The sequence below is a fragment of the Gossypium hirsutum genome, chromosome A01 (genome assembly GCF_007990345.1).
Source record: "Gossypium hirsutum isolate 1008001.06 chromosome A01, Gossypium_hirsutum_v2.1, whole genome shotgun sequence".
NCBI classification, from domain to species: Eukaryota; Viridiplantae; Streptophyta; class Magnoliopsida; order Malvales; family Malvaceae; genus Gossypium; species Gossypium hirsutum.
The window spans coordinates 47,091,750-47,163,838 of NC_053424.1; positions in this window are offsets into that span (position 1 = coordinate 47,091,750).

The window sequence follows — 72,089 nt, forward strand, 5'->3', positions numbered from 1 at the left end:
GTGTTGATCTGATCTTCTAAGCCTTCAAAACATAATCCACAAAATGAGACAAACATAATCCACCAAAGTTCATTTGTATATATTGATAAACCTTTCCAACTAAACATAGCAATAAATTAAAATTAAATGTTGAAATTCCATAAAACACAACCTTTATCGATAATTAACAATCAGTATCATATTTTAGCATATTCAGTGAATAATGCTCGTTTGAGCTTTACACAGTATATCAGTAGATTCCGCTTGATTGAGCTTCTTCAGTAGATCAGTGGATAACATTCCTTGAGAATCATTCAATATATCAGTAGATTCTTTTACTCGTTAGAGCATTCTTTTCAATAGATTCAGTAGGTATGGCTTGAGAGCACTTACATTTTAGTAGATTTAGTAGGTATGGCTTGAAAGTGCAAATGTTTCAGTAGATTCAGTAGGTATTGCTCAAAAGCGCATACATTTCCGTAGATTCAATATGTATTATTCGAAAGGCCATAGGTTTCAGTAGATTCAATAGGTATTGCTCATCCAAGCACCATTCAGTATATCAGTGGGTAACACTCACTGATCTCATTCGATATATAATATAACATTCAATAAGAGTATATTAACAAAGAGTACAAGGATTATTAGAAGCGTACATAAATGTATGAACTTACAAGATTCATTTACCATAACGACTCATAGTATCTCAATTAGTGATCAATGTCATTTCAATTCATTATTTCCATTTACAATTACACAGATCAATATAATCCATTATTATACAATTAACTTCCTATAATACATTTAAAAATGTACTAAAATTAAACCGCACGAACTTACCAGGCTAAACTGCAGCAACAATAAAGTAAATGGACTATTTGGTAATTTCCTCTTGTCCTCAGTTTTCCACTCATATAGGATCTAAAATAATAATTCCATTCAATTCACTAATTCTAACAGCAAAATTAATTCATTTCATGCAACTAAGTCCTTTTCACATTTTAAAAAAACTCCCCCAACAATTTACTTTTATACAATTTAGTCTCTAAGCCCAAAACATGCAATTTTACCAATTTCAAACAAAATCAAGTTTAGCAGAACTATATAAGCCCACTCTATAGCCAATAATTTCTGTTATTGTATAACAAGTCCCTATAATTTATCACTTTAATGATTTAGCTCTTAAACAGTAAAATTACCAAAAATTACTTTATAAAATAGTCCTATCTATCAACCACGCTTAATATTCTACTATAAAACTTCAAGAATAACTAAATTTCATCAATGGCATAATCTAAAAGATTTGACAGTTCTACGAATTTATTCCCGAGTTAGTTAGATAAAGTAATACGAGCTCAAAAACATAAAAATTACTAAAAACAAGCGAGATTTGCTTACACAATACAAGAATCAAAGCTAGCTAAACTTCTCCCATGTCTTCTTAAGGTTTCCGGTTCAAAATATGAAGATAATAAGTTTTTACTTGATTTTTAACTTGTTTTCTTATTATATTTTATTTAATTATTGATTTACCATTTTTCTGTTACTAATTATTCTAAATTTTCAACATTTACAAGCCTAATGCTGTCTACTATCCCTTTTAAAGATATATTTACCATTTAAGGGTCTTGCCTTAACTTTCCATTATCATTTGAAGTCTTTAATCAATAGAACTCTACTTTTACATTTATTACTGTTCAGTCCTTTTCAGTTAATTAACTATCTAAACGATAAATTTTCATAACCAAATTTTAACATGAAATTTATAACCCTGTAAATATTAAATAATTAATATTTACAGTCTGACACATCAAAATTGTGGCCTTGAAACCACCATTTTCGATCATATAGGAAAACAAATTAATTAGTAAATCATCAATTAATTAGGTATTAATTGCAATTTACCAAAATCTAGATAATTTCATATCATTTCTATTATTAGGTCATTTAAGGAGGGTCAATTACACCATTAGTCCTTCAATTATATTAAATTCCAATTAAACAAACTTATTTATAATTTAGCCTTAAACTAATTAAGACTAAATAAATAAATAACCCAAAAGTTAGGATGATTAACATCCACCACCGCTTGGACTTTTTGACAATGTTTTAATTACCATTTTGATTCTTTTACTACTGTAAATCTATAGCAATTAACTTTTACCTCTTTTACAATTTAATCTTTTTACCTCAATTAAGCAATAAATCTTCAAAATTATCGGGCCCAACTTCAATTTACATATAATACAACTCTGTAAATATTTAATAAAGATATTTACGGCTTTATATTACGAAAACGATGTCTTAATACCTCGTTTTCAATAAGCACTTGACTTTTGAACCAAATCACTTATACTAACTTTTAATTCAATTGTTTAAAATCATCAAATCAAATTTCAATATAAAAATTACTATTGACTCGTATAATTTAAATACTAATTATTTGAACTTACTCATCGGATTTTTTGTCCCAAAATCACTATTCTGACACCACTAAAAAACTGGCTATGACAACTCTTCCCCCCTTAGGAAATTTCATCCTCGAAATCTTTACCTAACAGAACCTGTTTATTCTAAAATTCACCTTACGAATTAAAATTGTCACTAGTTTATCCGAATATGAAAGATAGCAATCCAATAACCATCTCGAATAACGTGAACTTTATCTTCGGTTTCACTACTCAGGTCTGCCTCACTATTTAGTTTTTGCTCAATTCAACTAGTATAACAGGGTTCTACATTGCCCAATTATCCTTAACTTAAATATGTAGCATCGTAACATGTCTTCTAGAACCCATATTGCCACTTTAATTGCCCATATGCCTACGGTTAAAATCATGTACTAAAATTAAGTTTAGTGTTCAAAGCCCTACAAAGTTTACTCAAAATCTAAAAGTAAATCTCGGATCAGTGTTAGAAATAATAAACATTGTCACTTCATGAAATCTGACAATCCCTGACACATATGACTTGGCTCCTTCTTGAACGAATAATCAGTTCTGATTAGAGTAAAAGAGCTAAATTTGGCAATCTATCGACCATAACCCAGATTAAATACTTCTTTCTCAGTGACATAGAAATACCAGATACAAAATCCCTTATGACTCGTTCCCATTTCCAGTCAAAAATCATGAAGGCTATAATAATTCTAATAGGAATTGATGTTCAGTTTTTATCCAAAAGAATAGAATAACTGCTGCTACGAGCCTTAGATAAAGTGTTTCGCTTATCACTAGATTATTCAAAAACACACAATCATTACAATAATACTTCATACTATTAGTATCCACTGCAACTTCTATAAACGAATCACTCTAGGTTTACTTTCACTTAGGTATCAGTCTTCAGGTTATCATCATGTAATTCTTGAATACTTTGTAAAGGCAACAGTCTACTTTTCAATTTAGCTAATATAGAATAGTTACTATAATCAATATATTCCTTTCCGGATTCAGGTTAGATTAGTACAAAATTTCCATCAATAAGACTTTCGGCTGGTCATAACTTTTACATACATTTTCAAAGTTCCTAAATAACAATGGAAAAGAGTTTACTCTGATCTATACGAATCCTATTTGTCAAATTTACATAACCATGAAAACTAACCTCGCTAACCAGAACTCACCTTTACTACCTTTCACATGATATGTTTCTCAAGTAAAATCTATAATAAAATTTTCAATGTTAAGCATGCTCAAATTCTGTTTTAGAATAGGTCAGAATATCATCAGTTAATATAGCTATGACCATATGTATATATATATCTAGATGTGACTGAAAAAACGAATTCAATAATTTCATAGATTAACAAAGACATTTTTTGTCCAAGCAACATTATCAGAATTCATATGGTCACATCAAACTTGAAAGAAGTTTCAATATACCACAATTTTTAATTTGCAACTAATAATAACTAGATCTGTACTTATCTTTGATAATATTGTTATACCTTTTTAACTGATCAAACAGATTGTCTACAAGAGATAAAATATATGTATTCTTTGTCCTGAATTTATTCAATTTTCACATTCAGACAAAAATTCCAGAATTTCTTCTAGAAATAGATCAAGAATCATCTTGCAATCGGTACATGATAAATCTTTGATCCTATTTCTTAAGCATTAAGTAGATAAATATATAACATACCAAAAATTTACAATCGTCCAAATCATTTTCTGTATAGAGATAACTAAAATAACTCTGTTTGTATTGTCTGATTTACAAGACTCACTATAATCATTTCACTAGTCTGACATTTCAAATCAATTCATTTTGGTTTACATTTTACTACAGTATCATATAACTTTTAGCCAATCAATGCCTAGAATAATGTCAAATTCATGAAATGGTAATAACATTAGACCAACAGGAAAGTTACAGTCATAGATTTTCAGTAGATATTTTCAACTTAAAAAATAACCATTGCACTCTAACCCATCAGATTATGACTCGAATATCAAACTCAGTTAACTCAAGAAATAAATCTTTATCCATTACTAATACAGTGCAATAAATGAGTAAGTTGATCCAGTACCATTCAGTCCATATACAATAAATAATATCAAAGAGATAGAACATACTAGAAATAATGCCAGACACATAGAAATAATGCCAGGCGTAGTAGCTTCAGATATAGCAACTGTGTCTTCGGTCCCTCTTCATTTAACTCCAGTATTATTACTCTGTCCAGGGCGTTTGCCTTTTTAAGACATAGATACTGTTTAACACCTTTCACAAACACAATTTTCCTCAATTTTCTTCATTGACCTGTATAAATTCCTATCCAAATGGCGTTTGATAATTTTTCTCTTTCTCAATTCAACTCTAAAGAAGTCCCAGTTGATTCGTCTCTCAATACAACTGTTGTTAATGTTGACCATCAGTTATAAACCTTACCGTTTATCAAAGACATGATATACCTGAGGTAATCATTAAGGAAACAAGTCATATCCTCTAAATTCTCTGAATATATTTTCAACCCAGTACTCAATCTTAGTCGAATCATCACATGTTTTTACCACTGGATTCTTCAGTATCATACCTTCTAATTAATTAATCGAAACTCGTCAACTATTTTAGTCTATTGAGGACTTTAGGATACCATAAGGAACATATTAGGGGGTAGAAGTTGTAAAGCCGATAAATTAACTCGCACTAGTTTTGTAAGCCACTCTCATTAAATTAAAAGACATTTTGTCTTCACTATCGGCCATTTTAAACCAATAAACTGTAACTTACTTCCTGTTTAAAAGTTAGAATATTACCTTAGAATATTACCTTTACCTTTTACCTCCTCAAGGTCAATATGATCGGATTCTATTGTTATTTATTAAATCTATAATAAAATATTCTTACCCTCATTTTCAAATAGTTGTAGAACCGATATACTATGACTTGCACATAATCAGTAGTCAGAATGTTGATGTTAACTTCAATAGTTTCATTACATTCAGAATCAAATGACATCATTAAAATCTACAATGGAACATAGGTTAGATTGGACCAATCAATATCACACTATCACAAGTTTATATGGCATGTACTTTCTAATCCTAAAACACATTACATTCAGTCTGAGAACCGACTAAATCGTAGCTCTGATACCACTAAATGTAAAACCCATATCCCATTTTTGTTACCGGAATATACCAGATATTACCAGTCAAGATCGAAAAATTAATACGATTTACATTCAATAATCAATTCAATTCCATAAATACAAATAATATTCAATAAAAATGAGACCATTCAGTTTCGAGTCTTAAATCGAGCTTTTGAAGCTCTAAAAATAAGTTATGAACATTCAAGGACCAAATCCAAAAAAAACAAAACTTTTAAGAAAAAATAAAAAAATTTCAAGTTAAGGGCCACACAGTTGTGTGTCCAGGTCGTGTGGCTCCAAACATGGCCGTGTGGTTAACCTACACACCCGTGTGTATGGACCGTGTAACTCTCTGATTTGGATTATATGATCGTGTTGCAGGTCGTGTGCCAGCCCATGCAACATTTGAAATACCTTCACATGGCCGTGTCGCAGGTCGTCTGCCTGCCTGTGTGAGAACTGCACCTATACTATTGTAACAGCCCGATTTAGACCTAGTCGGAACGGTGGTTTTGAGACCACGAATCTAAGTCAGAAAAAATATTTTAAAATTATTTTCAGTGATTATTATGTGTGAATTTGTGTGTGTGAAATTTTCGTGATTTAATTTTGTCATTTGAGTGCCTGATTAAATAAAAAGACTTAATCGCGTAAAATGAAAAGCTTGATAGTTTAAAGCATAAGGGTCAAATTGTTAGTGGCTTTTTAAATTGGAGCATTTATGTTGTAAATAACTCATTGAAATTTGTAATGGTCGTTTGTGCCCTTGTTATATATATTTTAGTTATTAAATGGTAAAGGTTAATTAGGTAAAATAATAATAAGTTAACATATATGATATAATATATGATAATTAGAATAAGCTTTCATTTTATTTTCTCTTGACCGAAATCAAAATAAGAAAGAAAAAGAAAAGAAAACCTAGGTTCGGCACTTTCAAGCTTGATTCAAGGTAAGTTCTAGCTCGATTTTTTATATTTTTGAGATCGTTACTAAGTAATCTACAAGACCCATGCTTGAATTTTTTATTTTGATGAATATTTTTAGCTATGCCATTGATGAGAGGTTGTGATTTTTTTTTTGATGATGAAATAAATGAAATATATGGACTAGTATGAATACTAGGAATATTCGGCCAAACATGGGTATATTGAAATTTTACATATTTTGTATTTTGTGCAATAGGGACTAAATTGTAAAAAGTGTAAATGTCAGGGTAAAATGGTAATTTTCCCATTTATGTATTTTTGGACTAAATTGAATGAAAATATGTTTGAATGAGCTTAATTTGAATATGTTTAGATCAAGAACCAAAGAAATCGGATTTGGATCGGGGGAAAACGAAAGTTGTCGACTAGCTGTCTCGTTCCATTTTATATCGTCCGAGGTAAGTTTATAAGCAAATAGACGTACTTAATTTTAATTAAATGCAATATATATATGCTGAAATGAAATATATGAAATTATATATGCTATGGTCGAATATGAATAAGCTTGGCTACTATATTTTCGAATTCGTTTAGTCTGAGTTACGACGTGTGAAAGCCCCGTATAAACCTTAGGAATAGTTAGGATACATATGTCATGACATAGGATTCCGATATATGTGTGCGAGTAAGACCATGGCATCGATATGTGACTCCGATATATGTGTGCGAGTAAGACCCTATCTAGGATAGTGGCATCGATATGTGGCTACATGTAAGACCACGTCTGGGACGTTGGCATTGTACGATATGTGTGATTATCCAAGTGTCTTATCCAATTCAGAATGGTTCATCCAGAAAAGGTAAATCGTGTTTGAATGTGTAAAACGAGCTATATACCAGGTATGAATTAACTTATTACCTATTTGAGGTAAGGTAAGTAAGTACCTTGGTTATTTGTTGCAAATCTTGTAAGATGCAAATGAAGAATATATGTGAATGTGATATGTGTATTTGGCTTTGTAAACGAGTAACTTGTATATTATAAATAATCCTTAAATATGTGCATATATGATTAGGTATATTCGGTTATATAATTAATATATGTATATGAAGTATTATTTTGATGCATGAGCTTATGCACTTGAATGTATATGGACTAAGTTTTATTACGTCTATTTGGCTTTGGAAGTTGACTAATAACATGCTAAAGTGACTATGTGAGTATTCAACCAAATGGGAAAATGGTCTATAAAAATGTCTTAATTATCTCATTTGTAAGTTAAGGTCAAGTGTGGTAATGTTAATATAATTCAGTTAGTTAAAATGAGTTGAATATATATATCACTGAGTTGTTTATTTGCTTATGACTTACTAAGCTAAGATAGCTTACTGTGTGTATATTTGCCTCTGTTTTATAGATTTCGGATTCAAGTTACGAGCTCAGGGATCGTCAGCAAAGTCCATCACACTATCTACTACTTTGGTATTTAGTTAGTAGAACTCGAATTATGGCATGTATAGGCTGGATTATCTTTTGAAATGTTGAATTTCAGTTCTGTATAATTTGAGCCATGCGAAAATGGCTTAATTTCCATGTATTATTTCGGTTATGTTTGCTTATGGTTTGAGTTATTTTGGCTATGATATTTTATGCTATAGATGAATAATATTTGTGATATGTGCTTTGTTTTGCATTGAAGTTGATTGGTGATCCAGATGTGGTATGGATGAATTGGTCCTAAAATATACATAAGCATGTTTGTTTAATTTGGATGCGGTTTATGCTAAGGAAAGTTATATATGTAAATTTTAGTTATTATGTTAGGTTAAGGTGTTATAAATGTTTTGGTAATAAAGGTTGTATTGTAATGACCACCATGTTAGGAGATATTTTGTATGGTTTTCCATATGGTTTGTGAAATTTATGTCTTGGATATACATATATATCTACATTCAGTGAAAGATTTATCTTTGAAAAGTACATCTTATATCATGATTTGGTACTAAGAAGTATTCGGCTATATTCTAATGTAACTAAGATTTATTTTGGTATATGTATTATATGATATGCTTTGTATTTGAAAATGGTATACTAATTTCGGTTAGCATTGAAATGAAATGATTATGAAATGCATATAATTGTAAGTAAGTATTAGCTGTTTCAATTCGGTTATAAAAGAAATGTAGGAGTCCACATACATATACGCACATGTCATGATTATTGTCGAAACCATCTTTTTTGAATAACAGGGTCAACTTTGTTTGGACATGAAAACGAAAAAAAGGAGAGTCGCCACCAATCATTTTTGATGAGGTGTGATCAGGTCACCTTAAATTAATCATTTTAATAAAAGTTAAGATTTACAAAAACGATAATTTTTGGTTTACGAGAATCAGAAAATGAGTTCGGGAGTCGGTTACATACGAGGAATGATTAGCACCCTCATGACGCCCAAAAATTGGTACCTAGTTGATTAATTTGTGTCTTAGTGTCGAAACTTTGAAAACTTGAAAGACTTTAAAATACGATCCCTTTTTTGTAGAAACACTTGAATGTTAAAGTCCTTCTCGTCTCGAAATAATAAAATGTCACATCCAGTAAGTTAGGACACAACATCTTGAATTTTCAAGAACAAGCTTGCCTTTTATTTAAAATTTGTGTATTTAACCTATTAAAAGGGTATTCGATTATTTAGAGTAAATGATAAAAATTGAAACCCGGTAAGTTAAGGCACGATATCTTAAATTTCTAAATACCGAATATTGCCTTTGTTTGCAAAAATCTTATCTCGAGGTATCAAGATATCATATCCAATAAGTTAGGACACAACACCTCGTATCTCCGAGAATAAGCATTTTATTCAAAACTCGTGTTGCGATTTTAAAAGAATATTCCATTATTTAGATTAAATGAGAAAAATTGAAACCCAGTAAGTTAAGGCACGATTTTCTCGAATTTCTAAATATGAAATATTACTTTTATGAAAAAATTATTTTAATGTATCGAGAAAAAATATGACGTGATTTATAGTGAAATATAAAAGCAAATTATGGTACTAATATGTATAATAGCATGATAATAGGTGTGACTATATCAATAACAATAATATGAGCAATTATAAAAAGATGAAATAAAAGCAAGGCTAGTAATAAAAAAATAAAACAAATGCATAAAGAAAATGAAATAAGTAAATACATAAGTATATAGAAAAAATATATATATAACATGACAAAATAAAAAATACAATGATAACGAAAACGATAGTAATAATAATAATATTGATAATGATAATAATAGTAGTAATAATAATGTATGAAATAATAATAATATATACTAATAACAACAATAATATGAAAAATAAGAAATAACAATACACTAATAAGTATAGTAATAGATCACTAATAATAGTAAAAAATAATAATAATATATTACTAAGGGTAATGATAATAAAAATAGTAATACAATAATAATAATAATAGTAGTAGTAGTAGTAGTAGTAATTATAATTAATAGTAATAATAAATAACAGAAAATAATAATAAAAATAATTAATTTGAAAGTAAAATAGCAAAATAACACAAAAAGGACTAAATCAGGCTTAAAGCGAAATTTTGGGGCAAATTCAAAATGAAAAAGGAAAGGGAGGACTAGATTGTAACACACGCGCAACGTGAAAGGACGAAAAAAGAAAATATCCCCGTCCCTCTAAATGCAGCGTTTTGCGCGGGACTAAAATGAAATAAAAAATGAATTATTAGGCGAAATTAAAAATAACGAAAAATTTTAATTACAAAATAGTAAAAAGCGGAAAAGCTAAAAGTGCAATTAGCCCTTCCATTAGAAAACACGTGGATCTTCAACTGGAGCGAGTCGGGTTGGGTTGGAGGGGGCAAAACGACGTCGTTTTGGGCGTTTAAGGCCAGTCCCAAAACAACGTCATTTTGGTGGCCTATATAAATCCAATTTTTTTAAAAAAAATTCATTTCTTCTCTGTTTTAAAAAAAATTCTTTCTTCCTCTTTGTTCTCTGCAGAGGCCACTGCTCCAGTGAGGGTTCCCGATCGGTCGCCACCAAGGCCCGCCGCTATCGCCGTCGCCGGCCACCGTGCCAAAAAAGGTATTTTTTATTTTATTTTTACTTTATTTATATTTGTATATGTAAACTATTTTTTCAAAAAAAGGGAAATAAAAAAATAAAAAATATAGGTATAGATATATGTTTCGAATGAAAGAAACAAAGGAGAAAAAAGAAAAGAAAAAAGAAAATGATAAAGGTCTTTGAACCTTTTAAACTCCAAATCAAACTCCTCTGTGTTCGATTTTTGCACTTGAATGTTTATCTCTATTATCTGAATCTTCTTTTGTTTTCTTTTTTTGTATTCTAAAATTTACATCCGATTTTTGGTGGCTTATATAGCCCCTTTTTTACAAGATTTTTATTTCTTTATACTGTCTTTTCTTCTTTTGATTTGTGCAAGTGAACGGCGGTAGTGGCAGTGGGCAGGTGTGCCACTTGCACTGGTGATGTGACCATGGCGGTGGGTGGGTGGTGCTGCAGGTGACGGCTGTGGCAGAAGATAAGCTACGGTTTCAGCTTTTCTTAAACCCTAGTTTGACTAATGGGTTTGGGTTTGGGCCATTTGGGCTTATTTTGTTGTTTGGGTAGGTAGTTGGGTTAGTTTGGTGGGTATTGGGATTAAATCCGGGTTTAGTTTTTGTTTGGGTTAGGGTAGGGCTAAATTGGGCTTGTACAATTATTAATGTAATGTAATGAATTAACTATGTGAAACCAAGTTAAGTATGTTAATTCAATTTATTCATGTATTACCTATTTGGTACGGCAAATGTGATAAAAATAGGTTATTATATATTTGTTTATATGCTCATGTTATAATTGTGGAATAAAATAATTGTGGTTAAGTAATGTATGTGTAATGTTAGGTAATATTTGGTAAATGAAATGAACATTGAGATATATGTTATTTATATGAAGCATGATGATGTGTGACTTTATTAACTTAAGTTGGTGAATATAAAATGCAAGTTGACAGATTCATTTATATATAAACCATTCGTATGCTTTGAATGTTAAGTTTGTATATTCATTTGGATATTAAATGAATTGTGTTGGGTTATAAATTAAGCATTAGATTTCTATGTTTATTTGATTGGGTTGAATTAATAGATTCGAATAATTAGTTAAATAGTGTATCGAAACAAGCAGTTTAGTTTTTAAAATAAAAAAGTTAGATGATTTACCTTGTAATGAAAGTCTGTTCTGAATTGTAATATGATCAGTAATGCTTTGTAACCCAATTCCGATGACGGATACGGGTTAGGAGTGTTACAACTATTTTTAAACACGTTCTTGGCACACACCCATGTAGGTTGCCTGTGTGCTTCACCTGACAATGTGACAGCCCATGTCTTTGGCCATGTAAGCCTAAAAATGACCAATTCCAAGCTAAATTTTCACCTATTTTCTTAGGAGCTTAAACATATTCAAATACACACTTCCATAGGCTAAAAACTATCTTCAAACACATTCAAAACATATCAATGGATTCAACCTATATATCAAACCAATGTGCCCTCATTAACACCACAAATTATTTCATAACATTTCATCTTCAAGGCTGCATATACAAGATATAGTTACACCTCAAACATCAATTCATTTCAAACTATAATCTCACATATTATCAATGTTTTCTAGCATCATGCTTAAAACTTAAACTTAGATGAAACATGCACAATTTCATTTGTCACAACACAACACAAACTTAAAGTAAACTTGCTCAAACTAGGATTCGACATCATACATGCAGAAAGGTCCTAGTGCCTACCATATATATGAAACTAAAACAAAGTCTACCAAAGATCTCCTAAATAGTGTGGTTTCTTGTGTTGATCTGATATTCTAATCCTTCAAAATGTAATCTACAAAATTAGACAAATACATATAAGCTTGAATAAAGCTTAGTAAGTTCATTTGTATAAATTAATAAACCTTTCCAATTAAACATAATAATCAATTAAAATTAAATGTTGAAATTCCATAAAACACAACCTTTATCAATGTAACACCCCAAACCCGGCCCAGACGTTATGGCCGAATCTGATGTGCCACATTGAAGTTAAAAACCCATGTTTCGTTTTAGTGCTTTAAAAACCGACTTTTGTTAAGCTAACAAAGTGAATGGGAGCTGGGCACCAAGTAGGAATCCGTAACAGAGGAGGTGAGCCATGAAGGCTGCTTAAGTACCAAGCTCTTCTAATGGATCCAATCCTAGACATGCCCACAACCATTGCCACACTTGGTTAAATCGAGTTGTAATTTATTTAAGTTGAAATCTTTGATAAATCGAATAATCGTGGCATGGTGTTATTTTGAAAACAATTATCATTTAGAAAACACGTCCTAAGTCTAGCCCATTTATTAACAAACAGATTAAAGTTATTAAAAATAAAATAATCCCAGAAAAATAATTAAAATGGCCTTATTACAACCCAAAACCAAACAATAATATTAATAAGATAAAACTTATAAAGAAATAAATCGGCTACTTATTGCAATTAAAAGAAACAGAAACAGTAGTGTGGCCATCTCCGAGTCCCTCGCAGCTCCAAACCATCTAAGCTTAGGGATTACCTGCACAGTTAGAAACGGGGTGAGTTTACGAAAACTCAGTGTGTAATCCCAATAACAAACAAACAGTGAAAACACAGTATCAATACAATCTGGGCCAAAGCGCTATTTAGTCTTGACATATACTGGGCCGAAGCCTTTCGTTTAACGGTTACTGGGCCGAAGCCTTTTCATAAATCATATCATTGGGCCGAAGCCTTTACTGTAAACGGTATGGCCCTTAGGCCCATTTCAATATCACATGTAATGTCAATGGATGTATGCAAGCCCATTTGGGGAGACTACTCAACCCACCATCCGCTACTCTCCACCCGTACCAACCAACACACCATGTGGAGAATAACTCAACCCACCAAACCAACACACCACTGGCAGCATAGCTGCTTTGTCATATATCTGGAGGCCTAGCCTCTTTAATAACTGGGGCATAAGCCCTTTTCGATAAACTGGGGCATAAGCCCTTTTCAATAAACTGCGGCATAAGCCCTTTTCAGTAAACTGGGGCATAAGCCCTTTTCAATAAACTGGGGCATAAGCCCTTTTGCACTTCCTCCATCCATATAAAAACCCAACCCAATGCAACATGTCATGTATGCAGAATGTCATGCCCATATTTGAATTAAACAATCACCGTCAAGTCATTCATATCACCAACATATATTCACAATCAAATCCGTCAACCACACAGTCCAAGTCAGTCACTTCCCACAAGGGCAAAACAGTCATTTTTCACATTATACGGGTATTTTCATAATTTTACCAAATATCAGGGTTTTCCATGTTCATTACAATTATCAATATTTCCGAGTGTTTAAACAATGATCTTTAACCCACTTTATCAAATTCGGGCTTTTGGGCCCAAAACCCCTAATGGGCCCTACGAATGTTGATTTAGCCTACTTAACCCAAATTTTACAACAATACTAACCGTGTTATCGTGCAACTTTTCCAAATTCCATTTTCTATCAATTCTACCCAAATGGGTCCGAAAGCCCATTGGGCCCAATTTCAGCCCATTGAGGCCCAACTTACCATCGTGCACAAAATTGAGTTCTTACCTGTTCCATCAATCTAAACACCGATCTTATCGTATTTATCGCATCTATACCCAAATGCAACATTACAAGTTCCCGAAATACCGAAATTTTAGCATTTCGACTTCTCAGCAAATATTAATGTAAGCTATTACGAGGGTTAGTACACACCTATTACAGGTTGAAGTTGAAACGTTTCCAAAATCAATCGCCTACGATAACCACCACCTGTCACTCAAACTTAACTAATCCAATATCAATATATGTAAATCCTAAGCACATCAGCCATACAGAACATAAGGGCATATTCGTCATTTTACCATACAGGAGTATTACGGTCACTTTACCCTACAGGGGCTTTACGATCACTTTACCCTACAGGGGCTTTACAGTCTTTTTACCTAATAGGGGTATTTTAGTCATTTCATCCTACAAGGGTGTTTTGGTAAATCTACAAACCAAGGGTATTTAAGTAATTTTGTAAACCAATGGTATTTCCATAATTTTTAGAAAGTCAAGGGTATTTCTGTAACTTTGTAAATCAGGGGTATTTTGGTAATTTTACAAACTAGGGGTATTTTGGTAATTTTACTGATCGAGGGTATTTTGGTAATTTTGTAAACCAAGGGTATTTTAGTAATTTTGTAAATCGAGGGTAAAACAGTAATTTTGTAAATCAAGGGTAAAACGGTAATTCTATAAATCGAGGGTAAAACTGTAATTCTATAAATCGAGGGTACTTTGGTAATTTTACAATTTGAGGGCATTTCAGTAATTTGGTAAACTAAAGTATTCTTAACAGGGATAACAATACAAATGGGCCTAAAGCCTATTCTCGGCCCAAATGGGCCCACACGCTCGTGTGGCCCTTTTAGCCCAAATCTAGCCACAGATATGAGATTCACCTAGCCTAGTCTAATATTTACTACACAATCAAACAACTTATCCAATTGGGCTCGTTGGCCCATTGGGCCCACATGACCTCTTTCGGCCCATCGCGGCCCGAAGTAGCCATCCTACAGCTAGAGTAGCGAGAAATACACACCGGATTCGCGACTGGAGTTAATCCAAGCTCTGAGCACTCTTAGCCGATGCGCAACCCAAACGAGCACGCCATACAGCGAAAGGGATCAGCCAAGAAAGGTACATTTACTCTCCTCATGGTTCCCTCTATTGAAAGCTAGCTTCGCATCCACTCTTATGTTAGCTTCCCGATGTGGGATCCCTCCAACATCAGAGTTTAAATTCAACACCAACTCTTGCTGCTCCCTGTTAGCAAAATAAATGCTCCTTGCTTGCCATGGGATTCGAACCCATGCCTCCCCTTAAATGCTCCACACGCTACTTGCCACTAAGCCACAAGGCTTTTTGTGTCATATTTATCCCCAATTAATTATAAGGTCTAAAGGCCAAAGTCCAGGTTCCCTTCAAAAACCAAAATAAATTGCAAGAGCCAAGACTTGAACCCAGGCTCCCATACAACCTTAATGACACCACAACCACTAGACTACATGCTTCCTTGTGTCATTTATTTACCACAATAATTTGAAAGGCCCTCATCCAAGCATCCAGGTTTTTTCACTTAATACCAAAATTTTTGCTAAAGCCCAAGTTTAAACCCAAGATTTCTCCAACACTTCTCAAAGCCATTAACTACTAAGGCAAACATTTAATTGTGTTATTTCATTGCACAATTAAATACCTATATACAACCTCCTTACGAACCCGCACTTAAGGCCTGTGACAGCCCTAATGTGACCCTAGTCGAGAAGTGGTTTCGGGACCACAAAACCGAGTCATAAAAATAATTAACCGTCATATTTGATGCTTATTATATGTATATATGCATGTGTGAAAATTTCATATTTGAATTTTGTTAATTGTAAGTGAATTTTAGTAAATAGGACTTATGTGAGAAAATTTAGAAATGTGCTAGGCAAATGTAAAGTGGCCTATTAATGTATGTTATAAAAATTATGGGTTTGCATGTCAAATTACCCAAAATTTGAGCTAGTGGCCGGCCATGCTATGGGCCATAACATATTATAAACATGTTGTGTTAATGTTTTATGTTAGAAATAATAAAATAAAAGGGTTAGTAATAAAATAAGGAGATGAAGGGTGATGAAAACAAAGAAAAGAAAAAAAAAGTGTTCATCCTTTAACATCTTTGGCCGAAAATTCTAAGGAGAAAAGAAGAAGAAAGGAGTTCTCTTACTTCATGTTCGGCTTGGATGAGGATTAGGAAGAGGTAAGTACCTTGAAATTCTTGGAAAATTATGTATAAAGAAGGTGGCTAGTTCAAGTTCTATTCATTCCATGGATTAAATTTTGATTGATTGGAGGTTTAATATTCAGCCAAGTAGTTTGAAGCTCTTAGTACATATATTTTTTTTTCTTCTTTCTTGAAGGTTGAAATTGGGTTGTTCTTAAGGGGTGCCGAATGTGGTCATTGAAGGGCCTTGAGGAACAATATGTGTGGCTTGGGTTATAACATTCGGCCATGGTAGTAAATGCAAGAGATAAATGGTAGTTAGGTGAAGTAGAGTCTAGCAAATGAGCACATATGTGCATTAGTTACTAAATGGAGAAAAATCGGCTAACAAGTGTGTACTAAGGCCGATTATGATTTTGAATATTATTGAGTAATGTATGTGTTTTGAATTGATGGAATGGAGAGGATGCTTTAATTGTGTTATGAACAATTATATGCTAAATTAAGGTTTGCTAAGCTAGCTATTAAGGTGAAGTGCAAATGTTAGTATTTGATTACTAGTGTATATATGTGTATTAGCCGAGTTTTGAACTTGAAACAAAATGGTATTTAGTCAATACAAGTAACCATATTTGTAGAATGTATTAAGTATATAATCGGCCTCAACATAGACATGCATATTCGGCCACATGAATGAATACATAGATTGATGTTGTACGTTCGGCTATAGGTAAGCATATTGATGGCTTTATCTTGACTTAGAAAATCGGCTAAAGGAGAATATTGGCTAATATGTCGAATTTGATTCATGATTTCATACATATATGACTCTAATGCCTAATATATATGGGCTAAGTACCTTAAATTTCTCTTTGATGTTCAAAATGATTAAATCAATTTATTTGTTAAATTAAGCTCAAGAGCAAAGGGGAACTAAATCCTATAAAGGAAAGGAAAAGGTGATCGAATAGCCGTTGAAATCGTTCGACAACATCCGAGGTAAGTTTTCGAGTAATGGAACTTAGATTATGATTCGATTAGATCATGTTATAAGCAAACCAAAATCATGCTCTTTGTATGTAGCTATTGAGCCGAAAAAGATAATGCTTGATAAGTGACTTGTGTTGGAATTCTAGTTATGAAAATGAAATATAAATGTGTCATGATTTATTGATATGTGCATGAATATTCGGATGATAACCGGGCTAAGTCCCGAAGGAATTTGTGCTAGTGACTAATTCCAGCCTAAGCCCCGAAGGCATTTGTGCGAGTTACAATATCCAGGCTAAGTCCCGAAGGCATTTGTGCGAGTTACTATATCCGGGCCAAGTCCCGAAGGCATTTGTGCGAGTTACTATAACCGGGCTAAGTCCCGAAGGCATTTGAGCGAGTAGCTATATCCGGCTAAATCCCGAAGGTACTTGGTTTGGGAATGAGCAATCTTGCTGTAATAATTTCAATTAATACGCTCGTAAAACCCCAACGATGAGGTATGTTTTGTATATGCATTGGAATAATTGATTCCTTTTAAACAGTATTCGCTCAATCGATTAACAAGCTTCCGGCCTTTAGTCAAGTTGATTCCTTATGTATGAATATAAGGGTTGGAAATGTGAAGTAGGTACGATTGTGAGAATATGTGTATATGAAATTATTCGTTTAGTTATATGAATGCTATACTTCAGTTGTGCATGATTTCATTACTCAAAACTTACTAAGCATTAAATGCTTATTCCGTTTCTTTGACTCTTTGTTTTATAGATTTTGGTTCGTCAGCTATCGGATTCGGGAGTGTCAAAGTCGAAGTCATCCACACTATCAAAGCCCTTTTGGTACTCTTTTAGTTGAACTCTGAAAATGGCATGTATAGGACTACCCTTTTGTTGTTGGTCATGTACCTTTCGGTAATGTATATATTTGGATAGCCATGCGAAAATGGCTTATATATATTTTGAGCATAGCATTATAATCATTTTGTATGTTGTTCATGGAGTGTTATGGAAATGTTGGTAACGATTAGCCATTGGAATGGTTAATCACGATCATTTTGGTGCTATGTATGACAAAATTTTAGTTGATCCATGGAAAACCATGAAATAGGTAAAGTTTACCTTAAAAATAGATGCTGATAGCAGCAGTGATGTGGATTTGAAAAATCACTAAAAATAGTAGGAATGGAATTAAATAGTCAATAAATTATGTAATCGAACCTTGATGAATCTATTTTCATATGAAAGTAACGAAATGATCATATGAGCTGTATTTTATGAGATGTTTAAGTTTTCGTGAAATAGGGCCAGAGCGATTTCTAGATCCCCTATTCCGAATTTGGAAATTCACTATAAATTAACCAGAGATAATTAGAAGTCATGACCTATATGTACAGATTCCTTTTTGAGTCTAGTTTTAGGAAAAATTTACGGAACAGGTTTTTGAGTTTTGGAACTTGAGATATGATTTTTCAGGTGACAGTGACGCAGTTAGCCAACTTGTCTGGAAATTTTAAAATGGACTGTGCGAGTCAGTGAATTAAGTCCGTTAACACCTCGTGTCCGACTCCGGCAATGGTATCGGGTACGGGGTGTTACAAGGCCCAATACTTCTAGGCCCAAATTCGGGGTGTTACAATTCTACCCCCTTAAAGAAATTTCGTCCTCGAAATTTTCCACTCTCAGACTACACCACCACATTTCCACTGCGCACTCTGATACTAATAATACTAACATACACCCAAAACATTTATCCATCAGAGCGGATAGATTTCACATGCAAAAAATTTCTACATTTCAAAAACGCACACCAAATAAATACGAAATCTAAATTCAAGCGTTACAGTTTACTCTAACTAGAGAGTTCCAATATTGTGCTACTATCTATAGTAGTTTCTCAATATAGCACTTCAATCTATAACAGCAAACAGAGTTAGAGAACTTACAGATTTGGTGCCGGAGACTCGGTGTGCCACACGTCTAGTAACATCTTTCAGAAACAAGTCAAGTTTCGTTGAGAGATTTCAAAACAAAATTTTAGAAAAACCCTTTTCAAACCACAATTTCGGAAAAAAAAAGAAAAAAATAACAATAATTTTTTTGCTACCCATACCACAGCCGAGTTTTGTAACCTAACTCTGATACAACTAAATGTAACACCCCAAACTCGGCCCAGATGTTATGGCCGAATCTGATGTGCCACATTGAAGTTAAAAACCCATGTTTCGTTTTAGTGCTTTAAAAACCGACTTTTGTTAAGCTAACAAAGTGAATGGGAGCTGGGCACCAAGTAGGAATCCGTAACAGAGGAGGTGAGCCATGAAGGCTGCTTAAGTACCAAGCTCTTCTAATGGATCCAATCCTGGACATGCCCACAACCATTGCCACACTTGGTTAAATCGAGTTGTAATTTATTTAAGTTGAAATCTTTGATAAATCGAATAATCGTGGCGTGGTGTTATTTTGAAAACAATTATCATTTAGAAAACATGTCCTAAGTCTAGCCTATTCATTAACAAACAGATTAAAGTTATTAAAAATAAAATAATCCCAGAAAAATAATTAAAATGGTCTTATTACAACCCAAAACCAAACAATAATATTAATAAGATAAAACTTATAAAGAAATAAATCAGCTACTTATTGCAATTAAAAGAAATAGAAATAGTAGTGTGGCCATCTCCGAGTCCCTCGCAGCTCCAAACCATCTAAGCTTAGGGATTACCTGCACAGTTAGAAACGGGGTGAGTTTACGAAAACTTAGTGTGTAATCCCAATAACAAACAAACAACGAAAACACAGTATCAGTACAATCTGGGCCAAAGCCCTATTTAGTCTTGACATATACTGGGGCGAAGCCTTTCGTTTAACGGTTACTGGGCCGAAGCCTTTTCATAAATCATATCATTGGGCCAAAGCCTTTACTGTAAACGGTGTGGCCCTTAGGCCCATTTCAATATCACATGTAATGTCAATGGATGTATGCAAGCCCATTTGGGGAGATTACTCAACCCACCATCCGCTACTCTCCACCCGTACCAACCAACACACCATGTGGGGAATAACTCAACCCACCCAACCAACACATCACTGGCAGCATAGCTGCTTTATCATATATCTGGAGGCCTCGCCTCTTTAATAACTGGGGTAAAGCCCTTTTCGGTAAACTGGGGCATAAGCCCTTTTCAATAAACTGGGGCATAAGCCCTTTTGCACTTCCTCCATCCATATAAAAACCCAACCCAATGCAACATGTCATGTATGCAGAATGTCATGCCCATATTTGAATTAAACAATCACAGTCAATTCATTCATATCACCAACATATATTCACAATCAAATCCGTCAACCACACAGTCCAAGTCTGTCACTTGCCCACAAGGGCAAAACAGTCATTTTTCACATTATACGAGTATTTTCATAATTTTACCAAATATCAGGGTTTTCCATGTTCACTACAATTATCAATATTTCTGAGTGTTTAAACAATGATCTTTAACCCACTTTATCAAATTCGGGCTTTTGGGCCCAAAACCCCTAATGGGCTTTACGAATGCTGATTTAGCCTACTTAACCCAAATTTTACAACAATACTAACCGTGTTAACGTGCAACTTTTCCAAATTCCATTTTCTATCAATTCTACCCAAATGGGTCCGAAAGCCCATTGGGCCCAATTTCAACCCATTGAGGCCCAACTTACCATCGTGCACAAAATTGAGTTCTTACCTGTTCCATCAATCTAAACACCGATCTTATCGTATTTACCGCATCTATACCCAAACACAACATTACAAGTTCCCGAAATACCGGAATTTTAGCATTTCGACTTCTCAGCAAATATTAATCTAAGCTATTACGAGGGTTAGTACACACTTGTTACGGGTTGAAGTTGAAACGTTTCCAAAATCAATCGCCTACGATAACCACCACCTGTCACTCAAACTTAACTAATCCAATATCAATATATGTAAATCCTAAGCACATCAGTCATACGGAACATAAGGGCATATTCGTCATTTTACCATACAGGGGTATTACGGTCACTTTACCCTACAGGGGCTTTACGATCACTTTACCCTACAGGGGCTTTACGGTCTTTTTACCTAATAGGGGTATTTTAGTCATTTCATCCTACAAGGGTGTTTTGGTAAATCTACAAACCAAGGGTATCTTAGTAATTTTGTAAACCAATGGTATTTCCATAATTTTTAGAAAGTCAAGGGTATTTCTGTAACTTTGTAAATCAGGGGTATTTTGGTAATTTTACAAATTGAGGGTATTTCGGTAATTTCACAAACCAGTGGTATTTTGGTAATTTTACTGATCGAGGGTATTTTGGTAATTTTGTAAACCAAGGGTATTTTAGTAATTTTGTAAATCGAGGGTAAAACAGTAATTTTGTAAATTAAGGGTAAAACAGTAATTTTATAAAACGAGGGTAAAATGGTAATTCTATAAATCGAGGGTAAAACGGTAATTCTATAAATCGAGGGTACTTTGGTAATTTTACAATTTGAGGGCATTTCAGTAATTTGGTAAACTAAAGTATTCTAAACAGGGATAACAATACAAATGGGCCTAAAGCCTATTCTCAGCCCAAATGGGCCCACACGCTCGTGTGGCCCTTTTAGCCCAAATCTAGCCACAGATATGAGATTCACCTAGCCTAGTCTAATATTAAGTACACAATCAAACAACTTATCCAATTGGGCTCGTAGGCCCATTGGGCCCACATGACCCCTTTCGGCCCATTGCGGCCCGAAGTAGCCATCCTACAACTAGAGTAGCGAGAAATACACACCTGATTGGCAACTAGAGTTAATCCAAGCTCCAAGCACTCTTAGCCGACGCCCAACCCAAACGAGCACGCCATACAGCGAAAGGGATCAGCCAAGAAAGGTACCTTTAGTCTCCTCATGGTTCCCTCTATTTAAAGCCAGCTTCGCATCCACTCTTATGTTAGCTTCCCGATGTGGGATCCCTCCAACATCAGAGTTTAAATTCAACACCAACTCTTGCTGCTCCCTGTTAGCAAAATAAATGCTCCTTGCTTGCCATGGGATTCGAACCCGTGCCTCCCCTTAAATGCTCCACACGCTACTTGCCACTAAGCCACAAGGCTTTTTGTGTCACATTTTATCCCCAATTAATTATAAGGTCTAAAGGCCAAAGTCCAGGTTCTCTTAAAAAACCAAAATAAATTGCAAGAGCCAAGACTTGAACCCAGGCTCTCATACAACCTTAATGACACCACAACCACTAGACTACATGCTCCTTGTGTCATTTATTTACCACAATAATTTGAAAGGCCCTCATCCAAGCATCTAGGTTTTCTTCACTTAATACCAAAATTTTTGCTAAAGCCCAAGTTTGAACCCAAGATTTCTCCAACACTTCTCAAATCCATTAACCACTAAGGCAAACATTTAATTGTGTTATTTCATTGCACAATTAAATACCTATATACAACCTCCTTACGAACCCGCACTTAAGGCCCAATACTTCTAGGCCCAAATTCGGGGTGTTACAATCAATAATTAACAATCAATACCATAGTTCAATATATTCAATGAATAATGCTCGTTTGAGCTTTACTCAATATATCAGTAGATTCAGCTTGATTGAGCTTCTTCAGTATATCAGTCGATCGTTCCTTGAGATTTATTCAGTATATCAGTAGATCCTTTTACTTGATAGAGCATTCTTTTCAAGAGATTCAGTAAGTATGGCTTGAGAGCGCATACGTTTCAGTAGATTCAATAGGTATGGCTTAAAAGTGCATATGTTTTAATAGATTCAGTAGGTATGGCTCGAAAGCACATATGTTTCAGTAAATTCAACAGGTATGATTCGAAATCCCATAGGTTTCCGTAGATTTAATAGGTATTGCTCGAAAGTGTATACATTTCATTAGATTCATTAAGTATCACTCGTCCGAGCACCAATCAGTATATCAGTGGGTAACGCTGATTGATCTTATTCGGTATATAATATAACATTCAATAACAGTATATTAACAAAGATTACAAGATTATCAGAAGCATAAATAAATGTATGAACATACAAGATTCATTTACCATAGCGACTCATAGTATCTCAATAAGTGATCAATGTCATTTTAATTCATTATTTCCATTTCCAATTACACACTTCAATATAATCCATTATTATGCAATTAAGTTCGTATAATACATTTAAAAATGTAATAAAATTAAACCGTATGAACTTACCGGACTAAACTGCAGCAACAACAAAATACATGAGCTATTTTGTAATTTTCTCTTTTCCTCAGCTTTCCACTCGTATAAGATCTAAAATAATAATTCCATTCAATTCACTAATTCTAACAGCAAAATTAATTCATTTTATGCAATTAAGTCATTTCTATATTTTTACAAAATTGCCTCCAACATTTTACTTTTATACAATTTAGTCATTAAGCTTAAAGCATGCAATTTAACCAATTTCAAATAAAATCAAGTTTAGCCAAACTATATAAGGCCTCTCTACAACCCATAATTTCTATTATTACACAACATTTCCATGTAATTTTATTATTTTAACGATTTAGTTCTGAAACAGTCAAACTATCAAAAATTAATTTACAAAATAGTCCTATCTAGCAACCAAGCTTAACATTCTACTATAAAATTTCAAGAATAACTCATTTTCATCAATGCCATAATCTAAAACATTTGAAAATTTTACGAATTAATTCCGAGTTAGTTAGATTAAGCTAATACATGCTCAAAAACATAAACCTTACTAAAAACATGTGAGGTTTACTTACCTAGTACAAGAATTAAAGCTAGCCAAACTTCTCCCATGTCTTCTTAGGGTTTTCGGTTCACAATACGAAGAAGAAAATAAGTTTTTACTTAATTTTTAACTTGTTTTCTTATTATATTTCATTTAATTACTAATTTACTATTTTGCCCTTATTAATTATTCAAAAATTTAAACATTTATAAGCCTAATACCATCCACTATCCTTTTTAATGGTATATTTACCATTTAAGGGCCTTGCCTTACCTTTCCATTATCATTTGATGCCTGTAATCAATAGAACTACACTTTTACAATTTTTACGTTTCAATCCTTTTTATTTAATTAACTATCTAAACGATAAAAAAATTTTAACCAAATTTTAACACGACATTAATAACCCTATAAATATTAAATAATTAATATTTACGGTCTGACACGTCAAAATTGTGGCCCTGAAACCACCATTTCCGATCATACAAGAAAACTGATTAATTAGTAAATCGTCAATTAATTAGGAATTAATTGCAATTTACCAAAACCTAGAGAATTTCATATCATTTTTATTATTAGGTCATTTAAGGAGGTCCAATTACACCATTAGTCCTTCAATTATATTAAATTCCAATTAAACAAACTTATTTACAATTTGGCCTTAAACTAATTAGGACTAAATAAAGAAATAACCCAAAAGTTAGTGGAATGATTAACATCCACCGCCACTTGGACTTTTTGATCATGGTTCAATTACCATTTTAATCCTTTTACTATTTTAAATCTATAGCAATGAACTTTTACCTCTTTTACAATTTAACCTTTTACCTGAATTAAGCAATAAAGTATCAAAATTATCGGGCTCAACTTCAATTTACATATAATACAACTTTGTAAATATTTTATATTACGGAAACGAGGTCCTAATCCCTCGTTTCCAATAAGCACTTGACTTTTGAACCAAATCACTTATACTAACTTTTAATTCAATTGTTTAAAATCATCAAATCAAAATTCAATATAAAAATTACAATTGAATCATATAATTTAAATACTAATTATAAGAACTTACTCGTCGGATTTGTGGTCTCGAAATTACTATTTTTGACAACACTGAAAAACGGGTTGTTACACTAAGTTTTTCACTTGGTCTCAGTTTGTTACACAACCTAACCACATGATTGTGTGACTGTCTATGGAATTTTTCATTTAGGTCTACATGGTTTTAGAGAGTTATATGACTTGGATACACGACCATGTGTGTAACAGCTCGTTTTAAGGGATTAATCAGAATAATGGTTTTGGGACCACAATCCAAAGTCAAAATATTTATTTTATTATTTTAATAAGGTTTACAGTATGATAGAATGTTCGTGTGAAAATTTCATAAAGAAATTTTACTGTTTGAGTGGTTAATTCGGTAAAAAGGACTAAATCACGTAATGTTTAAAAGTTACGTTCTATAAGCTAAAGGTGTCAAATAGCTATATAAAATAAATATAAAGGTCCTTATGTGGCAAATAGCTCATTTATGAGATAGTGGATGATAGTGGAGTGGCAATTGGTGTAATTACTAGTGTTTTTAAAGGTTAATTAAGTAAATAGTTAATAAAGGTTAATATTAATAAAACAAAAGTCAAATATCATCATCTTTCATCCATTTACAACCGAATATAGGGTTTATAATAGCCATAGATGAGCTTGATATTCGGCCATGGTGTTTTTGCTCAAATAGGTACTGTTTTAGCTCCGTTTTTAATAATTTCTACGTTTTTTAGATCGTTGTAGCTTAGTCTAACTAGCCCAAGGACTAATTTGAGAAACTGTTAAAGATTTTATGAGATTACATTGATGAATATTCATGCTTTGTGATGATTTTTGGTGAAATATGAAGTTAGTTGATAGTTTTACATATTTTACAAAGTGATTTTGAGTAAAAATGCAAATTATGGACTAATTTGTGAAATTATGAAATTATGTGGTTAAAAGTATGAATAAAGTGTAAATATGGGCTGATATATAATTGGGTAATATTTGGCTAAGCATGGAATTGTTTAAATTTCATGAATTTTATATTTTATGTGTTAAGGACTAAATTGCAAAAATGTGAAATAATAGGGGAAAAGTGTATTTTTTCCAAAATGTGTAAATTGTGTTAAATTGAATGAATTAGTGATTAAATAAGTAAATTTTTTTATTATATAGATTGAGAAAAATGAGATTTGGATCTAGAAAGGGGGAAAACAAAGTATTCGTCGTTACAGCTATTGAGGTAAGTTCGTATGCTAATAAACATATTTAAGTTGTGTTATAAATGCTTATTTATTATTGAATTGAATTGAAATATATACGTTTATCTGTCATTGAACTGTTATGAATGTCAAATGAAAAACTACGAGTAAGAATCGACAGAGTTATGACATCCGAAAGTCCTGTACAAACCTTAAAAATAGTATAGGATACGAATGTCATGACATTAGGTTACCGAGATGTGATTACATGTAAGACCATGTCTAGGAAATTGGCATTGTATTGTGATTACGTGTAAGACCATGTCTGGGACATTGGCATCGTTAATCAATTTCGTGTAAGAAGGGCATCGATATGTGATAACATGTAAGAGCATATCTGGGATATGACTTTATATGAGCTATATGTGATTACCGAGTATCCTTAACGATTCCAAATGATTCAACGGGCATAGTCAAGACGAGAATGAAAGTACAATCAAATTAAGTGATACAGGTTCGTACAGAACTTATATGATAATCAAATGAAGGTAATTTGGTAATTTCTTGGTGTATCATGTATATGAAATGAGAAAGATTTATCTATAAATATGTTTCGTGCCAAAATGTGTTTCTTTGGCTATGATGAAGTATGAATTGAATGATATATGGGATATGAATTATAGTTGTTTTAACTAAATATACATATGGCACAAAAGGTGAGAAATACCGTTATTCGATGATATTTCACATAATTCACTTGGCAAAAGAAAAGGTGATGAAAATTGAATTGAATAAAGTTTATATATATAATTGCTTATACATATGGAGATGTGAATGGATTGATAATAAGTATTCAAACCATATGTGTTTTGAATGAATAAACTCATGAAAATCTTGATTAACTATGTGCATGAATCCGAGATAAAATAGTGCAAACCTATGAATTATATCAGATTTGGAATAATGGTTTTAAATGCAGTTATTTAATAATATGAGTTTATTACCATACGAGCTTACTAAGCTTTATAGCTTACTTTGTGTTATTTTTCTATGTTTTATAGTGATTCGGACGTTCACTCGGGTTGGAAGTCATCGGAGATCGTATCACACTATCCTGCTATTGTTTTTTGGTATTTTTACACCTTGTGGTTTGGTTTTATGGCATGTATAGGCTATGTTCGTTTTGATATATCTATATGGTTGAGATGTCATCCTTATTATGGCACTAATATTTTAATCTATCCGATGGTTGTGGCTTTAGTATGGTTCAAAGCTTCGTTGATAAATAATTGAAAAGTTATTGTTTGACAGTCGAGACCAATTCAATTGTCTAGTTTGATTGGATTACTTGTTTGAAGGATTAATTGAATTACTTGTATCTGAATCTATCCACAGAGTGAAAATAAACTTTAAAAGTTCACGGGTTAATAGATGAATATTCTAAATGCAGGATTCATATTCTAGAAGACATGATTTGTAACTATATCCATCAAAACGGTTTTATTGAGAAATGTTCTTTTAGATCGCGCTTGTGAAGTCTACATGATATGATATTTAGTAATAAAGTGGTAATTAGACGAAGGCATTATTAACTGAAGCATCAGTTCTGGTTTAGCCTGCATCGGGTAAAGAGTTATTCAACATGAGAATTAGAGATGGTTGACATTGTGTTTGTGTTGAATAGTTAGCGACATTAATTGTTTGGTGAGTAATGTAACCTTTTGAAGACTGTAAGAGTTTAAAATATTTGATGTTTTTGAAAGATATGAATTTGAGACAATAAAGATGGCTTCAACTGTTGAAAGATTGTGAGTCAGTGATTGATTATCATCCTAGGCAAATGATTATAGTCTCGGATGTTCTAGGTCAGAAATCTTTGTTTGTTTTACGACTGATAAACATGAGATTAATTTTATCAGATGATGAGTAGTTATTGACTGAGCTACTAGGGAGTTTGTGGTTGTTTATGGATAATAGTTCATAATATTTCAAACTATGTGCTAAGCAATCGTGTTAATGCATCTCACTGATAACGCAGAGTTTCGTTCAGAAGCAAGGGACCAAGTTAGTTCGTGATCTAGGGAGGACTAAGCCACATTCGGCCAAGCAAGGTGTGGAATACTCGTTGGCCAGTAGCACATTTTCGCAATCAGGTGTATAATCACACTGCTATTAGCGTAGATCGACAAAAGCCAAAAATGTATGACTGTTGACACTACATGTGACACCCCTAAAGTGACCCTGGTCGGAAAGCGGTTTCGGGACCGCTAAACTGAGTCACCAAATTATTTGAATATGATAATTATTGTCTAAAATATGTGAATATGAATGTGTGAAAGTTTTAGGCTTCGATTTAGTAAATTGCATGTGAATTTAGTCAAAAGGACTTATGGGTGACATTTTTGAAATGTGATAGGCTAATCTACAAGGACCTAATAGTGCATGTAATCAAAAGGGAGGACTTGAATGTCAATTTTCCCCCCCTAATATGTAGTGGCCGGCCATGAGCATGGGTGGACAAGATGTTATGGCTAAAAACATGTCATAAACATGTTGGGGTAGTGCATTATGTAAGGATTAATAAAATAAAGAGCATGGGTGGACAAGATGTTATGGCTAAAAACATGTCATAAACATGTTAGGGTAGTGCATTATGTAAGGATTAATAAAATAAAGGGCATGGGCAATAAAATATTAGTGTTAGTAGGATGAGAAACAAAAAAAGAAAAGAAAGGATGTGTGTGATTGTCCCCCCATTGCCGTGAGTGAAGAAAAGAAAAAAAAGAAAATTTGTTCATCCTCTTTCATTTCTTTTGGCCGAAAATTCTATGGAAGAAGGAAGGAGTTCTTGCTTCATGTTCGGTTGGTTGGTATTTAGGAGGAGGAAATGTTGAAGAGATTCGGCCATGCTTGTAGCTAGGTTAAGGTAAGTTTGATGTTGTTCCATGAGATTCATGCATATTTTTTATGTTAGTTTGAGTTCTACCTAGCCTATGGTTTAAATCTTGCTATGTGATGAAGATGATACTCGGCCATGGGTGTTGTTTTCTTGGTTGGTGTTTGTTTCATGCTAAATCTAGATGAACAATGGGGGTTGTCATTTAGGTTAAGATCAAAGAAATTAACCTTGTTAAAACTTTGAACTAATAATGCCCATATGTGTGATAGCCGAACATAGACTTTGTTTAAAGTCCTGGTCAAAGGCCGGTTAAGTGTTTTGGAAATGATTAAGCTAGGTGTTTGATCTTTTTGGTTCGGCATAGTACATAAATGTTGCTAGATGGAGAAAAAATTCGGCCAGCAAGAGGTGTGCTAAGGCCGAATATAATTTTGTATATTAATGAGTATTGCATGTGTTGAATTGGTGGAATGGAGAGGATGTTTTAATAGTGCATATATGTGTATTAGCCATGTTTTGAACTTGAAACAAAATGGTATTTGGTTAATACAAGTGACCATACTTATAGAATGTATTAAGTATGCAATCGGCCTCAACATAGACATGCATGTTCGGCCACACGAATGAATGCATAGATTGATGTTGTACATTCGGCTATAGGTAAGCATAATGATGATCCTATCTTGACTTAGACAATCGGCTCAAGGAGAATTTGTTAAGTGCTTAGTTAATTGATATTAGGTTAATGATGTGTGTATTTGGTCATAAAGGTGCACATGAGGAAATGTTTGATTAATTGTACTAAATTGCTTAATGTGATTAAAAATGCGTATGACCATTTTGTATTTGAGCTAAAGGTGGCCATATGACCTATCAAATTCATTGTCATATTCGGCCATAAGCTAGCATAATGAGACTTTAATAAGTTAAATTTGTTTGAATTAGCTCAAGAGCTTAGAGGACCAAAGTTGGATAAAGGAAAGGAAAAAGTGATCGAATAGCCGCCGAAATCGTTCGACAACATCCGAGGTAAGTTTTAAGTGATTAAACGTTGAGTAAATTCAATCATAATAGGACATAATGAGTTGATTCAATAAGATATGATGTGGCCATGATATGTCTTAAACTCAAATGGTAAGTTCATAAGTGTTTGGACTTGGAAATTTAAGAGCAAATTGTAATAATTTGCTTTGGACAGCAGCGGTAACGTGATTTTAGAAAATCACTATAAATTGTTGGTGTGGAATTATAGGCTACATAAAATATGTAATCAAGGCTTAATTAGTCTAGTTTCTTATAAAAGAGACCTTGTGAGCAAAGAAATTTCCTATAAAGGGATATTTAAAGTTGTGTGAGACGGTGTCAGAACGACTCCGAAATCCCCTGTTCGGTTTTTAGAAAATCATTATAAATTGTAAAAAAATGGTTATAAGATAAAATTTATATGCTTAGACTCCTTAATGAGTCTAGTTTCAAATGAAATCAAATACAACACATTTTGAATTCTGTAAAATGAGAAATTTGATTCGTAGTGAAGAGTGGTCAGATTAGTCAAACAGTGAAACAGGGGAAACTTTAAGAAAAATCTGGTATTGATTGGCCAAACCTAAAATTCTGGAAATTTTATGGATGGAAGATATACGAGTCTATATTCAGGAAAAATTAACGGAAAGTGATTTGGAGTTTTGTAGCTCCAGTTATAAATAATTTAGTGACTATTGCTCAGGAAAAACAGCTTGTGCTGAATTTGAGATTATGTTGTAAACCTTGATAAACTTGTTTTAGTTGCTCATAAGCTATTGATTAAACCCATACGTGAATTCTAAAGTGTGATATTGGAAAATGATAGATGTAGATTCAGCCAAGACAGTGTGTATACGTGAAAGTATATGTGGTATGTGAAGTATATTTGGATAATTGTGATGTGAACACATGAAAATTTATATTTTGATTTAGGATTTTATGTGATGGATGTGAACATGCGTTTGTGTGATAAGGCCGAATGGCCAATGTGATGAATGTGAACCCGTATATATATGTGTGATAAGGCCGAATGGCCAATGTGATGAATGTGAACATGCGTATGTGTGATAAGGCCGAATGGCCACTGTGATGGATGTGAACATGCGTATGTGTGGTAAAGCCAAATGGCTAATGTGAGATATCTACGAGATGTGTATATATATATTGTGGCCAAATGACAAACGGTGAAAGGTGTGTATTATTAGATTTTTGGATGAGGCAAATGAATTACAAATATGACAGTCGATATGAATGTTGTAACGTGTGATTAAATGTACATGAAACTTGGAAATATATTCCGGGTAAGACCCGATGACTACGTGTGGAGATTATGTCCGGGTAAGACCTGATGACTATGTATGGAGATTATGTCCGGGTAAGACCCGATGACTACGTGTTGAGATTTTGTCCGGGTAAGACACGATAACTTCATGTGGAGATTTCGTCTGAGCTAAAGGTCTCGCCGATAATCCGAGTAGAGGTTAGAGCTATAAGACTTCGTAATAAGAATTGCATATAAATATATTCAACGCGAAAGGTTAAACAGGTATGTACTCCAAGTTTATATGTGAGCTTGATTTGAAGTAAATCATAAGGTAGTTATGTGATGCATATGAGAGCAATCTATGAGACTATTCCTATGATTATGTGACTTCGGATCAGTGTGAGAGGATATGTGAAATCATACAATATATCTATGTCACATGAGCTCACTTTTCTGTGAAAGTTTATCTGCCTATTGTATATGATGAGATGTGCATATTCGGTAAAGGGATGGTATGCTCGAAGGAAGAGTGAAATAAAAATATAAACAACTATGTTATAATTTGATTGTTATCTGTTGTCACTGCTTAAAACTTACTAAGCATTGTAATGCTTACTCTGTTTACTTTGTTTTCTCTATTTTATAGATCTCATTGCGAAGCTACAGGCTCGGGGATCATCAGCAACTAGTCACACTATCACTATCCATTGTTTGGTACTGCTACGTTTTGGATTATCTTATGGCATGTATAGAATAGACTAGTAGTGAGAGGATATTTTGGTTAATGTATATAAGCCATACGAAAATGGCATCTTTTAAATGTGTACTTATAGAAGTTTAAATTGTATCCCTGACTGTCTCTAGTACTTATCTAAAGGAATGTTCAAAAAAAAATTTTACTGTTCTGATATGAGTTTCAAGACTGGTAAAGCCCCTTTATCTATTCCGGCGATGGATACAGGATTGGGGTGTTACATTTTATTGGTATCAGAGCTACGGTTTAGTCGATTCTAGGACTAACGTAGCACGCGTGAGTCTATTTATACATGCCATAAAGTGATAAAATGATAGTGTGATGATTTTTGGCTATTGAAATGTGTTTGCTGTATTGTAATGAATCTTGATCCCGATCGAGCTGTAGCAAGCTTCTAACTATGAGAATTTGCGATATAACTTCACTTAGATATGCCTAAATTATTAAGTTGATCAGGTACGTATCATGTACTCGTATTTGAATTTCGATTTGGATTGAATTATAAGGGTATAAGTGATGCAATTTTGAAAGAGTGTTATGACTATAAATGTGATTTTTGTATGTGGCTATGGAACTGGAAGTTGAATGGTTGATAAGCATGTTGTGTTTGTATTCAAGTAATGTAAATGATATACTAATGTGTATTGCTATATGTATATATGTACATGAGAATTGAGAGTGATATATTCGGGCTAAGTCCCGAAGAGCATTCGTGCTAGTGATGTATCCGGGCTAAGTCCCGAGGAGCATTCGTGCTAGTGATATATCCGGGCTAAGTCCCGAGGAGCATTCGTGCTAGTGATATATCCGGGCTAAGTCCCGAGGAGCATTCGTGCTAGTGATATATCCGGGCTAAGTCCCGAGGAGCATTCGTGCTAGTGGTATATCCGGGCTAAGTCCCGAGGAGCATTCGTGCTAGTGATATACCCGGGCTAAGTCCCGAGGAGCATTGGTGCTAGTGATATATCCGGGCTAAGTCCCGAGGAGCATTCGTGCTAGTAATGTATCCGGGCTAAGTTCCGAAGAGCATTCGTGCTAGTGATATATCCGTGCTAAACCCCGAAGAGCATTCGTGCTGGTGTTATATCCGGGCTAGGTCCCGAAGAGCAATCATGCTGGTGACGTGTATTCGGGCCTTCGTGCCTAGTAGGCTTCGTCCCGGTAATTTGAGCAAAGTTTAAGTGTTCATTACTATACGAATTCAAATTTAAATGAGATGATATGTTTAAAAGTGTACATATATGATGTTTTATAGACTTAGTTAAGTCATTTCAATGTGTAATAACGAATGAATATGGGCATTATGTGTGCGAATGATTAGAGGCACTGTGTGTGCAAATTCTTTTAACCGAGCACTATGTGTGCGAAATCGGTAATTGAGGCACTGTGTGTGCGAGTTCTTCAACCAAGCACTATGTGTGCGAGATCGATCAGTGGGCACTAAGTGTGTGAAATGAGATTCATGTAAGACCTCGTCTGGGATGAAGGCATTGATTTGAGATGTTGTGTAAGACCATGTCTAGGACATGGCATCGACTCGATATGTGATAATATGTAAGACCATGGTTGGACTATGGCTTTAAGTAAGTGACATACTCAGACAAGTACGACGCTCTTTAAATTGACAAATCTTAAGAAGTAGAATTGAAGTTAGATGTTGAATTTTAATTAGATAATGATATTCGGTATTTGAGTTTGAATTGGGGATTAATAGATATAAATTGACGATTGATTATTGTTTCGACTGTAATTTTGTTATAAGTGGATACATGAAAAAAAAATGGTGGATATGTTGTTAAGGAATAGATTTATGTTATATGTGCAGTTAAGTGTTTAGTTGAAAATGTGTTATGGATTTAGTCTATGAGATTCTCGGTATATGAAGTTATATGTGCTATTGCTGAATGGACACTATTTTGTTAATCTTGTTCAAGAAATTATTTTGATTAAGTTTCGACATTCGAAAGTTTGAAAGAATTTTTGATGAATGTTGATAATTTTGGATATACGAGTTATGCGCTAGAATAAATCTCATGCCAGTGTATTATATTAGGCTTTATGCCTATTCGACTGTATACGGGTAACGTTAACTATGATTGAATGTGCTAAATGAACTAAATGTTCAGGTACGTGGAAGTTGACTTTTCTTTTGGAAATGAGTTAAGTTGAATATTGAGATGTGATAAAGTTATAAAGGATATTTATTGGGATGTTTGAGTATATGTGTACTTTCGGTTAGGTTACAGCTTATACATGAATGAAAATGTGGGTTACAAATATGTGGGTTGATGATGTGAATTATACATGTTAATATGTGCTTAATATGTGTTTGAAATGCATTTGTGAATTAAATTAAGTGATTATTGCTTATGAAATCAAGAAAATGAGATATATGTGCATACTTGTAGAAATGTTTATGTATTTGTTTTAAGATAAGAAAATGATTTTATAGATCGATGAGAAATCAATAATGAATTACAATTGCTATCGATGAGCTAATGTTTATATGAATATAATTCAATAAGAGGACGTTATCCTAAACTATGCATCGGTAGAAATTTTCGGGGACGAAAATCCCTAAAGGGGGGAAGAGTTGTGACACCCCTAAAGTGACCCTAGTCGGAAAGCGGTTTCGGGACCGCTAAACTGAGTCACCAAATTATTTGAATATGATAATTATTGTCTAAAATATGTGAATATGAATGTGTGAAAGTTTTAGGCTTCGATTTAGTAAATTGCATGTGAATTTAGTCAAAAGGACTTATGGGTGACATTTTTGAAATGTGATAGGCTAATCTACGAGGACCTAATAGTGCATGTAATCAAAAGGGAGGACTTGCAGGTCAATTTCCCCCCCTAATATGTAGTGGCCGGCCATGAGCATGGGTGGACAAGATGTTATGGCTAAAAACATGTCATAAACATGTTGGGGTAGTGCATTATGTAAGGATTAATAAAATAAAGAGCATGGATGGACAAGATGTTATGGCTAAAAACATGTCATAAACATGTTGGGGTAGTGCATTATGTAAGGATTAATAAAATAAAGGGCATGGGCAATAAAATATTAGTGTTAGTAGGATGAGAAACAAAAAAAGAAAAGAAAGGATGTGTGTGATTGTCCCCCCCATTGCCGTGAGTGAAGAAAAGAAAAAAAAGAAAATTTGTTCATCCTCTTTCATTTCTTTTGGCCGAAAATTCTAAGGAAGAAGGAAAGAGTTCTTGCTTCATGTTCGGTTGGTTGGTGTTTAGGAGGAGGAAATGTTGAAGAGATTCGGCCATGCTTGTAGCTAGGTTAAGGTAAGTTTGATGTTGTTCCATGAGATTCATGCATATTTTTGATGTTAGTTTGAGTTCTACCTAGCCTATGGTTTAAATCTTGCTATGTGATGAAGATGATACTCGGCCATGGGTGTTGTTTTCTTGGTTGGTGTTTGTTTCATGCTAAATCTAGATGAACAATGGGGGTTGTCATTTAGGTTAAGATCAAAGAAATTAACCTTGTTAAAACTTTGAACTAATAATGCCCATATGTGTGATAGCCGAACATAGACTTTGTTTAAAGTCTTGGTCAAAGGCCGGTTAAGTGTTTTGGAAATGATTAAGCTAGGTGTTTGATCTTTTTTGGTTCGGCATAGTACATAAAATGTTGCTAGATGGAGAAAAAATTCGGCCAGCAAGAGGTGTGCTAAGGCCGAATATAATTTTGTATACTAATGAGTAATGCATGTGTTGAATTGATGGAATGGAGAGGATGTTTTAATAGTGCATATATGTGTATTAGCCAAGTTTTGAACTTGAAACAAAATGGTATTTGGTCAATACAAGTGACCATACTTATAGAATGTATTAAGTATGCAATCGGCCTCAACATAGACATGCATGTTCGGCCACACGAATGAATGCATAGATTGATGTTGTACATTCGGCTATAGGTAAGCATAATGATGATCCTATCTTGACTTAGACAATCGGCTCAAGGAGAATTTGTTAAGTGCTTAGTTAATTGATATTAGGTTAATGATGTGTGTATTTGGTCATAAAGGTGCACATGAGGAAATGTTTGATTAATTGTACTAAATTGCTTAATGTGATTAAAAATGCGTATGACCATTTTGTATTTGAGCTAAAGGTGGCCATATGACCTATCAAATTCATTGTCATATTCGGCCATAAGCTAGCATAATGAGACTTTAATAAGTTAAATTTGTTTGAATTAGCTCAAGCGCTTAGAGGATCAAAGTTGGATAAAGGAAAGGAAAAAGTGATCGAATAGCCGCCGAAATCGTTCGACAACATCCGAGGTAAGTTTTAAGTGATTAAACGTTGAGTAAATTCAATCATAATAGGACATAATGAGTTGATTTAATAAGATATGATGTGGCCATGATATGTCTTAAACTCAAATGGTAAGTTCATAAGTGTTTGGACTTGGAAATTTAAGAGCAAATTGTAATAATTTGCTTTGGACAGCAGCGGTAATGTGATTTTCGAAAATCACTATAAATTGTTCGTGTGGAATTATAGGCTGCATAAAATATGTAATCAAGGCTTAATTAGTCTAGTTTCTTATAAAAGAGACCTTGTGAGGAAAGAAATTTCCTATAAAGAGATATTTAAAGTTGTGTGAGATGGTGTCAGAATGACTCTGAAATCCCCTGTTCGGTTTTTAGAAAATCATTATAAATTGTAAAAAAATGGTTATAAGATAAAATTTATATGCTTAGACTCCTTAATGAGTCTAGTTTCAAATGAAATCAAATACAACACATTTTGAATTCTGTAAAATGAGAAATTTGATTCGTAGTGAAGAGTGGTCAGATTAGTCAAACAGTGAAACAGGGGAAACTTTAAGAAAAATCTGGTATTGATTGGCCAAACCTAAAATTCTGGAAATTTTATGGATGGAAGATATACGAGTCTATATTCAGGAAAAATTAACGGAAAGTGATTTGGAGTTTTGTAACTCCAGTTATAAATAATTTAGTGACTATTGCTCAGGAAAAACAGCTTGTGCTGAATTTGAGATTATGTTGTAAACCTTGATAAACTTGTTTTAGTTGCTCATAAGCTATTGATTAAACCCATACGTGAATTCTAAAGTGTGATATTGGAAAATGATAGATGTAGATTCAGCCAAGACAGTGTGTATACGTGAAAGTATATGTGGTATGTGAAGTATATTTGGATAATTGTGATGTGAATACATGAAAATTTATATTTTGATTTAGGATTTTATGTGATGGATGTGAACATGCGTATGTGTGATAAGGCCGAATGGCCAATGTGATGAATGTGAACCCGTATATATATGTGTGATAAGGCCGAATGGCCAATGTGATGAATGTGAACATGCGTATGTGTGATAAGGCCGAATGGCCACTGTGATGGATGTGAACATGCGTATGTGTGGTAAAGCCAAATGGCTAATGTGAGATATCTACGAGATGTGTATATATATATTGTGGCCAAATGACAAACGGTGAAAGGTGTGTATTATTAGATTTTTGGATGAGGCAAATGAATTACAAATATGACAGTCGATGTGAATGTTGTAACATGTGATTAAATGTACATGAAACTTGGAAATATATTCCGGGTAAGACCCGATGACTACGTGTGGAGATTATGTCCGGGTAAGACCCGATGACTACGTGTGGAGATTATGTCCGGGTAAGACCCGATGACTACGTGTGGAGATTATGTCCGGGTAAGACCCGATGACTACGTGTGGAGATTTTGTTCGGGTAAGACCCGATAACTTCATGTGGAGATTTTGTCTGAGCTAAAGGTCTCGCCGATAATCCGAGTAGAGGTTAGAGCTATAAGACTTCGTAATAAGAATTGCATATAAATATATTCAACGCGAAAGGTTAAACAGGTATGTACTCCAAGTTTATATGTGAGCTTGATTTGAAGTAAATCATAAGGTAGTTATGTGATGCATATGAGAGCAATCTATGAGACTATTCCTATGATTATGTGACTTCGGATCAGTGTGAGAGGATATGTGAAACCATACAATATATCTATGTCACATGAGCTCACTTTTATGTGAAAGTTTATCTGCCTATTGTATATGATGAGATGTGCATATTCGGTAAAGGGATGGTATGCCCGAAGGAAGAGTGAAATAAAAATATGAACAACTATGTTATAATTTGATTGTTATCTGTTGTCACTGCTTAAAACTTACTAAGCATTGTAATGCTTATTCCGTTTACTTTGTTTTCTCTATTTTATAGATCTCATTGCGAAGCTACAGGCTCGGGGATCATCAGCAACTAGTCACACTATCACTATCCATTGTTTGGTACTGCTACGTTTTGGATTATCTTATGGCATGTATAGAATAGACTAGTAGTGAGAGGATATTTTGGTTAATGTATATAAGCCATGCGAAAATGGCATCTTTTGAATGTGTACTTATAGAAGTTTAAATTGTATCCCTGACTGTCTCTAGTACTTATCTAAAGGAATGTTCAAAAAAAGAAAAATTTTACTGTTCTGATATGAGTTTCAAGACTGGTAAAGCCCCTTTATCTATTCCGGCGACGGAGACGGGATTGGGGTGTTACACTACACGAGCGTGCACATGCTCGTGTGGTGAGCCAAATGCACAAAACACAAGCATGTGAATGAAGAGGCCACCATGAACGATTTCAGCTGTGTGGTTTGCACGGCCAAGGCCATTATTTGGACTAATTGGGCCACACGAGCGTGTGGGCCCACATGAGTCGTATTATGGGCTTGGGCCCATATTCGCTGTTTAACCGTGAGGGTTACACGGGTCGCACGAGACGACTGTGGACCTACTGTTGGATCAGTAAGTACACCTAGACCCTAAATGGTGTTGTGACTGTTGCACCCCTTTGAGGTAAATGACGGAAATACCCCTATGTGTTATATGAATGTTTGAGCATGTCATCTTATTTATGTACATTTATATTATGTTGCATTGCATGGGGTGGGACATATGATATTGGAGGAAGTGTACTGGAAGGCTATAAGCCTATTACTGGCAGCTCTGCTGCAAATACTGTTACTGCCGCAACTGGTACTATATTCTGGAGTGTAGCGATGGGTGGGTCGATTTTATCTCCACATGGAGTGTAGGGCTAGACGGAGTGAAGTGTGGAGAATGGATAGGTAGGATCTTTGTATGCACACTGATACTGTTACTGTATTGGGCTAAGGCCCACACTGAAATTGCAACTGATATGGGCTTAGGCCCAGACTGTTCAACACTGTATAATTGACTGTTTGATAAATATAGGTTACACGCTAAGTTTTCATAAACTCACCTTCTCTGCCTATCTGTGCAGGTAATCCTTAGGCGGGACGGTGCTGCAAGGGACTCGGAGATGGCCACACCACTGGTTATGATTTCGTTTTAACTATTTAGTAATCATAATTTTATTTGGGTAAAATTTATGTAAAAAGGCCGCTTTAAGTTTTATTTTAATTGGGGATTTATTAAGTTGGTTTATATCTGTTAGCAGTAGGAATCGGGTTTTCAAAAGATAAATGATTTTTTAACTACCACATTATGCAACTTGTTTTAAAGGCTTCTGCAATGAGTAATGCTTTTCAAATTTAATAACAATTTAATATGACATGTGTTTTTCTAAACCAACCTATGTTCTATTAACGAAGAAGGAATGTTAACTACTCTTAAGGACCGCAATGAAGTTTTATTACAACACAGATGTTACAATGAAATTACGTTTTTCCAAACCACACTCCAATGTGACATCGCAAATTTGGCCATAACGTCTAGGCCGAGTTTGGGGTGTTACATTTAGTGGTATCAGAGTCAGGTTGCAAAACTCGGCTGTGGATTTGGGTTTTTTTTTAAAGACGTAAATTTTCAAAGGAACTGTTTTCAAATAATGGTAAAGAATTTTTCGAAGTAATACTTCTAAATGTGTGGTCTACCGAGTCTCCGGCGCTGATCTTGTAAGTTCTCTAAAACTATTGTATGTTTTAACTGAAATATTGAAATTATCATAGATAATAAACTGTACTAAAACCTTTATTAAGGTAACCTGAAACTGTAGTAATACTACAACTTGTGAAAACAAACAACTCTAAATTATTGATACTATTTCTTTTCATAAAACATCTGTTAATAAACACTGGAACTGTAAAACTAATGCATAAAACTGTTAATACAGATAATACACAAATCGATAATGAGCACCAAAGATACTCGTGGAAGGGGTACAAAAGGCCGCAGTAGAGGCCGTGAAGGTGCTCAGACTGGGTCTTTGGCATCGGGCCATATGCCTAATGTTGAGGCAAGAGAGGCACTGGCTTCACCCATGACCGAGACTGGATTACACGATTGGGTAGCTGGGGACTACGTATTGTCCCAAGCTATGTTGCGAATTCTGGAAAGGGTCGTTGGGCCCAATACTGGTACTGTGGGCCGGGGGTAGGTAACAGAACAACTCAGGTCTAATGGGGCAGAGATCTTTAGGGGTATCGCTGGAGTCGCACTTAATGTGGTTGAATATTAGATAGAGGCCACAGAGAGAATCATGGATGACCTCGACTGCACCCTAGAGTAGAAACTTAAAGATGCAGTATCGTTGTTGCGAGATGAAGCCTATCAGTGGTGGCTTACTGTGAACGAGGGTACTCAGCCCGATTGATTAACTTGGGAGTTTTTCAAGAGTGCATTCCAAGGGAAGTATGTGGCTGCTAGCTATGCGGATGCCCGTAGAAGGAAGTTTCTAAATCTAACTTAGAAGGATAAGTCCGTAGCTGAATATGAGGCAAAATTTTTGTGATTAAGCCTCATGTACGAGGCATGGTGGCCACTGAGTATGAGCGTTGTGTTCATTTCAAGGACGGCCTTAGAGATAATCTGCGAGTTTTAATAGCTCCACAGAGGGAGTGAGATTTTTCTGTGTTAGTAGAAAAGGCAAAGATCGCTGAAGAGGTGAAGCGCGCTGAGCACCAGAATCATGAGAAGGATAAGGGGAGAAACAAGAGGGTTTGGGAGCCCTCAGGTTCAGTTTTGGGGCCTAAGAAAAAGGCCAGGGTTTATAGGTCGGCTAGAGTTGGGGCCCCTATTGCTACTTTTGGATCGCAACCTTGTACCGTTTGTGGGAAACACCATCAGGGTGAGTGTTGGGTATAGATGGGGGCATGTTTCAATGCGGATCTATAGAGCACCGTATCAGGGATTGTCCATGGAGGCCCGATCAGATGCAAGCTAAGGGTAGGGGTACTGTTCAGCTGTAGAGAAGTTTTCAACAGCCACCGAAAGGTCGTGGTCAGGCCAGAGGTGGAAATGGTATGGGCCGTGGTCGTGGAGCACTGGGTAGAGGTACCAGTCATACAGAGGTGAGGTAGCCAGCACTGGTTTATGATGCACGTCATCGAGAGGATGGAGATGCCCCAGATGTTATTACGGGTATGTTCTTTATTCATAATATACCCTATACTGCACTGATTGATGTTGGATTTCGTACCCTTATATAGTATGCACTGTGTCTGAGACTTTGGGTATAATGGTTGAAAACACTACAAGTGAGGTTACCATGTTGAGTCCATTAGGGCACTCAGTGAGAGTGAACAAACTGTTTAAGGATGTACCTTTGGAGGTTCAAGGAATCATCTTTTTAGCTGACTTAATGAAACTTCCTTTTGAGGAATTCGACATAATATTGGGCATGGATTGGCTGGTTAAGCATCAGGCAAATTTGGGCTGTGCTGCAAAGCTAGTGAAACTGAGAACTAACAACGGTGATGAGGTAATGGTGATTGGAGAGCGTCGAGATTATCTGTCGAATGTGATTTTTGCACTTAGGGCTGAGAAGTTGGTGCGTAAGGGTTGTGAGGCGTATTTAGCCTACATCAGTGCTTTCAGTTCTAAAATTTCATCTGTGAAGGATATCGGAATAGTTAAGGATTTTCCAGATGTTTTCCCCGATGAGTTACTGGGGTTACCTCTTAATCGTGAAGTTGAGTTTGGTATAGAGCTCTTTCCTAGTACAGCTCTGGTGTCTATTGCCCCTTATAGAATGGCACCGAAAGAGCTTGAGGAGCTTAAGGCGCAAATTCTAGAGTTACTAGATCGAGGGTTCATTAGCCCTAGTGTAACACCCCGAACCCGAAACCGACACCGGAGTCGAACACGAGGTGTTAACTGACTTTAACCCCTTATAAAATTTATTTTCCAGACACTGCCCAATCTGTGTACTAGTCGTTTTAAAAATCATATCTTGAGTTTCGTAACTCGAAAATCAGTTTCGTGATTTTTCCCAGAAACTAGACTCATGTTCCCATCTATGTCTTTTTTTCTAGAATTTTTGGTCGGGCCAATTAGTACAGTTTATTAGTCAAAATCTCCCATATTGCAGGGGTCGACTACACTGTCCTTTGCCCATTACGACTTGGATATCTCCCTGCACGGGGCTTCAATACTGATTCCGTTTGTTTCTATGAAAACTAGACTCAGAGAGGAATCTGTACATATATGGTACGACCCCTAATTATCTCTGGTTAATTTATAATGAATTTCCAAAGTCGGAGCAGGGAATCCAGAAACCGTTCTAGCCCTGTCCCACAAAAATCTGATTACCTCTTAATATACTGCCCATATGATCTTTTAGTTACTTCCTCATGAAAACAGACTCATCGAGCTTCGATTACATAATTTATTCATCAATTAATTCCACTCCTACTATTTTTAGTGATTTTTCAATCTCATGACACTGCTGCTGCCAGCATCTGTTACGAAAGTAACTAGGTCCATTTCATGCCTACCCTTGATCCAACTCAATCGAACATTCGTGCCATTTTCGCATGGCTTAAAGTTTACATGCCAAAGTTCAAACACAACGTAATAGCTTATACATGCCAAAATGTTCTTCTAAGCCAACTAAGAAGAAAGTACCAAAACTTGCTATCCGGTGTGATGACTTCGATGACGGCCTGACCCCGCAAAAATAGATGAGTCCAAGCAACCTATAATGGGTGACAAGGAAACACCGAGTGAGTTTATAACTCAGTAAGTCATAAGCAATGCACTACCATCCATCAATAACATTATCACAAGAGGAAACAAAATGGAACGAGACAATTTACTCCATCCATACCGAACCATACCATAGTTCCTCCAACCTATCGATTCCATTTCATATCAATTCATGCATTCACATTCCATATACTCATCAATAGGACATTGAAGCATTTTCATAAATCAATTTATCTCCGTTACAATCAAACGACTAAACGGCCTTTCACCCATCCTACGATAAATTTTATGTACGTGACTTCAAGTATATTTGTCACATAGGTTCAAACTTACCGAGCTCAACACCAAGTATAAGCATAGCACCTATTAGCCATGTACTCAAGACACTTACCCGATCCGCTGTCCGCGATCGACTCAATAGTGTCGCACACATAGTGTCCATAATGATTCACGAATGTATATTGAGTCCGCACACTCAGTGCTATATAATCAACTCGCACACTTAGTGCTACGTAATCAAATCGCACACTTAGTGCTACATAGTCAAACTCGCACACTTAGTGCCGCATGGTCAATTCGCACACTTAGTGCATCATATTCATTTTGCACACTTAGTGCAACATAGTCAAATCGCACACTTAGTGCTGTACAATTTAATCCCGCGCACTTAGTGCCAATCTCATGGTCATAAATGGTTATACCCGCACGTTTAGTGCCGATATCAACAACTCAGTACATCTTACCTCTTTTCTTTTCATTCAACAAATTCATCATCACATACGTACATGCATATATATATGTATATTTATTCATTCCATTCAGCATCAATACATAAACATTATGACCATTTGAAATAATACCAACTACATGCTTAATGACTTACCTCGTGTTGGGTAAGACGGTTCCAACTCGGCTACTCGATGACCTTTTCTTTGCCTTTGCTCGATTCACCTCCTTTAACTCCTTGAGCTTAATCAATAATTTAACTAGTTTAACCATCTTGTTAAACATTCATAATTCAATTACACATGCATATGTATGTTTGTATATTCGGCAACCATCCACACTAATTACCCATTTAGTCGATTACACACATAATTAAAGGTAACATCACGAATGGCATACTTATGTATATATATATGTATATATATATACTTCGGAATGGGCATCACAATTAGATTTAACACCACCTTCATACTCAATTAGATGGCCGAATGCATGTGTATATGCACAATGTCAACTATAACATCATGTAGATCCACATATACTACATTTCTTATGTTCCACATCTTAATGCCCATTATACATAATCAAATTTAACATCATCTATATATTTACTCATATGGCCGAATATACATACCCCCATATAATATCATTTTCATTCCATTTAACACTTAATTCATCATAAATTTCCCCCTTTGCTCTCTTTTTTTCTTCATGGCCGAATGCTCCTTCTACTCCTTTTACCTTCACAAAGCATGAATTTCATCATCCAACTTACAAGCTTACAATCTCATGAAGTTTAACCTCATGGTACCTATCAAACTCTCACTCATTAGCTTCTATCATAAACCTCCAACAACACCCAATAAACATATACTTTGGGGGTCTATGGTAGAACCAAAAAAAGGAACTCATAGATATCAAGATGTGAGCAACTACCATTATTCATCTAAGTTTAGCATGAAACACAATCATCACCCTTATTAATCTTTTATAGCCGAAAACCATACTCACCCCCAAAATCGAAATTTCAACATGGTTTACAAAAATCACTTGATAACTCACTCAATATCAACTAAAATTTCAAAAGCTAGTACAAACTTCCTTACCTTAATAGTGACCTAAGATGACCGATTGCTTCACTCCCTTTTTCTTCCTTTCAATTCGGCCAAGAAGAACCAAGGAACACAACTTGTTTTTCTTTCTTCCTTAGAACATTCGGCCAAGGGGAAATGAAGAAAGATGGACACTTTTTTTTTCTTTGTTTTCTTTCTTACCTTCACGGCAATGGGGAGGGGAAGAAACAATTACACACATCCTTTCCTTTTTCCATTTCTTTATTCCCCTTACTTCTTATTATATTTTATCCTACATACCTCACTAGGCCAACATGTTCCCAACATGTTTCCACCCATAGCATGGCCGGCCACTACATATTAGGGAGGGGGAATTTGACATGCAAGTCCCCTTTTTCTTCCACACGCACTAATAGGTCCTCATGCATTGACCTATCACATTTTAAAATTTTCTCATATAAGTCCTATTGACTAAATTCACATGCAATCGACTAAATCGAAGCTTGAAATTTTCACACATTCATGATTACATATTCTAGACAATAAACATCACATTCAAACCTTTCGGTGACTCGGTTTAGCGGTCCCGAAACCACTTCCCGACTAGGGTTAATTTTGGGCTGTCACAACTCTCCCTCACTTAAGAAATTTTCGTCCTCGAAAATCTTACCGGTAAATAGGTTTGGATATCGTTCTTTCATCGAGCTCTCGGGTTCCCAGGTTACTTCCTCGATCCTGTGTTTGAGCCACAACACCTTAACCAATGGAACCCTTTTATTTCGCAACTCTTTCACTTCACGAGCTAGGATACGAATCGGTTCTTCTTCATAGCTCAAGTCAGATTGAATTTCAACTTCTGAGGGATTAATCACATGTGACGGATCGGATCTATAACGTCGAAGCATTGCAACATGGAAGACATCGTGCATCCTTTCAAGTTCAGGGGGCAAAATCAATCTATATGCAACCGGCCCCACTCGTTCGGAAATTTCGTACGGCCCAATGAATCTCGGGCTCAACTTGCCTTTACGGCCAAATCTGAGTACCTTCTTCCAAGGTGACACTTTAAGAAACACTTTATCTCCCACCTGATATTCAATGTCCTTTCATTTTAAATCCGCATACGATTTTTGACGATCTGTGGCTACCTTCAGACTTTCGCGGATTACCTTTACTTTTTGTTCGGCATCTTTAATCAAATCAACTCCGAAAATTTTACTTTCACCAAGCTCGGTCCAAAACAATGGCGTACGGCATTTACGACCGTACAAAGCCTCATAAGGTGCCATCTTAATACTTGATTGAAAACTATTGTTGTAAGCGAATTCAATCAAAGGTAAATACCGTTCCCATGAACTACTGAACTCGAGGATGCAACATCTCAACATATCCTCAAGTATTTGAATTATCCGCTCGGATTGACCATCGGTTTGGGGGTGAAAAGCGGTGCTAAAATGCAGCTTGGTACCCAAAGCTTCTTGCAATTTCTTCCAAAATCGTGAGGTGAATCTCGGATCTCTATCCGACACGATAGAAATAGGTACTCCATGTAATCTCACAATCTGAGAGACATACAATTCGGCTAGTTTATCCAATGAAAGATCCGTACGCACGGGGATAAAGTGAGCCGACTTAGTCAGCCTATCAACAACAACCCAAATCGCATCCTTCTTACTTGCGGACAATGGCAGTCCGGACACAAAGTCCATTGTGACTCGGTCCCATTTCCACTCGGGTATCATGATCGGCTGAAGTAACCCTGAAGGCACTTGATGTTCCGCTTTCACTTGTTGACATATTAAACATCTCGAAACAAAGTCGGAGATGTCTCGTTTCATACCACGCCACCAAAACCGACGTTTCAAGTCGTTGTACATTTTCGTGCTCCCCGGGTGAATTGACATTCGGCTACAATGGGCTTCGTTCAGAATCATCGGAATGAGTTCCGAATTCCTTGGAACACACAAACGACTTCTAAACCTCAAACAACCATCATCATCAATCTGAAACTCCGATTCCTTGTTCGGAACACACTTAGCTCGTATTGCAACCAATTCCTCATCGACTTTCTGAGCTTCACTAATTTGATGAGTCAATAATGGTTTGGCTTTTAATTCAGCTACTAACACATTGTCAGGTAGAACAGACAAGTGTACATTCATCGCTCGCAAAGCAAATAGTGATTTCCGGCTTAAGGCGTCCGCAACCACATTAGCCTTTCCCGGGTGGTAATCAATGACAAGCTCGTAATCTTTCAACAACTCGAGCCAACGTCTTTGTCGCAGATTCAAGTCTCGTTGAGTCATCAAATATTTGAGACTTTTGTGATCCGAAAACACATGGCACTTCTCACCAAACAAATAATGTCGCCATATTTTCAATGCAAACACAATGGCGGCTAGTTCGAGATCATGGGTCGGATAATTTCTCTCGTGTGGCTTCAATTGTCTCGACGCATAGGCCACAACTCGACCTTCTTGCATCAATACGCAACCCAACCCAAGTAGGGATGCGTCACTATAAATGACAAACTCTTTACCCGATTCGGGTTGCACCAAAATTGGAGCTTCAGTCAAATGAGTTTTCAGTTGATCGAAGCTTTTCTGACATTTCTCCGTCCATTCGAACTTAACATCCTTTTGAAGTAGCTTCGTCATTGGTGTGGCTATCATCGAGAAACCTTTGACAAATCTTCGGTAATAACCGGCGAGCCCTAGAAAGCTTCGGACTTCGGTAACATTTCTCGGAGGCTTCCAGTTAAGTATGGCTGAAATTTTGCTCGGGTCAACTCGAATACCCGATGCGGATACCACATGACCCAAGAAGCTAACCTCTCTTAACCAGAACTCACACTTACTGAACTTAGCATATAACTGCTTATCCCGCAAAATTTGCAACACTTGCTTCAGATGCTCAGCATGTTCGGTCTCATCTCTTGAATAGACCAAGATGTCATCAATAAACACAACTACGAACCGATCCAAATACGGCCTGAAGATCCGATTCATCAAATCCATAAACACCGCAGGGGCATTAGTGAGCCCAAACGGCATCACTAAGAACTCGTAGTGACCGTACCTCGTTCTGAAAGCAGTTTTGGGTACGTCCGAATCTCGAATCCGCAACTGATAATAACCCGATCTCAAATCTATCTTTGAAAACACCGATGCTCCCTTTAATTGATCGAACAGATCATCAATACGCGGTAACGGATACTTATTCTTTATCGTCACTTTATTCAGTTGACGATAGTCAATACACAACCTCATGGTTCCGTCCTTCTTTTTCACGAACAATACTGGTGCATCCCAAGGTGAGAAACTTGGTCGAGCGAAACCTCTATCCGTCAACTCTTGCAATTGAGCTTTCAATTCTTTTAACTCGGTTAGTGCCATACGATACGGAGCTATCGAAATTGGCGTAGTTCCAGGTACAAGCTCAATACCAAACTCTATCTCCCGAACAGGTGGCAAACCCGGTAACTCTTCAGGAAAAACATCCGGGTATTCACAAACCACCGGCACCGATTCGGGTTTCTTTTCTAACTCCTTGTCATCAAGTACATACGCGAGGTATGCTTCGTACCATTTCCTTACATATTTCTGGGCCAACATTGCTGATATTACAGCTGGCAACCCCCCTTAAGTCCGCAGACTCAACTCGGATTATTTCGTTATTTGCGCACCTCAAATCGATAGTCTTGCTTTTGCAATTCACAACCGCATCATGCGCGGTTAACCAATCCAAACCGAGAATAACATCAAACTCGTCGAACGGCAAAAGCATCAAATCGGCCGGAAAACAGGATTCTCAGATTATTAGAGGGCATCTCTTACACACTTTATCAACAAGTACGCATTGACCCAACGGGTTTGATACTCGAATTACGAGCTCAGTAGACTCAACAGGTAGAGTCTTACTGGTTGCTAAGGTTTCGCATACATATGAATGAGTAGAACCAGGGTCAATCAATGCAATCACATTAGTATCAAAGAGAGTGAAGGTACCAGTGATGACGTCGGGGAGGATGCCTCCTCTCGTGCGCAAATGGCATATGCTCTAGCAGGAGTATGGTTCTCGGCTCGATCGGCCGTATCAGAGGCCCCCTCTGACTACCACCCCTGCCTCCTAAAATTCTCGGTGGTCTACCTCTAGATGTCACTCCACTAGGTCTTGCACCTTGAATCTTATTCTTCTCATCCATCTCCGTGCAATCTCTAATAAAGTGGTCCTTCGAACCGCATCCGTAACAGGCCCTGCTAGTAGACTTGCCCCAACATTCACCTAGGTGTCGTCTTCCACATTGGGACATTCAGGTTTCTCGTGACGATTATTGCCCACACTAGCTACCGAAGTAGCTCGGGAGCCCATCGATGGTCTTGCCCTGATGGAAATTCCCGCAGTCGCCCTCGACTTATTAATGTCCTCCCTGAACTTCTTTACAGCTGAGAACGGAGCTTTACCCGTCGATCTTTTACGATAATCTCTAGCTTCAATTCAGCCTTCCTCTTCTCCTTTCCAAGTTCTTCCGCCTTGCAGGCTCGTTCGACTAGTGTTACGAATTCTTTTATTTCCAAAATACCCATTAGTAGCTTTAAATTTTCATTCAATCCTTCCTCGAATCTTTTGCACATAGCAACCTCATCAGCTACACACTCCCGGGCATATCTACTGAGTATTACGAATTCATGTTCGTATTCAGATACAGTCATACGGCCTTGCTTGAGTTCCAAGAACTCCTTACGCTTCTGATCAATGAACCGTTGGCTAATAAATTTCTTTCGGAATTCCGTTTGAAAGAAGTCCCAAGTTACTCGCTCGTTCGGGACTATGGAAATCAAGGTCCTCCACCAATAGTAGGCTGAGTCTCGCAACAAAGATACAGCACATTTTAGACATTCGTCGGGTGTGCATGACAATTCATCGAACACCCCAATGGTGTTATCAAGCCAGAACTCGGCCCTTTCGGCATCATCAGTTACTATGGCCTTGAACTCCTCGGCCCCACGCTTCCTAATCAAGTCTACAGGTGGCTTACTCAGCCTCACAGGATCAGCGACTGATGGCATTACAGGCTCTTGGGGTGGATTATTCAAATTTGGGAATTGTTGGACAGCCGGGTTGGTTCAGGCATATTGCGCGACCCACTCATTCATCATGGTAAAGAAGGCTTGTTTAGTCCCCTCACCTTGATTATTCGCAGATGACTGAGGTTCAACAGGCGGCGTCCCTTGTGCAGGAGCAGCCGCTACACTCTCAACATCATCCGCTAGGGTTCTTTCTTCACCGGGTCCATTTACTAATCAAAACAAAAACATTTCAACCGTCGGAAGTCATCACACATTTAAACATTAACATTCGGCATGTATAGCTAGACTCATACGCGCTATGGTAGTCCTAGAACCGACTAAACCATAGCTCTGATACCAATCAAATGTAACACCCCGAACCCGAAACCGACACCGGAGTCGAACACGAGGTGTTAACTGACTTTAACCCCTTATAAAATTTATTTTCCAGACACTGCCCAATCTGTGTACTAGTCGTTTTAAAAATCATATCTTGAGTTTCGTAACTCAAAAATCAGTTTCGTGATTTTTCCCAGAAACTAGACTCATGTTCCCATCTATGTCTTTTTTTCTAGAATTTTTGGTCGGGCCAATTAGTACAGTTTATTAGTCAAAGTCTCCCATATTGCAGGGGTCGACTACACTGACCTTTGCCCATTACGACTTGGATATCTCCCTGCACGGGGCTTCAATATTGATGCCATTTGTTTCTATGAAAACTAGACTCAGAGAGGAATCTGTACATATATGGTACGACCCCTAATTATCTCTGGTAAATTTATAATGAATTTCCAAAGTCGGAGCAGGGAATCCAGAAACCGTTCTGGCCCTGTCCCACAAAAATCTGATTACCTCTTAATATAATGCCCATATGATCTTTTCGTTACTTCCTCATGAAAACAGACTCATCGAGCTTCGATTACATAATTTATTCATCAATTAATTCCACTCCTACTATTTTTAGTGATTTTTCAATCTCATGACACTGCTGCTGCCAGCATCTGTTACGAAAGTAACTAGGTCCATTTCATGCCTACCCTTGATCCAACTCAATCGAACATTCGTGCCATTTTCCCATGGCTTAAAGTTTACATGCCAAAGTTCAAACACAACGTAATAGCTTATACATGCCAAAATGTTCTTCTAAGCCAACTAAGAAGAAAGTACCAAAACTTGCTATCCGGTGTGATGACTTCGATGACGGCCTGACCCCGCAAAAATAGATGAGTCCAAGCAACCTATAATGGGTGACAAGGAAACACCGAGTGAGTTTATAACTAAGTAAGTCATAAGCAATGCACTACCATCCATCAATAACATTATCACAAGAGGAAACAAAATGGAACGAGACAATTTACTCCATCCATACCGAACCATACCATAGTTCCTCCAACCTATCGATTCAATTTCATATCAATTCATGCATTCACATTCCATATACTCATCAATAGGACATTGAAGCATTTTCATAAATCAATTTATCTCCGTTACAATCAAACGACTAAACGGCCTTTCACCCATCCTACGATAAATTTTATGTACGTGACTTCAAGTATATTTGTCACATAGGTTCAAACTTACCGAGCTAAACACCAAGTATAAGCATAGCACCTATTAGCCATGTACTCAAGACACTTACCCGATCCGCTATCCGCGATCGACTCAATAGTGTCGCACACATAGTGTCCATAATGATTCACGAATGTATATTGAGTCCGCACACTCAGTGCTATATAATCAACTCGCACACTTAGTGCTACGTAATCAAATCGCACACTTAGTGCTACATAGTCAAACTCGCACACTTAGTGCCGCATGGTCAATTCGCACACTTAGTGCATCATATTCATTTCGCACACTTAGTGCAACATAGTCAAATCGCACACTTAGTGCTGTACAATTTAATCCCGCGCACTTAGCGCCAATCTCATGGTCATAAATGGTTATACCCGCACGTTTAGTGCCGAGATCAACAACTCAGTACATCTTACCTCTTTTCTTTTCATTCAACAAATTCATCATCACATACGTACATGCATATATATATGTATATTTATTCATTCCATTCAGCATCAATACATAAACATTATGACCATTTGAAATAATACCAACTACATGCTTAATGACTTACCTCGTGTTGGGTAAGACGGTTCCAACTCGGCTACTCGATGACCTTTTCTTTGCCTTTGCTCGATTCACCTCCTTTAACTCCTTGAGCTTAATCAATAATTTAACTAGTTTAACCATCTTGTTAAACATTCATAATTCAATTACACATGCATATGTATGTTTGTATATTCGGCAACCATCCACACTAATTACCCATTTAGTCGATTACACACATAATTAAAGGTAACATCACGAATGGCATACTTATGTATATATATATGTATATATATACTTCGGAATGGGCATCACAATTAGATTTAACACCACCTTCATACTCAATTAGATGGCCGAATGCATGTGTATATGCACAATGTCAACTATAACATCATGTAGATCCACATATACTACATTTCTTATGTTCCACATCTTAATGCCCATTATACATAATCAAATTTAACATCATCTATATATTTACTCATATGGCCGAATATACATACCCCCCATATAATATCATTTTCATTCCATTTAACACTTAATTCATCATAAATTTCCCCCTTTGCTCTCTTTTTTTTCTTCATGGCCGAATGCTCCTTCTACTCCTTTTACCTTCACAAAGCATGAATTTCATCATCCAACTTACAAGCTTACAATCTCATGAAGTTTAACCTCATGGTACCTATCAAACTCTCACTCATTAGCTTCTATCATAAACCTCCAACAACACCCAATAAACATATACTTTGGGGGTCTATGGTAGAACCAAAAAAGGAACTCATAGATATCAAGATGTGAGCAACTACCATTATTCATCTAAGTTTAGCATGAAACACAATCATCACCCTTATTAATCTTTTATAGCCGAAAACCATACTCACCCCCAAAATCGAAATTTCAACATGGTTTACAAAAATCACTTGATAACTCACTCAATATCAACTAAAATTTCAAAAGCTAGTACAAACTTCCTTACCTTAATAGTGACCTAAGATGACCGATTGCTTCACTCCCTTTTTCTTCCTTTCAATTCGGCCAAGAAGAACCAAGGAACACAACTTGTTTTTCTTTCTTCCTTAGAACATTCGGCCAAGGGGAAATGAAGAAAGATGGACACTTTTTTTTTTCTTTGTTTTCTTTCTTACCTTCACGGCAATGGGGAGGGGAAGAAACAATTACACACATCCTTTCCTTTTTCCATTTCTTTATTCCCCTTACTTCTTATTATATTTTATCCTACATACCTCACTAGGCCAACATGTTCCCAACATGTTTCCACCCATAGCATGGCCGGCCACTACATATTAGGGAGGGGGAATTTGACATGCAAGTCCCCTTTTTCTTCCACACGCACTAATAGGTCCTCATGCATTGACCTATCACATTTTAAAATTTTCTCATATAAGTCCTATTGACTAAATTCACATGCAATCGACTAAATCGAAGCTTGAAATTTTCACACATTCATGATTACATATTCTAGACAATAAACATCACATTCAAACCTTTCGGTGACTCGGTTTAGCGGTCCCGAAACCACTTCCCGACTAGGGTTAATTTTGGGCTGTCACACCTAGTGTGTCTCCATGGGGAGCACCAGTTTTATTCGTGAAGAAGAATGATGGAACCATGCGTATGTGTATCGACTACCGACAACTGAATGAGTTGACTATTAAGAATAAGTACCCCCTACCGAGGATTGACAATCTATTTGACCAATTTCGAGGAGCTTTGATCTTCTCTAAGATTGATCTCCGATTGGGGTACCATCAGGTAGGGTCAAGGAGACTGATGTTTACAAGACACCATTTAAGACTCGTTACGGTTATTACAAGTTTCTAGTGATGTCGTTTGGACTGACGAATGCACCAATAGCTTTTATGGTTCTGATGAACCGAGTGTTCCAGCCCTATCTAAATCGATTCATCGTGGTGTTTATAGATGACATTCTGGTGTATTCGAGAACTGTGGATAAACATGATGCACATCTCCATGTTGTTCTGCAGGTTTGAAAGAGAAACAGTTGCACGCTGAATTTAGTAAGTGTGAATTCTGGCTTTAAGAGGTAACTTTTCTAGGTCATGTGATGTGTTCTGAGGGGATTAGTGTTGATCCTCAGAAAATTGAAGTGGTTCTGGATTGGAAGAAACCTAAGTCGGTATCTGAGATTTGAAGTTTCCTGGGTTTAGCAGGGTATTATAGATGGTTTGTTAAGGGGTTTCGTTGATTGCTGCTCCTTTGACGAAGTTGTTGCGGAAAGGGGTGCCATTTAATTGGACTGATAAGCAGTAAGAAAGTTTTGAGAGACTTAAGAAAGTTCTGACTGAGGCCCCTGTCTTAATACAGCCAGAGTCTGGGAAGGAATTCATTGTCTATAGCGATGCATCACATGTTGGCTTGGGATGTGTGTTGATGCAAGAGGGTAAGTTATTTTCATAAGCGTCTCGTCAGCTAAAGACGCATGAAATGAACTACTCGACGCATGACTTGGAATTGGCAGCGATGGTATTCGCACTGAAAATTTAGAGGCATTATCTGTATGGTGAGAAGTGTATCATTTACACGGATCACAAGAAGCTTAAGTATCTCATCACTCAGAAGGAGTTAAAACCTAGGCAGCATAGATGGATAGAATTGCTTAAGGATTATGACTGTTCGATTGAATATCATCTTAGTAAAGCTAATGTGGTAGGTGATGCATTGAGCCGTAAGCTGTTACTGATTTGAGGGCAATGTTTGCTCGTCTCAAGTTATTTGATGATGGTAGTTTACTGGCCAAACTTCAAGTTAAACCGAGGTAGATTGAGCAGATTAAAGATAAGCAGTTGAAGGATGAGTCACTGGGTTCTCATTTTCGACAGATTGAGAATGGGGAAACTTCAAATTTTGGGCTAAATAGTAAAGGGGTACTTTGTTTCTGTGAGAGAGTCTGCATATCGAAGAATACTAATTTTAGGCAATCTATTCTTCAAGAGGTGCATAGTAGTCCTTACGCCATGCATCCTGGCAAGAGTAAGATGTACCAAGACCTTCGGGAGTTATATTGGTGGCCAGGAATTAAGAGAGAAGTTACTGATTTTGTGAGTAAGTGCCTGACTTGCCAGCAGGTTAAGGCGGAGCATCAGTTGCTTTTAGGGTTACTTTAGCCTGTTAAGATTCCATTATGAAAGTGGGAGAGAGTGACTATGGACTTTGTTTGTGGGTTGCCCTTAACGCCTACTAAGAAGGACTCACTATGGGTTATTGTAGATCAATTGACAAAATCTGCCTACTTCATACCTGCTCGTACTGATTACTCGTTACAGAAACTGGCTAAGTTGTATGTTTCTGAAATTGTGAGATTGCATGGGGTACCGGTTTCTATCATATTCGATAGAAATCCTCACTTTACGTCTCGATTTTGGAAAAAGTTACATGAAGCATTGGGTACAAGGTTGGACTTCAGTACTGCGTTTTATCCTCAAACAGATGGTCAGTCAGAGAGGGTGATTCAGATACTGGAGGACATGTTAAGGTGTTGTGTGAGGATTACTTACTGTTGGCAGAGTTTGTCTATAACAATAGCTACCAGTCTAGCATACAGATGGCACCTTACGAGGCATTATATGGTCATAGGTGTCATTTTCTTATTGGACTGAGTTGGGTGAGCGGCGTGTTCTGGGCCCTGAGTTGATTTCAGATACAGAGGATAAGGTCAGGATGATTCTGGATCGACTGAAGCCAGCTTTGGGTAGATAGAATTCCTATGCGAATCTAAATCGTAAGGTGATTGAGTTTTCTGTGGGGGACTTGGTGTTTCTTAAGGTCATGCCATGGAAGAAGGTACTGAGGTTTGGTTGGAAGGGCAAGCTAAACCCTAGGTTTATTGGACCTTATCGTACAGCGAAGTGTATGGGACCGGTTGCCTATCAACTTGAATTACCTCCAGAGTTGGATCGGATTCATGTTGTGTTCCACGTCTCCAATGGGATTAACATGAGATAGAAAAATGAAAATGTTGGATGATGAGCTCATCTAAGAAAAATTACATGGTGTATTGTTGTGAAACTAACTTGTCGATTGAGTGCATGTGATAGGGAAACTATTTCATGCTTGTTGGTTTTATTGCCTAATATGGATGCATGCTAATTAATCGGTCACTTTACTTCCCAGTTATTCGGGCTTAATAAGCACGTAAATTCTTACCCCTCTCTTTTCCTTGTCTTACAAAGCTCGTGGACTTGCGAAGATTGGGAGACGGTCGAAGAATCAACACACTATCATCTTGTCTAGCTTTGGTATATAGATTGTAACACCCGAACCCGAAACCGACACCGGAGTCGAACACGAGGTGCTAACTGACTTTAACCCCTTATAAAATTTATTTTCCAGACACTGCCCAATCTGTGTACTAGTCGTTTTAAAAATCATATATTGAGTTTCGTAACTCGAAAATCAGTTTCGTAATTTTTCCCAGAAACTAGACTCATGTGCCCATCTATGTATTTTTTTCGAGAATTTTTGGTTGGGCCAATTAGTACAGTTTATTAGTCAAAATCTCCCAAGTTGCAGGGGTCGACTACACTGACCTTTGCCCATTACGACTTGAATATCTCCCTGCACGGGGCTTCAATACTGATGCCGTTTGTTTCTATGAAAACTAGACTCAGAGAGGAATCTGTACATATATGGTACGACCCCTAATTATCTCTGGTTAATTTGTAATGAATTTACAAAGTCGGAGCAGGGAATCCAGAAACCGTTCTGGCCCTGTCCCACAAAAATCTGATTATCTCTTAATATACTGCCCATATGATCTTTTCGTTACTTCCTCATGAAAACAGACTCATCGAGCTTCGCTTACATAATTTATTCATCAATTAATTCCACTCCTACTATTTTTAGTGATTTTTCAATCTCATGACACTGCTGCTGCCAGCATCTGTTACGAAAGTAACTAGGTTCATTTCATGCCTACCCTTGATCCAACTCAATCGAACATTCGTGCCATTTTCGCATGGCTTAAAGTTTACATGCCAAAGTTCAAACACAACGTAATAGCTTATACATGCCAAAATGTTCTTCTAAGCCAACTAAGAAGAAAGTACCAAAACTTGCTATCCGGTGTGATGACTTCGATGACGGCCCGACCACGCAAAAATAGATGAGTCCAAGCAACCTATAATGGGTGACAAGGAAACACCGAGTGAGTTTATAACTCAGTAAGTCATAAGCTATGCACTACCATCCATCAATAACATTATCACAAGAGAAAACAAAATGGAACGAGGCTAATTACTCCATCCATTCCGAACCATACCATAGTTCCTCCAACCTATCAATTCAATTTCATATCAATTCATGCATTCACATTCCATATACTCATCAATAGGACATTGAAGCATTTTCATAAATCAATTTATTTTCGTCACAATCAAACGACTAAACGGCCTTTCACCCATCCTACGATAAATTTTATGTACGTGACTTCAAGTATATTTGTCACATAGGTTCAAACTTACCGAGCTCAACACCAAGTATAAGCATAGCACCTATTAGCCATGTACTCAAGACACTTACCCGATCCGCTGTCCGCGATCGACTCAATAGTGTCGCACACACAGTGTCCATAATGATTCACGAATGTATATCGAGTCCGCACACTCAGTGCTATATAATCAACTCGCACACTTAGTGCTACATAATCAAATCGCACACTTAGTGCTACATAGTCAAACTCGCACACTTAGTGCCGCATGGTCAATTCGCACACTTAGTGCATCATATTCATTTCGCACACTTAGTGCAACATAGTCAAATCGCACACTTAGTGCCGCATGGTCAATTCGCACACTTAGTGCATCATATTCATTTCGCACACTTAGTGCAACATAGTCAAATCGCACACTTAGTGCTGTACAATTTAATCCCGCGCACTTAGCGCCAATCTCATGGTCATAAATGGTTATCCCGCACGTTTAGTGCCGAGATCAACAACTCAGTACATCTTACCTCTTTTCTTTCATTCAACAATTTCATCATCACATATGTACATGCACATATATATATATGTATATTTATTCATTCCATTCGCATCAATACATACACATTTTGACCATTTGAAATAATACCAACTACATGCTTAATGACTTACCTCGTGTTGGGTAAGACGGTTCCAACTCGGCTACTCGATAACCTTTTCTTTACCTTTGCTCGATTCACCTCCTTTAACTCCTTGAGCCAAATCAATAATTTAAAATAGTCATTAATCGACTATTCAAGTATTACTTTCAGAATAATATATATATTGATTTGACTTTCACACACATAGATTATAGTAAGCTTTATAATAGTCAATAAATAACTCATTGGCAAATTTTCATTAATGTTTACAACAAAATCACATATTCACTACGAGCTGTTTTCCTGAGCAGTAGTCGCTAAATTGTTTATAACTGGAGCTACAAAACTCCAAATCACTAGCCGTTAATTTTCCCTGAATATAGACTCGTATATCTTCCATCCATAAAATTTTCAGAATTTTTGGCTTGGCCAATCAATACCAGATTTTTCTTAAAATTTCCCCTGTTTCACTATTTGACTATTCTGACCACTCTTCACTACGAATCAAATTTCTCATTTTACAGAATTCAAAATGTGTTTTATTTGATCTCATTTGAAACTAGACTCATTAAGGAGTCTAAGCATATAAATTTTATCTTATAATCATTTTTGTACAATTTATAATGATTTTCTAAAAACAGAACAGGGAATCTAGTAGTCATTTTGACTCAGCCCACAATACTTCAAATATCTCAAGATCGGTAACTCTTTTGTTTTCATAGTTTCTTTTGTAAGAAAATAGACTCTTCAAGCTTTAATGGCATAATTCACTCAGCTTCTAATTCAACTCCTACAAATTATGGCGATTTTCCAAAATCACCTTACTGCTGCTGTCCCCAAACAGATTATTACCGAATCAAATACTAACATTAGCATTTCACCTTAATAGCTAGCTTGCCAAGCCTTAATTTAACATATTTTCATTCAATTTAGTCTAATAACGCATAAATGGGTAAATTACATTTTTACCCCTAATATTTCGCACTTTCACAATTTAGTCTTTATTCCACAAAACACAAAATACACAAAGTTTGGTCACACTCCTTAAGGGCCGAATCTTCCTAGTGCCCATATAAGTCCATACATCTCATTTATTTCACCTTTGAGTCCTTCAAAAATTTGTTTTTGTAATTTAGCTCTAACTACTCAAAATCACCAAAAACTTCAACACAAAACATATTAATCTTTAACATATCTTTCACTTTTCATCAACAACTATCAAAAAGCTCAAGCACTCATCAATGGCAAAACACAAAATCATCATCAATCCACAAAATTGAACCATGGGTTTTTAGAACTCAAGTCAACTACTAAAACATGCATGCATCTCAAGAACAACATCAAACATACCTTAGTCTAGCAAACCACCATAGCCGATTTTCTCAGCTCTTCCCCTTCCTTTCTTTCCTCTATTCGGCCAAAGGTGTTCAAGAATGAACACACATTTTTTTTTGTTTTCTTTCCTCAACTCACGGCAACAAGGGGGGTATGGATGAGACCATTTTTTTTTCATCACCCTTCCTTTTCATTGTTTAATTCCTTTCTTTAACTTATTTTAATTATCATGCTTAATATTTTATTTTCCTTACCATACATCACTAACACAACATGTTGGTGACATGTTTCCACCCATAGCATGGCCGGCCACTACATATTAGGGAGGGGGAATTTGACATGCAAGTCCCCTTTTTCTTCCACATGCACTAATTGGTCCTCATGCATTGACCTATCACATTTTAAAAATTTTCTCATATAAGTCCTATTGACTAAATTCACATGCAATCGACTAAATCGAAGCTTGAAATTTTCACACATTCATGATTACATATTCTAGATAATAAACATCACATTCAAACCTTTCGGTGACTCGGTTTAGCGGTCCCGAAACCACTTCCCGACTAGGGTCAATTTTGGGCTGTCACAACTCTCCCCCACTTAAGAAATTTTCGTCCCCGAAAATCTTACCGGTAAATAGGTTTGAATATCGTTCTTTCATCGAGCTCTCGGTTTCCCAAGTAGCTTCCTCGATCCCGTGTTCGAGCCATAACCCCTTTACTTTCTGTTCGGCATCTTTAATCAAATCAACTCCGAAAATTTTACTTTCACCAAGCTCAGTCCAAAACAATGGTGTGCGGCATTTACGCCCGTACAAAGCCTCGTAAGGTGCCATCTTAATACTTGATTGAAAACTATTGTTGTAAGCGAATTCAATCAAAGGTAAATACCGTTCCCATGAACTACTAAACTCGAGGATGCAACATCTCAACATATCCTCAAGCATCTGAATTATCCGCTCGGATTGACCATCGGTTTGGGGGTGAAAAGCGGTGCTAAAATGCAGCTTGGTACCCAAAGCTTCTTGCAATTTCTCCCAAAATCGCGAGGTGAATCTCGGATCTCTATCCGACACGATAGAAATAGGTACTCCATGTAATCTCACAATCTGTGAAACATACAATTCGGCTAGTTTATCCAATGAAAAATCCGTACGCACGGGGATAAAGTGAGCCGACTTAGTCAGCCTATCAACAACAACCCAAATCGCATCCTTCTTACTTGCTGACAATGGCAGTCCGGACACAAAGTCCATTGTGACTCGATCCCATTTCCACTCGGGTATCATGATCGGCTAAAGTAACCCTGAAGGCACTTGATGTTCCGCTTTCACTTGTTGACATATTAAACATCTCGAAACAAAGTCGGAGATGTCTCGTTTCATACCATGCCACCAAAACCGACGTTTCAAGTCGTTGTACATTTTCGTGCTCCCCGGGTGAATTGACATTCGGCTACAATGGGCTTCGTTCAAAATCATCGGAATGAGTTCCGAATTCCTTGGAACACACAAATGGCTTCTAAACCTCAAACAACCATCATCATCAATCTGAAACTCCGATTCCTTGTTCGGAACACACTCAGCTCGTTTTGCAACCAATTCACCATCGACTTTCTGAGCTTCACGAATTTGATGAGTCAATAATGGTTTGGCTTTTAATTCAGCTACTAACACATTGTAAGGTAGAACAGACAAGTGTACATTCATCGCTCGCAAAGCAAACAGTGATTTCCGGCTTAAGGCGTCCGCAACCACATTAGCCTTTCCCGGGTGGTAATCAATGACAAGCTCGTAATCTTTCAACAACTCAAGCCAACGTCTTTGTCGCAGATTCAAGTCTCGTTGAGTCATCAAATATTGAGACTTTTGTGATCCGAAAACACATGGCACTTCTCACCAAACAAATAATGTCGCCATATTTTCAATGCAAACACAATGGCGGCTAGTTCGAGATCATGGGTCAGATAATTTCTCTCGTGTGGCTTCAATTGTCTCGACGCATAGGCCACAACTCGACCTTCTTACATCAATACGCAACCCAACCCAAGTAGGGATGCATCACTATAAATGACAAACTTTTTACCCGATTCGGGTTGCACCAAAATTGGAGCTTCAGTCAAATGAGTTTTCAGTTGATCGAAGCTTTTCTGACATTCCTCCGTCCATTCGAACTTAACATCCTTTTGAAGTAACTTCGTCATTGGTGTGGCTATCATCGAGAAACCTTTGACAAATCGTCGGTAATAACCGGCGAGCCCTAGAAAGCTCCGGACTTCGGTAACATTTCTCGGAGGCTTCCAGTTAAGTATGGCTGAAATTTTGCTCGGGTCAACTCGAATACCCGATGCGGACACCACATGACCCAAGAAGCTAACCTCTCTTAACCAGAACTCACACTTACTGAACTTAGCATATAACTGCTTATCCCGCAAAATTTGCAACACTTGCCTCAGATGCTCAGCATGTTCGGTCTCATCTCTTGAATAGACCAAGATGTCATCAATAGACACAACTACGAACCGATCCAAATACGGCCTGAAGATCCGATTCATCAAATCCATAAACACCGCAGGGGCATTAGTGAGCCCAAACGGCATCACTAAGAACTCGTAGTGACCATATCTCGTCCTGAAGGCAGTTTTGGGTATGTCCGATTCTCGAATTCGCAACTGATAATAGCCCGATCTCAGATCTATTTTTGAGAACATTGAGGCTCCCTTCAGTTGGTCGAACAAATCATCAATACGCGGTAACGGATACTTATTCTTTATCGTCACTTTATTCAGTTGACGATAGTCAATGCACAACCTCGTGGTTCCGTCCTTCTTTTTCACGAACAATACTGGTGCACCCTAAGGTGAGAAACTCGGTCGAGCGAAACCTCTATCCGTCAATTCTTGAACTGAGCTTTCAACTCTTTTAACTCGGTTAGTGCCATACGATACGGAGCGATCGAAATTGGCGTAGTTCCAGGTACAAGCTCAATACCAAACTCTACCTCCCGAACAGGTGGAAAACCCGGTAACTCTTCAGGAAAAACATCCGGGTATTCACAAACCACCGGCACCGATTCGGGTTTCTTTTCTAACTCCTTGTCATCAAGTACATACGCGAGGTACGTTTCGCACCCTTTCCTTACATATTTCTGGGCCAACATTGCTGATATTACAGCTGGCAACCCCTTAAGTCCGCGGACTCAACTCGGATTATTTCGTTATTTTCGCACCTCTAATCGATAGTCTTGCTTTTGCAATTCACAACCGCATCATGCGCGGTTAACCAATCCAAACCAAAAATAACATCAAACTCGTCGAACGGCAAAAGCATCAAATCGGCCAGAAAACAGGATTCTCGGATTATTAGAGGGCATCTCTTACACACTTTATCAACAAGTACGCATTGACCCAAAGGGTTTGATACTCGAATTACGAGCTCAGTAGACTCAACAGGTAGAGTCTTACTGGTTGCTAAGGTTTCCCATACATATGAATGAGTAGAACCAGGGTCAATCAATGCAATCACATTAGTATCAAAGAGAGTGAAGGTACCAGTGATGACGTCGGGGGAGGATGCCTCCTCTCGTGCGCGAGTGGCATATGCTCTAGCAGGAGTACGGTTCTCGGCTCGATCGGCCGTATCAGAGGCCCCCCTCTGACTACCACCCCTGCCTCCTAAAATTCTCGGTGGTCTACCTCTAGATGTCACTCTTCTAGGTCTTGCACCTTGAATCTTATTCTTCTCATCCAGCTCCGTGCAATCTCTAATGAAGTGGTCCTTCGAACCGCATCCGTAACAGACCCTGCTAGTAGACTTGCCCCAACATTCACCTAGGTGTCGTCTTCCACATTGGGGACATTCAGGTTTCTCGTGACGATTATTGCCCACTCTAGCTACCGAAGTAGCTCGGGAGCCCATCGATGGTCTTGCCCTGATGGAAATTCCCGCAGTCGCCCTCGACTTCTTAATGTCCTCCCTGAACTTCTTTACAGCTGAGAACGGAGCTTTACCCGTCGATCTCTTACGATAATCTCTAGCTTCAAATTCAGCCTTCCTCTTCTCCTTTCCAAGTTCTTCCGCCTTACAGGCTCGTTCGACTAGTGTTACGAATTCTTTTATTTCCAAAATACCCATTAGTAGCTTTAAATCTTCATTCAATCCTTCCTCGAATCTTTTGCACATAGCAACCTCGTCAGCTACACACTCCCGGGCATACCTACTGAGTCTTACAAATTCATGTTCGTATTCAGATACAGTCATACGGCCTTGCTTGAGTTCCAAGAACTCCTTACGCTTCTGATCAATGAACCGTTGGCTAATAAATTTCTTCCGAAATTCCATTTGAAAGAAGTCCCAAGTTACTCGCTCGTTCGGGACTATGGAAATCAAGGTCCTCCACCAATAGTAGGCTGAGTCTCGCAACAAAGATACAGCACATTTTAGACATTCGTCGGGTGTGCATGACAATTCATCGAACACCCGAATGGTGTTATCTAGCCAGAACTCGGCCCTTTCGGCATCATCAGTTACTATGGCCTTGAACTCCTCGGCCCCACGCTTCCTAATCAAGTCTACAGGTGGCTTACTCAGCCTCATAGGATCAGAACCTGATGGCATTACAGGCTCTTGGGGTGGATTATTCAAATTCGGGAATTATTGGACAGCCGGGTTGGTTCGGGCATATTGCGCGACCCACTCATTCATCATGGTAAAGAAGGCTTGTTTAGCCCCCTCACCTTGATTATTCGCAGATGACTGAGGTTCAACAAGCGGCGTCCCTTGTGCAGGAGCAGCCGCTATGCTCTCAACGTCATCCGCTAGGGTTCTTTCTTCACCGGGGTCCATTTACTAATCAAAACAAAAAGATTTCAACCGTCGGAAGTCATCACACATTTAAACATTAACATTCGGCATGTATAGCTAGACTCATACGCGCTATGGTAGTCCTAGAACCGACTAAACCATAGCTCTGATACCAATAAAATGTAACACCCCGAACCCGAAACCGACACCGGAGTCGAACACGAGGTGCTAACTGACTTTAACCCCTTATAAAATTTATTTTCCAGACACTGCCCAATCTGTGTACTAGTCGTTTTAAAAATCATATATTGAGTTTCGTAACTCGAAAATAAGTTTCGTAATTTTTCCCAGAAACTAGACTCATGTGCCCATCTATGTATTTTTTTCTAGAATTTTTGGTTGGGCCAATTAGTACAGTTTATTAGTCAAAATCTCCCAAGTTGCAGGGGTCGACTACACTGACCTTTGCCCATTACGACTTGAATATCTCCCTGCACGGGGCTTCAATACTGATGCCGTTTGTTTCTATGAAAACTAGACTCAGAGAGGAATCTGTACATATATGGTACGACCCCTAATTATCTCTGGTTAATTTGTAATGAATTTCCAAAGTCGGAGCAGGGAATCCAGAAACCGTTCTGGCCCTGTCCCACAAAAATCTGATTATCTCTTAATATACTGCCCATATGATCTTTTCGTTACTTCCTCATGAAAACAGACTCATCGAGCTTCGCTTACATAATTTATTCATCAATTAATTCCACTCCTACTATTTTTAGTGATTTTTCAATCTCATGACACTGCTGCTGCCAGCATCTGTTACGAAAGTAACTAGGTTCATTTCATGCCTACCCTTGATCCAACTCAATTGAACATTCGTGCCATTTTCGCATGGCTTAAAGTTTACATGCCAAAGTTCAAACACAACGTAATAGCTTATACATGCCAAAATGTTCTTCTAAGCCAACTAAGAAGAAAGTACCAAAACTTGCTATCCGGTGTGATGACTTCGATGACGGCCCGACCACGCAAAAATAGATGAGTCCAAGCAACCTATAATGGGTGACAAGGAAACACCGAGTGAGTTTATAACTCAGTAAGTCATAAGCTATGCACTACCATCCATCAATAACATTATCACAAGAGAAAACAAAATGGAACGAGGCTAATTACTCCATCCATTCCGAACCATACCATAGTTCCTCCAACCTATCAATTCAATTTCATATCAATTCATGCATTCACATTCCATATACTCATCAATAGGACATTGAAGCATTTTCATAAATCAATTTATTTTCGTCACAATCAAACGACTAAACGGCCTTTCACCCATCCTACGATAAATTTTATGTACGTGACTTCAAGTATATTTGTCACATAGGTTCAAACTTACCGAGCTCAACACCAAGTATAAGCATAGCACCTATTAGCCATGTACTCAAGACACTTACCCGATCCGCTGTCCGCGATCGACTCAATAGTGTCGCACACACAGTGTCCATAATGATTCACGAATGTATATCGAGTCCGCACACTCAGTGCTATATAATCAACTCGCACACTTAGTGCTACATAATCAAATCGCACACTTAGTGCTACATAGTCAAACTCGCACACTTAGTGCCGCATGGTCAATTCGCACACTTAGTGCATCATATTCATTTCACACACTTAGTGCAACATAGTCAAATCGCACACTTAGTGCCGCATGGTCAATTCGCACACTTAGTGCATCATATTCATTTCGCACACTTAGTGCAACATAGTCAAATCGCACACTTAGTGCTGTACAATTTAATCCCGCGCACTTAGCGCCAATCTCATGGTCATAAATGGTTATCCCGCACGTTTAGTGCCGAGATCAACAACTCAGTACATCTTACCTCTTTTCTTTCTTTCAACAATTTCATCATCACATATGTACATGCACATATATATATATATGTATATTTATTCATTCCATTCGCATCAATACATACACATTTTGACCATTTGAAATAATACCAACTACATGCTTAATGACTTACCTCGTGTTGGGTAAGACGGTTCCAACTCGGCTACTCGATAACCTTTTCTTTGCCTTTGCTCGATTCACCTCCTTTAACTCCTTGAGCCAAATCAATAATTTAAAATAGTCATTAATCGACTATTCAAGTATTACTTTCAGAATAATATATATATTGATTTGACTTTCACACACATAGATTATAGTAAGCTTTATAATAGTCAATAAATAACTCATTGGCAAATTTTCATTAATGTTTACAACAAAATCACATATTCACTACGAGCTGTTTTCCTGAGCAGTAGTCGCTAAATTGTTTATAACTGGAGCTACAAAACTCCAAATCACTAGCCGTTAATTTTCCCTGAATATAGACTCGTATATCTTCCATCCATAAAATTTTCAGAATTTTTGGCTTGGCCAATCAATACCAGATTTTTCTTAAAGTTTCCCCTGTTTCACTGTTTGACTATTCTGACCACTCTTCACTACGAATCAAATTTCTCATTTTACAGAATTCAAAATGTGTTTTATTTGATCTCATTTGAAACTAGACTCATTAAGGAGTCTAAGCATATAAATTTTATCTTATAATCATTTTTGTACAATTTATAATGATTTTCTAAAAACAGAACAGGGAATCTAGTAGTCATTTTGACTCAGCCCCACAATACTTCAAATATCTCAAGATCGGTAACTCTTTTGTTTTCATAGTTTCTTTTGTAAGAAAATAGACTCTTCAAACTTTAATGGCATAATTCACTCAGCTTCTAATTCAACTCCTACAAATTATGGCGATTTTCCAAAATCACCTTACTGCTGCTGTCCCCAAACAGATTATTACCGAATCAAATACTAACATTAGCATTTCACCTTAATAGCTAGCTTGCCAAGCCTTAATTTAACATATTTTCATTCAATTTAGTCTAATAACGCATAAATGGGTAAATTACATTTTTACCCCTAATATTTCGCACTTTCACAATTTAGTCTTTATTCCACAAAACACAAAATACACAAAGTTTGGTCACACTCCTTAAGGGCCGAATCTTCCTAGTGCCCATATAAGTCCATACATCTCATTTATTTCACCTTTGAGTCCTTCAAAAATTTGTTTTTGTAATTTAGCTCTAACTACTCAAAATCACCAAAAACTTCAACACAAAACATATTAATCTTTAACATATCTTTCACTTTTCATCAACAACTATCAAAAAGCTCAAGCACTCATCAATGGCAAAACACAAAATCATCATCTATCCACAAAATTGAACCATGGGTTTTTAGAACTCAAGTCAACTACTAAAACATGCATGCATCTCAAGAACAACATCAAACATACCTTAGTCTAGCAAACCACCATAGCCGATTTTCTCAAGCTCTTCCCCTTCCTTTCTTTCCTCTATTCGGCCAAAGGTGTTCAAGAATGAACACACATTTTTTTTTTGTTTTCTTTCCTCAACTCACGGCAACAAGGGGGGGTATGGATGAGACCATTTTTTTTTTCATCACCCTTCCTTTTCATTGTTTAATTCCTTTCTTTAACTTATTTTAATTATCATGCTTAATATTTTATTTTCCTTACCATACATCACTAACACAACATGTTGGTGACATGTTTCCACCCATAGCATGGCCGGCCACTACATATTAGGGAGGGGGAATTTGACATGCAAGTCCCTTTTTCTTCCACATGCACTAATAGGTCCTCATGCATTGACCTATCACATTTTAAAAATTTTCTCATATAAGTCCTATTGACTAAATTCACATGCAATCGACTAAATCGAAGCTTGAAATTTTCACACATTCATGATTACATATTCTAGATAATAAACATCACATTCAAACCTTTCGGTGACTCGGTTTAGCGGTCCCGAAACCACTTCCCGACTAGGGTCAATTTTGGGCTGTCACATAGATACTCTTATTTGTTCAATGGCATGTATAGGGTTTTTGTTATTTTGTTATATATGTCATTTGATTAGCCAAAATGAATATGAAGGCTTATAAAAGTATACATGTTCACTTGTATATGGCCAGGGGAATTGACTCATTTTGGTGTAGGTTATGACCTACCAAATTGAGCATGTTACGTTCCAATGTTCTTGTGATGATTAAATATGGTGTGTTAAAATTAGTCATATATAATAGGACCAAATCACATGGGGTGGTTAGGCTACAATTTGGCAATGAGTTAAGATAACGAGCCAAGCATAATTGAGTTACAAGTCATGGAAATCCTTAATATAAAGGGGATAACCTAGCATGAATAAAAATCGATGAGATGAGGTTTACATGCAATGAGGCATGTTAAGATCATTGAGATTATAATTAGACCATGTTAAGTTTTATTGAAAAATATATGTGGATATGAATATTATAGGGTGACCAAGGCTTGGAAAATAGCCCAATAAGGTCTACACGGGTAGACGCATGAGCGTGTGTCTAGGCCGTGTGTGACACACGGATAGCCCTATGGGCGTGTAGTCTGTCCGAGTGTCCCCTGTACCTAAAATTTTTAAGTCAGAATGCATGGTAGTAAACACACGTATAGAGGCACGGCCGTGTGTCTCAACCGTGTGAAGGGCACGGCCTATCACACAGGCTTGTATCTTGGCCATGTTACACGCCCGTGTGCCCCTAAATGTATGCTGACATCATAAACAGAATACTTGAGTTTTTGGACACAGGCGACCACACAGGCGTGTCTAGGCTGTGTGAAGGACACGTGCCAGAGACACGGGCGTGTGCTTGGCCATGTGAAAACCCCTGTAGGTTCGATATGAGAAATAAATTCAATAAATTCCATACGGGTAGGGGAAACGGGCGTGTCCCAAAGCACACGAGCGTGTGCATTGCCTCCACACGGGCGTGTGAGGCTTAACCTAGCAAATTTTCCAAGAACTTTCTCAAGTTCTTCATTTGATTCTGGACCGTTCTCAATGTATGTTTAGGGTCTCGTAGGCCCATAATAAGGACACTAAGATGTTGTCTGATTGGTTTTAAATTTGGACCAAAATTTTATGACCCATATTTTTCGAAAATGTCTGAGTACATGTCTAGTAACGCCTCCTACCTGGTCCCAGTCTTAGGTACGGGTAAGGGGTGTTACAGCCTTATTATTGTTGGATATGACTTGGTCAGTTTCTTAGATGGCTTGATCACAGCACCGGTGCGATTCATTCAAGCACCAGACGGTGCTCTTATGCTCAATCTAGCCTTCTCAGCCTTCACTCAATAGGACAATCTTCTCACGTCGTGGTTACTCTCCACGATAAGCTCGTATTTTCTTTCCTCTTTCATGGATGTGAGAACGGCGTCTGATGTGTGAAAGACGGTAACCACGCTCTTTGAGCTGATACTGGTGGAAAGCAATCCCGATTGCGGCATGAGTTACATTCTTTAAAGAAAGGAGATCTCTCGATTAAGAACTATGTTGTAAAGGTTAATGGGCTGTGTGCCCTCTTGGCAGCGTTGGGCTCGCCGATCTCTGAAATTGAGCAAACAGAGGTTATCCTTGCCGGTCTACCCTTCAAATATGAGGCGATCGTATCCTCGACATCCCTCTCGTCGACTCCTTTGCCCTTCGACTCATCGTCGATGCACTTCTCATGTGCGAAAATCGGCAAGCACGGGCGGTGCAGGAAGTTACCTTTATGGCGAATCTCGTGGAAGGATCTCCAACACTGTCGGAGGAGGTCATTGTTTGTGGTGGCCGCTCGCATACTCGTGGTCATGGGAGGAGCTTTCAGCCGAGCCTCTAGTGCCAAATTTGTTTTGTTCATGTCACTCAACGATGTTATTACCAGTATCATCGCGACGACTCTATACCGGTGATGACAGTTCCGGCGCTGCATCTTGAACACCCCATTGTAGCACCACCCTTTGGTTCGCGACTTGTTGGCTTGGGAGAAGAATGGCTTACTCATCCGAATAGGAGACCTAGGGTTTCAACTAACCTTGTTCAAAATTGGTTTGAGACTAGTCAAAATTATGTGGGTCAAAATTGTGACAGGCCGAATTATGAATTTGTCAGGCCAAATTTTGGGCCAGACTTTGGGATGCCAACTTGGCAAATGGGTCGAATGCAGCAGTTAGGCCACCCACTTATTTGCCACCTACACATAGGCCTTCCTTTAATGGGCCAAATGGTTTTGGGCCATTCCAAGGGTCTACAAAGCTGAGCGCTTCTGGGCCCACTTCTAATAACGTTCAACTTGATTCTTCTCTTGGTGTAGGTCCACATGATTGAAAATCTGGTGGTCTTGTTGTTCTGTGGCATACTAAACCCCGTACTCGTGTCTACTCCAAGTCTGATCCATGCATTGGTCTTCCTAAAGTAGGTGATCTTCACCCGTCTGACTACTCCGACTCTTTCAGCTCTCATATCAACACCGTGCAAGTTGGGCCGAATGCTAGTGGTACGGATTCATATATTCTAATGCCAGTTGGTACAACGTCATGGTATCCTGACTCTGGGGCCAGTAATCATATGTGTCAGGATCCATTAGCTCTGCAGGATGCTAACTCGTATTCAAGTACGTCTTCTCTTTTAATGGGTGATGGTACACCCGTCTCGATTGAGTCCGTTGGTCATGGGTTCTTGCCTACTCAGTCTAAATTACTGTAATTGTCTAATGTTTTATGTGTTCCGAGCATAAGAAAGAATCTTTTGTCGGTATCACAATTTGCCAATGATAATGGTGTATTTTCTGAATTTCATCCGGTTTATTGTGTCATTAAGGATATTATGACCCGGGAAACTTTGCTAAAGGGCCACATTAGTGATGGATTATACCACTTTCCGGTGCTTGTAATGTCTACTCACTCGGTCGAAGCTCCTGTTGCTGATTCCTTTGTACATCAACATACGTCTAAGGACTGTAATGCTTTTTCTTTGTGGCATAAACATCTGGGTCATCTAGCTGCTAGTGTTGTTAAAATTACGTTAGACAAATGTAATATTGTTTTGAATAAATACGATCTTGATGATGTGTGTGTTGCTTGTCAAAAAGGAAAGTCACATAAACTGTCATTTCTTATCTCCAATACTGAGTATAGTGATCCATTTACATTAGTTGTCTTTATCCTTTGGGGTCCTGTGTCTGTTACATGTGGAGATAACTGATATTATGTCTCATTTATTGATGTATGCACTCGTTTTACATGGATATATCTGCTTCGACAAAAGTCTCAGGCTGTGTAGTGTTTTGTTCAGTTTTAGCAACTTGTTAAAACTCAATTTGGGAAGACAATTAAACAGTTTCAGAGTGACTAGGGCAGAGAGTATCGAGCCTTCATGTCTGTTCTAGCTTTGCAAGGGATAGTTCATCGATTGACGTGTCCACATACTTTCGAACAAAATAGAGTGGCTGAACGCAAGTATTGCCACATTGTTAACATGGGCATCACTCTCTTGGCCCAAGCAAATCTATCTATAGAGTACTGGGGATATGCATTCTACTGTGCGGTTCACCTAATCAACCGACTTCCCACTCCAGTCCTAAAAGGACAAACTCCTTTTCAGGCCCTTTATAGATGCGAACCCAG